The following is a 72,089-nucleotide window of genomic DNA, read 5'->3' as shown; positions in this document are numbered from 1 at the left end:
GCAGAGCCTAGAGCAGCGCATGCACTGCTCTAGTAAAAAGACCTCTTGGAATCACTCTGGACTTTTCACATGCTTGTGCGTGTAAAAAGGCCTACAGCTTGCTGTTACGAGCAGCAGTGTGCAATCTGTCAGAATTTACATGCGCGCGCAGCTGCTTTCACTTCAGGGTCGCTTTAACTTGGGTTGTTTCATCAGGATGTTTTCTTACTTTAGCTGGCATATTATTTTAAGTTTCTAAAGTTGTGTTTCAGTTCACATAACACACTGTATATCTTCGTCTGGTTTTACTAATTTCAAATGTTCCCATAAAAGTTGGCAACCACTCACACACCACGCGTCTGGCTTGCAGAAGGTGTTGCAGTTAAGACACGGATCTAGACTTCTGTTCCTTCCTGTGGGCTGCTTCTTTTCTCCGACCCCCTTTCTGATACTATCAAATTATTCTTTTTTCTTCTTTTTTTTGTTGTGTTGCGGATGCTATATTTCAAAGAGGGTCACAGGATTTCTTTTTCTGTACCCCCATAAGTTCGTCGCTTTATCCCACCACCTTGCATCCTACGCATACACTTATTCAGTCATCCAGCTTTAAGCCACATGTTTGGTGGCTTTAACAGTTTCATTGTCTCCTGCTGTCATTCATCTCTTTCTCCATCTAGCCTGAACACCAATCCATAATGGCATGACAGCAGTCACAGGTTCTTGTTATGGTGTTTTTATTTTTCTGGGTACCAATCTTTCACCACTTAATCCGTCCCCCACCATCCTTCACCCCCACCCAGAACCTTTCTGCACACCATGGTGCGTCGTGGTCACAAGGTGTTTCTTCCTGTGCCTCCCTTTGCCACACCTCTCCTTCTCTGACTCCTGCTACACTGGAAACTCCACATACGTTGTACTTTCTTCTTCCTGCACACCACAACAGCCATGCTGCACCAAATGCTTTAGGTAGTTTAGTTTTTTTGGTTGGGCCGTCCATAGCTTCATTAACTGCTGTCCCTTTGTTCCGTCACTGCATCTTCTGAGCGATCATTATGATGATGATTTCATGGCTCATGAGCTCCTCTGTTACTGTGTATTTCTGCTTCATCTGGCTGCAGTAACATGATGATCATGGTAATAATTATCTTTCCTCCTCTGTGTTTCAATACTGTCTCTTTTCTTCCCACCTATCCCCCTCACTCTTTTTCATTTCTTTGCCTCTTCGTGCCTGTAATGTGGAGTTCTCCCCTGAAGCACTGCACTCTACTCAATGCAACATAAATACACCCCACATAATACCACTCAGTGCCACATAATTATATGCTACATAATTATACTGCAATCAATGGAACATACACTCCAAAAAATACCACTCAGTGCCACATAATTACATGCCATATATTACACTCTACTGAACGCAACATACACTCCACATAAGACCACTCAGTGCCACATAATAACACGCCACATAATTACACTCTACTCAATGCAACATAAATACACTCCATATAATAACACGGTGCCACATAATTACACACCATGTAATTACACTCTACTCAATACAACATAAATACACTCCACATAATACCACTCAGTGCCACATAATTACACACCACATAATTACACTCTACTCAATGCAACATAAATACACTCCACATAATGCCACCCAGTACCACATAATTACACGTAACATAAATACACTCTATTCAATGCAACATAAATACACTCCACATAATAACACTGTGCCACGTAATTACACGCCAAAGAATTACTCTACTCAATGCAACATAAATACACTCCACATAATACCACTCAGTGTGACATAGTTACATGCCACATAATTACACTCTACTCAATGCAACATAAATACACCCCACATACCACTCAGTACCACATAATTACAAGCCACATAATTACACTCTACTCAATGCAACATAAATATACTCCACATAATACCACTCAGTGCCACATAATTACACGCCACATAATTGCACTCTACTCAATGCAACATAAATACACTCCACATAATACCACTCAGTGCCACATAATTACACGCCACATATTTACACTCTACTCAAAGCAACATAAATACACTCAATATAATACCACTCAATACCACATAATTACACGTCACATGATTACACTCTGTTCAATGCAACATAAATACAGTCCACATAATACCACTGTGTCACATAATTACATGCCACATCATTACACTCTACTCAATGCAACATAAATACACCCCACATACCACTCAGTACCACATAATTACAAGCCACATAATTACACTCTACTCAATGCAACATAAATACACTCCATATAATACCACTCAGTGCCACATAATTACACTCTACTCAATGCACCATAAAAACACTCAACATAATACCACTCAATACTACATATTTACACGTCACATAATTACACTCTATTCAATGCAACATAAATACAGTCCACATAATACCACTGTGCCACATAATTACACGCCACATAATTACACTCTCCGCAATGCAACATAAATACACTTCATATAATACCACTCAGTGCCACATAATTACACTCTACTCAATGCACCATATGTATACTCAACATAATACCACTCAGTACTACATAATTACACGCCACATAATTACACTCTACTCAATGCAACGTAAACACACTCCACAAAATACCACTCAGAACGACTTAGTTACATGCCACATACTTACACTCTACTCAATGCAACATAAATACACTCCACATACCACTCAGTACCACATAATCACCCGCAATATAATTACACTCTACTCAATGCAACATAAATACGATCCCCATAAATTCACTCTTTGCCACATACCACCAATCAACATACATGCACTTCACATCATGAAACAATTTCACTAAGCATAATTTTACTCAGCACTACAGTTCCAGGCCACACAATTCAACTCCACACCTTTCCAATACACACCACACAATTACACACCAAACAACATATTTCAACTCCACTAATCCACAAGCCACAACGTACCTCCAAACCACACCATATAGTAGCATCACCTGAACACCAAACATCACTCACCACCATCATTTTGCATCAGCGCACAACCTAAGCATCACGTTAATCTGCCTTTGGTATCTGGCATCTGTTGATTCTCCTCTAGTGTCCGTCCGCTGCTCGTGTTCTAATTAAATTACTGTTTTACAACCTCCACTCCCCCATTATTTATGTCCCGCTCCCCCATAACAAAAAATATATAACAAACAAGCATGACAACAGGCAGGAAGAAGTTGCCAGCTGTGCAAGTACAAAAAAACTAGAAGACATTTTTTATGTTAAAATCTTTTTTTAATCAGGTTGTTTAGTTGTATATAATGTGGTCTTGGTTTGTATAAAGGTACCAAAAATGCGTAACACTTTTTGTTATAACGTTTCAACATGATGCACAGCAGCTACAATGCTCTACAACATAGCCCAAAGTGCTGTCTAAACACATAAGGTCCGAAAGGCAAGACCTATTGGCTATGCCAATCCTTGTTATCATTAGCAACAGCATTGTCTTTACCCTAAATCTTAAAAAACTGCCTGTAATTGTGTAGACTGTGTTATTATTTCTACACCTTTGGAAAGTGACACTGTGTGCTTCTTCATCTCTAGATGAAGTTGCATGGCTTTTTTTGGTCAGTCCACCGTTATCAGACCTTCAAGAAAGTCTTTGACCTGCATAGCCTAGTGTGCCACATAAGAACTCCAGTGAACTACAGATTGGACCCCTGATACCTGTGTTTTAACACTTGTTATTTCTCTTATTATTTGTAAATTATTAGACATTTGTTCCAAGTCATCTGATGGGATTTCTGAAATTCTCGTCGTAATTTTTACATTTTAAGTATCTAACCCAACACTTAATATTTCCACTGCAGTTGTCAATTTATTTATTACAGTCTGTAAAGACAAGAACGCCTACAAAGAAAGAAGTTCAATTCTTTATTACGTTTCCAACACAGGGGAGAGGAGATATGAGGAACAACAGCTTCCCACATCAACTCTGAGTCGTCATCAGCTGCTCGTCTGTCAACAATCCAGAACGCTCAGCTGATGACAATGATCTCCGGGAGCAGCAGGTACAGTGTCACAAAAGGGACACAAGATAATACAGTACACAACACACCTACCCCTTTATAAAATTAAACACAATCTATCAATATTGCAACAACTATGTAATAAATCATGTAAAATTTAGTTAACACGGTTTTCCATAAAATGCTTTCATAACATTTACTTGCAATGGATAACCTTTGAGGAAGAAGTTACTCACAGACATAGTCTTGTAATTTTCTTGGTTTGACAACTGGACAGCCTATTCTGCTCATTTTGTAGCTAGAATGGGCCATTTCAGTTTTAGGGGTAGGGGATTCTCCACTTACACGTTGGTCCTGGTGAATGGGGTGATCCTGATAGGTAGATTGATCACATCCATTCTCAAACCACCATCTGCCATCCAATTTCGTATTACCTTCCATATTTGTTTTATGAGGAATAGAAGTGATTCATTTTTGCTTACATACCATAAGGGTGGAGAAATGCCATACCTTCCCATCGCTTAGTAAAGCTGCATTGCAGAACTTTTTTTCCACTGTAAGGGGTTGTAAAAACCTGCTTTGGCTTGATGAAGCAAGGTAATGAACAAGATTTTGTTCAAACTTGTGAAGTTAACCTCTATTAACCTTAATTGAATTAATAAGCATGTGATGAATTTATTAATCAACTTAGTTTAAAAATGCATTTATCAGAACACGCGGGACTAATTAATGTGCTTTGTGTTGCAATTGCAGAGAAAAATAATAAACTAACCTTGTCTATTGTCTTTGTCAGTATTAAATGCGGCTGTTTAACTAATGGCATGTGCTTATTTCGTGTGCTTATGTTATGTCCTTTCTGTGACAAAAGCTCGCGGAGAGTCCTTGCAGTCCAAAAGAAGAAAGGTAGATATGAACGCTGGTTTGTGTGCTTAGCTAGGTAACATAAATTAACAGGTTTTTAATTAGCAAAGGGGGTGGGTAACAGAATGGGTCTCAATTCTTTAATTAATTGATGTCTTGTGTTTGTTTGAATAATAGTTTCCAAGTGAGGCCTAAGACTGATGCAAAGTAATGGCTGTTGGAGATGCAGTTGCGAAAACTTGTCCAGAGTGGAGCCTTGCACACGTGCAGATGTGGAAACTTTTACCACGTTGTCATCTTAAACAGAAAAGCAGCTTATTTGTTGTGCTGAACGTGCTCTTGGAGAATAAGGCTCAAGGACAGGAAACCAGGCGTGACTGCCAAGGCTAGGAAGTTGTGGACTGTAACTCGAGAGAAAAGTATCTCTTTTGAGGAAGCCAAATGACGCGAAAGCAAAGGACAATAGGGCTTATGTAAAAGCCTGAACTTGGTCTAGAAACGGAGATGACTTAATGTGGACTGACATAAGACAGCCAATGAAAAGTCCGGATTTCTAAGAAAGTATACAAAATGTAGAAAGTTTAGCTAGATAGAAAGGTATAAAACCTGGCCTCATGGGTAGGAGGGCGCTTCTCGCTTTCCGATTCCTGATTGACGTGACATGCTCTTGGACTTTGGACTCACGTAAGGACAGCAGTCTTTTAATGATTTTTCTTTTCTAGGTGGAGAGAGAAATAGATAGGGAAATAGATTTAGGGAATGGAAACTGTTATTCTGCTAATTATTCATGTTTTCTGAGCTTGCCTTGTGATTGTCAGACTAATAAATCATTTCCTTATTAAAATGCTGCTTTCAAGTTTGCTTTTAAAATAAAGATTCTTTCATGAAAATGCTCTTTCTTTGAATAATAAAGTTAATAAAAATTTGATTTGAAACGACAGGCTGGTCTTGTTTATTCATGGTCTAGTTTCCATCAGTTGATCCATTCGCCTTAGTGGCCTAATTATAAATGATAAATGCCTAAAACCATGGTAAGAGTAAATAAACTGCAGATATATATAGTTTTGTAAATAGTGTGTGAATAGTTTTGTTTAATTAGGTCACATGGTTCAGTTGCTCTAAAATTGTCTCATTGGTTTATGGGCCTTTGTAAATGATACATGATTAATGGTGAGTATTGTGGTGTTAGGTAGCGTTGGTGAGACAGTTTTTCATTCAGAGCGCTGGATCAATAACTTGGTAGCAGAGTTCTGTTGCTATGGTAACTGACATGTTACATGGTAAATAAATAGGATTCATGTCTAAAACATGTTAAGTCTGTTCAGTTGTTACATGATGTCGAAAGGTTTTTTCCAGCAGTGTGAAAATTCCTGGTTTGCCGTCAATAGTTAAGTATAACAGGTTAAGTTGCACAGTGCATTTGTTCTGTTTCAAAATAGTGGTATTGTCATATATCACATGTGTTGTGGACGTACAGCACAAGTTTAGGGATTTTAGGTGTGTAAGGTAGAATGTATAGTGAGGATTGTCGACTGGTGTCCTGTTCTAAAACTCATTGTCAAAAGAGTAGTAGAATTTATCCAAGCTTGAGTGAAGGGTAAGGAAGCGTCGTCTATCTTACTGGCGAGTGAGGAATTTCTATGGTGGGTTAAAGTCCTACTAAAGATTTATGTATGTATGGTTAGGGATTTTTCTGTTTGAATGTGCGTAAATGATTTGTAATATACGATCGAGTAAAACTTTGAATTGTCACCTTATGTGCATTCAGAGGGAAACGAGTTCGTTATTACCTGCTAGAAGGGTAGAGTAGCCTTACTTTATCAACGAATTTAAAAATTCTGTGAAAATAGCGTCGTCTATTTCACGCAAAATAATACCTGAATGACTGGGAAAGCTATCACTTTATTTTAGCGAAACAGACAAATGGTTCGTTTTTGTGGAGTTACTAACTGAATGCAATTGAAAAATTTGTAAATATGGCGCTGTGAAAATATTTTGTAAAGGAGGGGTTAGTTCAAGGAGCGAGAGACAGAGAAGCTGCAGCGGCAGCATACGTCACAAGAGTCGCGCTGTGATTGGCTAACATATGTCACAGTAGGCACACTGATTGGTTCACGTGACTAAGACGAGCTGACAGCTGATTGGCTCATCCTGAAATCAGTGATCCTATTGGTTGAGCAAAATAGTGACGTAGCTTAACCTGATTGGCTTGTTGGTGAGTTTCGCGCACGGATTGGTTGGTGTGGCGGAATACCAACTTCCTTGTTACGATCTTTACCGAAGTAAGGGAAACAGTTTAAAAACATGGATTATTATTATATAAAGGAGAAAAAGAAGCTTTCATGGTTTCAGAAATTGAAAAATAAAATTAAACTTGATAAGAAAATTGAAACCCGAGGTGGAAGATTACTTCAAAAGTACAAAACACATGCAGCGTATATGTTAGGTGAATATGGTTACCATACTTGTCTTTGGATTGAGAATTGGATGGAATATACTAAAAATGATGGTGTATTAGCATGGGCGGAAGATGGATCATTTAACATTAGGGTTTTAAAAAATTTAAGAGAAAAAATGACAACCCTTGTACCAAAGCCTAGACCTACTCAATTTGAGGCTTTAGCTGAATGAGAGGATGAAATGTTTGAATTGGAACGAGAAAATAGAGGGATACCAAGAGGTACTAGATTAGATATTAATAGGGAAACACATGAGGATAGAATGCGTCGATGGAGACGTGCAGACATGTGTGATGGTTTGTACCCAGCGAGATTACTTGGTGAGGCAACTGGTCAAAAGAGTGCCCAAAAGAAAAATAATATTGGTGAAGAAAGTGATCAAGAGGATGCGGTATTAGAGGAGATTATTTTAACTAGAAAACCACCACCTTATCAACCAGTTTGTTCATGGTCTTCCCCAAGAGTTCCACCAAGAACTTCCCCAAGAGTTCCACCAAGAACTTCCCCAAGTGCTCCTCCAAGAGAAATTATTGATGAGACATCACCTAGATCAAATCCGAATAATGGAAAAACACCTGAAAGAGTAGAAACAAGATGTAATTCTAGTATATCAGGTGAAAATAGAAATTATGCTGAAACGCCAGTTCAGAGAAGTGAAATTCCAAAAAATGTAATGAGAACAGAAAGGTGTGAGGAATTACCAGATACCGCAGAATATTTTCGATCAAAAGATGAATTAATACAGCAGTTAACTAAAAGCATGGAAGCAGTAACAGTACTAGTAACGATTGGACCTGTTCTTCCAGTATTTGATCAAAGGGAAGTTAGACATTCATCTTTAACTGTTCCATTAAATGCAGAAATTCAGAAAGTGGCTGAAAATTTTTATTCAGATTTATCAGAAATTCACCAAGAGAAAACAATGATGCCAGATTTAACTTTTAATCAAAGTTTGTCATGTAAAACTCCATCTGGTGCAGAATCAACTCCAGAAAAGAGCATGAATAAAATAGATTTAACGCACACTCCACGAACTCCAGAATGTAAAATAATTGATGTAGCAAAGTTGAAAGCAGATTTGGAGGAATTAATAATTGGAACAATTGGAACTGACAGTTTGAAGGCATATCAGGATGATGAACTATTATTCATTTGTAAAAGCATAACATGGAAAACAAAAACGAAGTATGATCAATTGGAGGAAATGGCTGCTGAATTAGAAGTAGATTTAAGTAGACAGAAAAATTTGCAGAAACATTATAGGGTGGATTTCTCTGAAAAAGACATTGAAAATATGAATACCAGAGGAAGAATCATTCATATAAAAGATGTAATTGTGTTTCTGAAAAAATTGGGTGAATTAAGTAAATGGAGAGTAAAATGGACAAAGAAAAGAGAGGAAGACAGAAGAGAAAGAGGAGGAGTAGCAAATGAGTTTCCAATGAGAGAAATACCGGGAGGAGGGTATGTGCATGTCCCTTGGACAAGACAGGACATTTTACTGTTTACAAATGATTTTCCTCGGCTGAGAGAAAAACCTGTAGAATGGTATCGACAGGTAGACAGATTTGTGAAAGTTTCAAAGGTTCTGTGGGTTGATCGTGATGGATTCTTTGACATAGTTGTCCCATCAGATTAATGGACAGAATGTAAAATTTCTATAGATTGGCCTACAGAAGAACCTCTTCGAGATAAGGTAACAGGTGCTCCTTCACCAGAAGTAATGAAAGTATTCGATAAAGTAATTGTGTGGTTGAAAAACAAGATTCCTCCAAAAGAGGTAGATTGGGTTAAAATAGATAGAACAAACCAAGAGCCAAAAGAATCAGTACATTCATTCTATGAAAGGTTACTGCTGGTATTTAAACAATACAGTGGTTATGAAAAATTGAGTGAAAAGGATATGAGCCATTTCATATACAGATTTGTTTATGGCTTAAAACCTGAAATTAGTGAAATGGTAAGATCTAGAATAGTTGGCTGGCAATCGCTCACAGTAGATGATATTTTGAGAAAGGCAAAATACTGTAGTGATGAATTAGATGCAAAACAAAAGAAGCTAAAGGAAAAAGCTATGTGGGCACAGGTAAAAGTGGCTGAACAACAAATAGCAACCTTTGGAAATAAAAATGTTGAACAGAATCAAGGGAAATTTAAAGGTAATTATAACAAGGCAAAATTGATGGGAAATATTGGAGAGTTAAAACAGAAACTCTCATGTTTTAATTGTGGCGAAATTGGACACTGGAAGCGTGAATGTAAGAATCCGTCCAGAAATTTTAAAAATGCAACATTAAATCCACAGATGCAGAATGAGATAAATCAGCAGCAACAGCTACAGCGACAGGTAGTGTTTCAACAGAGTCAGATACCACAACCGCCACTTCCAAACTGTGTAAATGTGCAGAGATACAGTACAGAAACAGGATTCAGCGGAGGTGAACAGGTAAACAGATCGCCAAGAGTGAATGTGTCAAATGTTTCTCAACAATTTTGGATGAAAGAAGATGGAGGGAGTGAATCTGAAGATTACTTCTGACGGTGCCTGAGAGAGGAGGAAGAGTGTGTGCTTGGAGCCACTCTTGAGGTAGATCAATCTGGTCCATTTGTAAATGGTAAAGTGAATGATGTAGAAATCACTTTTCTAGTGGGCACAGGTGCTACCCGTTCTACTGTTAGATCAGTGGAAATAGAAAACCTGCCTCTCTCTGGTGAGAAAATCCAAGTAGTTGGTGTAGCTAATCAACAGATTAAAACAGATTTAACTGAACCAGTTAAAGTTGAAATTGGCAAATTTAAGGACAAGCATAGATTTGTAGTTTGTGATAGCAGTCCTGTAAACCTGCTAGGAAGGGATATTCTCTGCAAGATGAATTGCAAAATATATTGCTCACCGGATGGTATTGAGCTCCAAACTCCAGAGGAAGATGGGCTTCACAAGTTAACAATGTTAATGGTTGAGGCAGAGGAAAGGAAATTATTTCATGTATTTGATAAAAGTAATCTACCTGAAGAATTAAAAGAGACAGTCAATGTTAAAATTTGGGATTTCACTGGAGATGAAATGGGTTTGATGAAAAATGTAGACCCAGTAAAAATATCAGCAAAACAAGGAGCAGATTATCCAAACATTCCTCAGTATAAAATGAAAGCAGAAGTTATTGAAGGAGTCATTTCTGTAATTGATAAATTTATAAAACAAGGTTCCTAAAAGAAATTGAGAGCAGTCCATGTAATTCACCGATTATGGGAATCAAAAAGCCAAACGGAACTTTCAGGATTGTTCAAGACCTGAGAAAGGTTAATCAAATAGTTGTTCCATGTTGCCCAGTTGTACCAAACCCAGCGTTAATTTTATATCAGATTCCACATGATGCAGAATGGTATACAGTTATTGATTTATGTAATGCTTTCTTTACTGTTCCATTGCATCCAGAAAGCCAACAAATGTTTGCGTTCCGGTTCAAAGAGCGCATATTAGCATGGTGTCGTATCCCTCAAGGGTATACTGAAAGTCAGTCTATTTTTAATCAGTTGCTAAAGAAATCCTTGGAAATCTAGATTTGCCTGGAAAATCTACGTTAGTGCAGTATATTGATGATCTCCTTGTGGCTGCAAAAACAAGAGATAATTGTGTAACAGATACCATTACTCTTTTGAATCATCTGGCAGATGAGGGACATAAAGTGTCTCCTGCAAAATGACAGTTTTGCAAACAAGAAGTAAAATATCTTGGTCACAGAATTGCAAATGGAATCAGGCAAGTGACAACAGAGAAAATAAAAATGATTCAGGCAATGAAACCTCCAAAAACACAGAGACAGGTCAGAATGTTTCTAGGAATGGTAGGTTATTGTCGTCAATGGATTAGTGGTTTTTCAGTAATTGCAAAGCCACTGCAGAGACTGACAAAGGCAGACATAAAAGACCCAATTAGCTTAACTGAAACTGAATTACAAGCTTTTATACAGCTAAAGAAAAGTTTGTGTGAAGCTCCAGCATTGGGAATGCCAGATTACGAGAAAGAATTTGAACTGTACTGCAGTGAAAGAGAAGGATGTGCATTATCAGTTCTGATTCAGAGACATGGAAGACTGAGAAAGCCAATACCATATTTCTCAGCTGTTCTTGATCCTGTTGCAAAAGCATTACCAGGTTGCTTAAAAGCAGTGGCTGCAACAAGTGTAAGTTTGGAACAAAGTGAAGGGATAATAATGGGATTCCCTGTGAAAGTGTATCTACCCCATTCAGTTGAAATTCTTCTCACTAGAAGCAAAACACAGCATTTGACGAATAACAGGTTAACAAAATATGAAAAGGTTATTCTTGGATCAGATAATGTATCAATTGCAAGATGTGTGAATTTAAATCCTTCCACATTATTACCTGATGGTACTGTAACAGAAATCAGAGATGAAATTGATATTGATCATGAATACTTGGATGTTTTAGAATATTGCACTAAACCTAGGCAAGATATTAAGGATGTCCCATTAGCTGAATCAGATTATGTTTTATTTGTTGATGGTTCATGCTTAAGAACAGATGAAGGTGTTCTGAGTGCAGCATACTCTGTGTGTACTGTTGCAGATGTGATTGAAGCCTCTTGGCTCAAAGGAATTCGTTCAGCTTAAGTAGCAGAATTGATTGCTTTGATTCGTGCATGTGAAAAAGGAAAAGAGTTAAAAGTTACCATAGTGACTGATAGTCAGTATGGATATGGCGTAGTCCATGACTATGGCCAGCTCTGGTCTCAAAGAGCCTATTTAACTTCTGCAGGAACACCAATCAGAAATGCAAAATTGATTAAAAGGCTGATTGACGGAATTCAGCTACCAGAGAAAATTGCTGTTGTAAAATGCGATACAAAAGGGGATGATGGACGGAGTGTTTGAACAAATCAAACACTCACCCCCAGTCAACTGATCTGGGTTTAATCCATCACCATTCTTTAGTTCACTCAGCCACCCCAGTTCAGACATGGCTATATGCAAATCAGTCTGACCCTGTGCCTTGTGGGAACAGTCCAGCCCGAACTGCCAAGCCATGTCTTCCCTGGACCGGAAACAAGCATCCTGGGACCGGTTTCGGATTCATAATCCTCATCAGCCAGGCTATCTTGAATCCAGTGGCCAAGTGAACAAGGGACTCACGTCTGAGCATACCCTGCCACACTTAGGGCGAACAAAGCGATACAAAAGGAGGTGATGGACAGAGTGTTTGAACAAATCAAACACTCACCCCCAGTCAACTGATCTGGGTTTAATCCATCACCATTCTTTAATTCACTCAGCCACCCCAGTTCAGACATGGCTATATGCAAATCAGTCTGACCCTGTGCCTTGTGGGAACAGTCCAGCCCGAACTGCCAAGCCATGTCTTCCCTGGACCTGATTTGCATATAGCCAGTGTCTAACCCAGGGTGGTGTGGAGTGCAAAAAAACGATGGATTTAGGCCCAGATCCTTGTACTGGGGTGAATGTATGACATTGTTCTACATTCTGTCCATCAACTGTGTTTTTTGCAATTTTCACCCCGAGTGGGCTGGGTATGCTCAGACGTGAGTCCCAGGCTCTCCACACCACTGGAGTCAAGCTATCCAGGCTGAATGAAGGACGATAGCCAGAAACCGGTCCTTGGATGCTTGATTCCGGTCTGGGAAAGACATGGCTTGGTAGTTCGGACTGGACTGTTCCCATGAGGCACAGGGTCAGAGGTGATTTGCATATAGCCAGTGTCTAACCCAGGGTGGTGTGGAGTGCAAAAAAACGATGGATTTAGGCCCAGATCCTTGTACTGGGGTGAATGTATGACATTGTTCTACATTCTGTCCATCAACTGTGTTTTTTGCAATTTTCACCCCGAGTGGGCTGGTATGCTCAGACGTGAGTCCCAGGCTCTCCACACCACTGGAGTCAAGCTATCCAGGCTGAATGAAGGCTGATAGCCAGAAACCGGTCCCTGGATGCTTGATTCCGGTCTGGGAAAGACATGGCTTGGTAGTTCGGACTGGACTGTTCCCATGAGGCACAGGGTCAGAGCTGATTTGCATATAGCCAGTGTCTAACCCAGGGTGGTGTGGAGTGCAAAAAAACGATGGATTTAGGCCCAGATCCTTGTACTGGGGTGAATGTATGACATTGTTCTACATTCTGTCCATCAACTGTGTTTTTTGCAATTTTCACCCCGAGTGGGCTGGGTATGCTCAGACGTGAGTCCCAGGCTCTCCACACCACTGGAGTCAAGCTATCCAGGCTGAATGAAGGCTGATAGCCAGAAACCGGTCCTTGGATGCTTGATTCCGGTCTGGGAAAGACATGGCTTGGTAGTTCGGACTGGACTGTTCCCATGAGGCACAGGGTCAGAGCTGATTTGCATATAGCCAGTGTCTAACCCAGGGTGGTGTGGAGTGCAAAAAAACGATGGATTTAGGCCCAGATCCTTGTACTGGGGTGAATGTATGACATTGTTCTACATTCTGTCCATCAACTGTGTTTTTTGTAAAATGCACAGCACACAAGAAAGGAGAAGATTACATAACAAAGGGAAACGCATATGCTGACTCAATAGCAAAATTCTGTGCAAAGAATAATATGTCCATTAATCGGGAAAAAGACAATGAACATGTTTTGAACTCACTTATGCTAACATCTGTAGTTGAGACTTGGCAAGGAGTGAAAGAGTTGCAAGATGAGGCAGAAGATGAGGAGAAAGACACATGGTTAAAAGCAGGTTGCAGGCAGAGAGAAGAAGATGAGGTTTGGGTTTACAAAGATGATAGGCCAGTAATGCCAGACAGCATGATTTCTGACATGGTTGGCATGGATCATGGTCCAGGACATATTGGCAGAAATTCAATGATTAGATTGTTTAGACAGACATGGTACAATCCAAAATTCAGAATAATTGCAGAATCTTTTTGTCAGAGATGCTTAGTCTGCCAGCAGATCCATCCAAACAGAAAAACAGTTGTGAGCATGGGAACCATAGGACGGGAGGGTGGTCCTTTTACCAGACTACAGCTTGACTTCATTGACATGCCACCTCATCACAAACTTAGATATGTCTTGGTGATAATCTGTCTGTTTTCAAGATGGGTGGAAGTGTTTCCCACAACTTGTCACAATGATTCAGTTACTGTGGCAAAATTGCTTTTGAGAGAAATCATACCTAGGTATGGATTTCCAGTGACGGTCGAGACTGATCGTGGCACACATTTTGAAAACAGATTGCTACAACTGATTTGTGAAGCACTGGACATAAAACAAAAATAGCATTGTGCTTACAGACCAGAAGCATCAGGTGTTGTTGAGCAAGTGAATGGCACAATAAAAAATAGGATAGCAAAAATGTGTCTAGCAACAGGAATGAAGTGGACTGATGCACTTCCACTTGTTTTGATGTCTTTGAGAAGTACTCCAGATAGAAAAACTGGTTTGAGCCCCTATGAAATCCTTATGGGCAGGGTCATGAGACAAGTATTTGTTCCAGTTGATAAACTTTTGAGCATTAATGAGAGTGTCATAATGGATTACTGCAAAACTCTATCTGATGTGGTAACTTCTGTGTTCCATCAGGTGGGAACTGAAGTGATAACAAAAGAGAAGGAACAAGCTCATGATCTGTTAGCAGGAGACTGGGTGAGAACAAAAGTACACAGAAGAAGAAATTGCCTAGTACCTAGGTGGCAGAAGGCAAGACAGGTGATACTTGTCACGACAAATGCAGTAGAGTGTAGAGGATTGAAAAGATGGATTCATGCTAGTCATACCATACGTGTGCCAGCTCCTGAAAATCCTGACGAAGGTGAAACAACAGCTGATTCAGATTCTGAAGAAGAACCTGAAAGAAATCCAGATCCTGAAGATCGACAAGAAGGTCGACATCTGGAAAATTCAAATGCGAATGCGGCATTGAATGAAGAAAATGAAGAAGTTGTGATACATGACTCTGAAAATGATGAAGATCTGCTAGATCAAGAAGCAGAAAAGGAGTCTGAACAAGAAGTGATTCAAGACCAGGAGAGTATTGAAAAGCAGATTGGAAGCTCTGGAAGAAGGAACGAAAATTCTGAAACTGGTGGACTGGAAGTAATTGAAGAAGAAGAAGAAGACGAAATTCCAAGTACCAGCTATAAGGATGATGTTCCTAACAGAGTGAAACTGCCGAGTAAAGAAGTACCTGGATCTAGAGCTGATATCACAGAAAGCGAATCAGATGAAAGTGATGATGAATCCAAGGTAAAAAGATCAAGGAAAAGAGCTTGGAGAGTAGAGTGTAATCTAACTGAACCAAAAAAGAAATTATCAAGAAAGGGAGATAATTGGTCAAATGAAAATGAAGGCCTGAAATTCAAAATAGCAAAGAGCAAGTTAATGAAATTTCAAGTCAAAAGGAAGAAGACTCTAATAAAAAAAAAGCAAGCAGGAAAGAAAATTGAAGTGATTAACAGCAGAGCAAAAAGAGTAATAAAGCCGAACCAAAAATATAAGTCGCCTGAGTGGACTTATATTATCATTCCACCTGTAGTTGAGGTAAATAGTAATCAGATTAATTTAGATGATGCAAGTGACAATGACAATGATTGATTTTGTTCTCTAGATGACACATGGTTGAAGAAAAAGTGTTAGGTGACGCAAGGTCGAAGAAATTGTGTTAGCTGGAAAAACACATTGATGTAAGACATAAGGTCGAATAAAAGCTGTTAGATATTAAGGTTTTCTGTTAAAAAAAACAAAAAGGAGGGGTGTATATTTAGTAATTTTTAATTTTTGTTTTTTTTTAAAGGCTCTTGTTATAAGTAAAGATGCCTTCTACTAATAATAATTCGAGATGCTCAATTTTTAGAAGATGCTGCAAATTGTCTTCAATATGTGTAATCCTGTTAATATTGGTTTGGTTGCTTTTAGCTGTCATTTTTCCTTTTGAAATAGATAAAGAGATATACAAAACTAATATGACTAGTAAAGTTGTGGTTAAACAAGATAACCATGATATAGTAGATAAGACTAATAAAATCATTTAGCATAAACCGGAGATTCACCAAGATAGATCTGTAGGAGATTTTTCTAGTAATATCTTTTCAAGACTTTTATCTGAATATGTTACGGTGATGGATGTAAAAGATTGCTACATTTGTGTAAAATTACCTACTTCTGTTTCTGAAGGTGTCACTTATAATATGCTTCCTCTTACTTATGGCATTACTTGCAGTGTAATAGCTAGCTTGTTTTTATCAAACTGGTCGTTTGGAATGTTATTACTCTGACTTTGATTACATTTTTGCAAATTTAAAAGTTGATAATAGCTTGAATAAACTGAAACATGCTAAACAGATGAGGGAATTTTTTATAGTAACTAGTGAACTTACTTATGAGTATGCTTTTAGAAATAATTTAACATGTAAATTGAGAACGGAAGAAAAAACACTCTTAAATATGGTTGAAGAGAGAAGGGAAATCTATAAGCGAAATGAGATGTTGAAACAAACTAAATCTAAATTTTGGCAGATTGAAGATGAAAAGCTCAATGGTAGAAATGAAAATGTTGCAATTCGTATAGATAAACCTGTTAGTGGAAAACTTTGTATAAGAAGAGATAATACGTTGTTTGATAATTACTTTGTAGGTGCTAGTCAATGTGAAGATACTTATCGTATCTTAGGGGGATGGGGATTTAAAGGAGACAAATATTCAATTTTTCCTGGAATTTATTTTGTTTGTGGGAACAAAGCTTATTACAGTATTCCCGACCACTGGTATGGGACCTGCTATTGGGTTTAGTTTTTTCAAAAATATTTCATGTAGATAGAAATGCAAAAGGTTCATTTGAAATTAGTAATCATCTGAGTAGATTCAGAAGGGAAAGCTTTTCAGAAATATTGGGTGACATATTTGGTGCATTAATACCTATGGTAGGAATAACCCTGAATGCAAACAAAATTAGAAAAATGTCTACAATTGTTGATAGATTGTCTGATGACACTGATAGTGGATTTCAATTAGTGAATACAGAACTCATTGCTATGAGGACGATGGTAATGCAGAATCGTCTTGCTTTAGACATTCTGCTAGCAAAAGAGGGTGGAGTCTGTGGGATTTTACATGTCCAACATTGTTGTACGTGCATACCTGACAAGAGTCAGAATATAGAAATGTATATCAAGAATATAACAGAATTACATAGAGAGATAGAACCATTAGAAGATGAACATTTTTCAGAACGTTTGAGCAAAAGATTTGCAGCAATCAGAAACTGGTTTCTAGAGATTGGTAGTTCAATTATAGGTAAAATACTTTTTCCTTTAATAGTCATAGTCATAGTGATACTTTTGTTAAAAATTAGTTGCATGATACACAAGAGAAGAAAATATGTAAGGGAAAAGAAGAGAATTTACAAACTCGGAAAAGAAAAAGAAAAAAAAATAGAATTAGAAGAGTTTCGTAGAACTCAATATGAGAGTTGCAGAGAAATAAATGAATCTAAACTTTAGAAATACTAATATTAAGAAAGTTCAAAACATGTTCAAGGGTTGAAAATTTATACATTTTGGGTATATTTGGTGATTTAGAAATCACCAGATGAGGGAGTTGATGAAGCAAGGTAATGAACAAGATTTTGTTCAAACTTGTGAAGTTAACCTCTCTTAACCTTAATTGAATTAATAAGCATGTGATGAATTTATTGATCAACTTAGTTTAAAAATGCATTTATCAGAACACGCGGGACTAAATAATGTGCTTTGTGTTGCAATTGCAGAGAAAAATAATAAACTAACCTTGTCTATTGTCTTTGTCAGTATTAAATGCGGCTGTTTAACTAATGGCATGTGCTTATTTCGTGTGCTTATGTTATGTCCTTTCTGTGACAAAAGCTCGCGGAGAGTCCTTGCAGTCCAAAAGAAGAAAGGTAGATATGAACGCTGCTTTGTGTGCTTAGCTAGGTAACATAAATTAACGGGTTTTTAATTAGCAAAGGGGGTGGGTAACAGAATGGGTCTCAATTCTTTAATTAATTGATGTCTTGTGTTTGTTTGAATAATAGTTTCCAAGTGAGGCCTAAGACTGATGCAAAGTAATGGCTGTTGGAGATGCAGTTGCGAAAACTTGTCCAGAGTGGAGCCTTGCACACGTGCAGATGTGGAAACTTTTACCACGTTGTCATCTTAAACAGAAAAGCAGTTTATTTGTTGTGCTGAATGTGCTCTTGGAGAAAAAGGCTCAAGGACAGGAAACCAGGCGTGACTGCCAAGGCTAGGAAGTTGTGGACTGTAACTCGAGAGAAAAGTATCTCTTTTGAGGAAGCCAAATGACGCGAAAGCAAAGGACAATAGGGCTTATGTAAAAGCCTGAACTTGGTCTAGAAACAGAGATGACTTAATGTGGACTGACATAAGACAGCCAATGAAAAGTCCGGATTTCTAAGAAAGTATGCAAAATGTAGAAAGTTTAGCTAGATAGAAAGGTATAAAACCTGGCCTCATGGGTAGGAGGGCGCTTCTCGCTTTCCGATTCCTGATTGACGTGACATGCTGTTGGACTTTGGACTCACGTAAGGACAGCAGTCTTTTAATGATTTTTCCTTTCTAGGTGGAGAGAGAAATAGATAGGGAAATAGATTTAGGGAATGGAAACTGTTATTCTGCTAATTATTCATGTTTTCTGAGCTTGCCTTGTGATTGTCAGACTAATAAATCATTTCCTTATTAAAATGCTGCTTTCAAGTTTGCTTTTAAAATAAAGATTCTTTCATGAAAATGCTCTTTCTTTGAATAATAAAGTTAATAAAAATTAGATTTGAAACGACAAGCTGGTCTTATTTATTCATGGTCTAGTTTCCATCAGTTGATCCATTCGCCTTAGTGGCCTAATTATAAATGATAAATGCTTAAAACCACGGTAAGAGTAAATAAACTGCAGATATATATAGTTTTGTAAATAGTGTGTGAATAGTTTTGTTTAATTAGGTCACATGATTCAGTTGCTCTAAAATTGTCTCATTGGTTTATGGGCCTTTGTAAATGATACATGATTAATGGTGAGTATTGTGGTGTTAGGTAGCGTTGGTGAGACAGTTTTACATTCAGAGCGCAGGCTCTTTCCTATATGTCCACTCCTTTTTACTCTTACTAAATCCCCAATGTTTAGTTGCACTGCCTTGCTGATATGTTTCATCTCGTAATATTGTTTACATGCTTTCTGCGCTTTCTCTATGTTCTCTTTAACCACTTCAGGTGATCAATTCCCCCTTCTGACTGCGTCCATCCAACGTACGTTATTTTTATATGGGTGTTCTACCGCTCATGAAATCAAAGGGGATTAGCTCAGTGCTACCGCATGGATTTATTCTGTTTGCCCACACAGTTTTATTTAATTCACTCCTACAGGCAAGGCTATTGTTGCTGGCTAATTGGATGATGCCCTTGATAACACGGTTGAAGTGTTCAACTGCCCCATTGCCAGCCGGATGATACACAAACATGGTCTTGTGCACCACACCATTTCTTTGCAAGTAGGCCTTAAAACTGTCAGACATAAATTGCGGGAGATTGTCACTTAAGATACTCTTGGACAACCCTTGTCTGATTACATTTTTGTCCAAAAATCTTATGATATTTTCCATATCAGCCTTTTGCACTACATCTGTTTCTGACCATTTGGAAAAATTATCGATTATGACAATCACATTGACCTGCTCAGCCTGTTCATGTATAGGTCCCATTATATCTAAACCCACGTTTTCCCTAGGCATATTAGGACAGGTCATGTGGTGTAGGGGTGGTCTGAGTATAACCTGAGATTTGTCAGAATTTTCACAATGCATACAATCTCTGACCTTTCTTTCTATTTCCTTATCCTCTCCAGGCCACCAGTAATAGTTCTTCACTCTTCTCTTAGTTTTGCCAATGCCCAATTCCTAAATGCCCTTCATGGCAAATTTAAAAAATGTTGGTTTTTAATTTGAAGGGGGGAAAACTCCACCATTCCTTAATAATAAGCCACCCTGTTCAGGCAATTTATGCCTTATCTTCTTTTTTTATTTGTATTTTTTTTACAGAGTTTTATATAGCGCAAACTTGACCCGAATTGGGTATCAGAGGCGCTTTACATAGCACCAGTTGCATTACATGAGGACACATTCATTTTTTGTTAGACACTCAGAGATTAAGTGATTTGCCCAGAATCACAGGATGTTTAGCGTCATTGCTGAGACTCGAACCCGGTTCCCCAGATTCGAGGTCGACTGCCCTCGCTGTTAGGCCAACTCCTCTCCATAAAGAAAACAACTCTTTAGGGACCAGTCTCTTTTCAGGCCAACCCCTTGATGTCATGCAGAAAACACTAGTGAGTAATGCATCCTGTTTTCGTTCAAGTTTCCATTCCTCACACGCTATGTCCTGAAACTCCTCAAATATATTTGCCACACAAAAGTCTTCAACCATGACTTACCAACACCCAATGGTACAGGCATGTGACTAAGAAAATCTGCCACCACATTCTTAGTCCAAGGTACATACTGTACCTTGTAATTGTAATCAAATAGGGGGACAGACATGTGGGCCAATCTTGGGGAAGCAGCATACGGTCCTTTGGTGGTCAAGATTTTAGTTAGGGGTTTATGGTCACTGCGTAATATAATTTTTTTCCCCACTGATGTATTGTCTGAAGTGTTCCAACTCCCACACACACTCCAGTGCCTCCCGCTCTATGACCAAATACTTTTCTTCTGCAGGGGTCAGCGAGCAGGAAGCAAACAATATGGTATATTCCTTATCAGAATAATTTTATGTGTGAGTGCAGCACCGAGACCTCTTCCATTTGCTTCGATAGTGACAATACAAAGTAGGTCAGGGTCAAATCCTTGCAATGAAGGAGCTTTACACAAGTCATTTTCAGAGAACAAAATGCATCATGAAAATTATGGGACCATTCAATTTTGTTTCTTAGTTTAACAGGTTGTCTCATATAAGTCTTATTGGAAAAATATTCAACACATTCAGAATAGAATTCCACTAAACCAAGGAAGGCGCGTAACTCAGCCTTGTTCTTAGGCTCAGGTGCATTCTCAATGGCATCCAATAGTTCTTTCTTGGGTTTAATGCCATCCCCTGTGACCAAATATCCCAAATACGTAATCTCATTACATGCAAATCTACATTTACTATGTTCTGCAGTTAATCCTCTGTTCTCTAAAATACTGAGCACTTGGAACAATTTTTGGTTGTGTTCCTCTTTCGATTTTGGCCCATTACTAAGATGTTATCCTGAAATTTAATAGGTTGGTAACATCTTTAAAAAATACATGCATGAGCCTATGAAACATGACCGCAACAATGGCCAGACCAAACGGTACTCTCTTGAACCTTTAACACTAGACCGGTGTAATGAATGTGGTGAGATTTCCGCTATCTGTGTGTAAATGGAACTTATGAAACGCAGCCTTAAGGTCAATGGTAGAAAACCATTTAATTCCCTTTGTGAGGGCAAGCATTTCATTGATGCATGGTAGTGGAAATTGGTTGATAAGAATATTATTATTAAGATCACAAAGATCTATGCAAAGCCAAGAATAACTCAAATTGAAATCTTTTCTATTGTTCAAAGTTTCCTGGCGCCGAAAGCGCAAGCTAGTACGATTCCATCTTCTGCCTTGTGGTGTGAAGAACTCTCCATTTTTTTCATGGAGAAAATTCACACTATACAGGCGTTTTTCACTTACAGCAAAAAAGACCCAGGTGCCCTCCTGGCAGGAGGAACCCTATTGGCCCCTCCCTCTCATTCGCTGGCAGCATTTGCCCCCATTGATCTACCCAGCTCCCTATAAATTTTAAAGGGACTGAAATCAGGATCCTCTTTGGACCCGTGTGCTGCTAGACTTCTGGCTGACGTGGCGGATACTGTTAATCCAGAAGTCAATAGACTTATTACTATGTCCCTTTCTGAAGCTCTTGTCCTGGCCACTTGGAAGCAGGCCATGATCATTCCTCTTTAACAAAAACCATCACTGGATCCTCTGTGCCTGTGTAACTACAGGCCGATCTCCCTTTTGCCCAGGGTGGCCAAGATATGTGAGAAAGTGGTCACCAGACCGCTGACTGACTTTGTAGAAAGATAAGGCCTTCTCCACCCTGCACAGTCGGGTTTTAGGACCTCCTTTAGCACTGAATCGACTCTGGTGGAAATTTCTGAAGCCATCAGAGACTGGATGCTGGCGGGAGGGCCGCTCTGGTTTTGCTGGACCTCTCAGCGTCATTGATGCGGTTCCTCACCCATTGCTGCTCACCCGACTGGCAGAGATTGGCGTATCAGGAAGTGCTTGGGGCTAGCTCAAATCCTTTTTGGAGGGTCGGACGCAGCAGGTGTGGCTTCCACCATTTTCCTCCTCACCGAAGAAAGTGACCACAGGGGTCCCACAGGGCTCCTCCCGAGTCCTCTTCTTTTTAATATTTACGCTACTCCTTTGGTTCAGTTGGTTGAGGACTTGGGGGCAAAGATATTCGCTTATGCCGATGATACCAACCTCCTTTTCACATGGGAAAAAAATGAGGGCTCCATTTTGGCTGCGAAATACTGCCTGTCTGCAGTTTTTCGCTGGTTGGCGGTGGCTGAATTGAAATGTAACGAGGAAAAATATCAGAAATCCTCCTATTCAGCAGTGTCGCCCATGGTTTAGGGAAACACTCTGGCCTTCCAATTCAGTGCTGCCTGGCTCATCAGGGAACCCTGTTAAGAACTTAGGGGTTTGGTTCGAAATAAATCTCTTGGTCTCGACCCAGATCAAGAAGCTGTGAGGGACCTGCTTTGGTTTTCTAAAAATGCTCAAGAGGTTTCTTCTCCTTCTTCCTCAGGCGGCCAAGGAGACAGTGACCCGAGCCCTTATTCTCTCTCGGCTAGATTATGCCAACGCCTTATATGCTGGCGTCCCGAGCTACTTACTAAATAAACTGCAAGTGGTGCAGAACGTGACTGCCCGGCTTCTCTTCAGCATCCCTGCCAGGCGTAGCATGAGACAACACCTACGTGCCTTACACTGGATGCCTTTGGCAGAGAGGGGCAGATTCAAGATCTTAGTTATCGCTCATTAAGCTCTGTATGCCACAGGGCCAGTTTATCTTCAGAAACGGTTTTCCTTCTACAGCCCCACAAGATACCTGCGTTTCTCCACTCAACTCCTGGCTCAAGTTCCGCGTTTCCGATTGCAAAGGACGGGTGGCAGCTCTCTGGCTGTGAAGGCCGCTTTGGCCTGGAACGATCTGCCCCTCGCGCTTCGATGCACTCAAGACCCAACTCTTTTCAAAAAGAAGATGAAAACTCACCTATTTTCCCAAACTTGACTCCTCTTCAGTCTCTCAAGGTTCGCGCCGGGACACTCTTGTAGTATTTGTGGGCATTAGAAATGAAATAACATAACAAAGTCTAAACTTGCCATTTGCCCTTTTGTCAACTATTAGAGCGGCCAACCTCTTGGAGGAATCCACTTGCTCTAGCGGTTCTAGCGGAACTCTCCCCTTTTCTAACTTTTCCAATTTCATCTTACCATAATTTCTTAATGAAAACGGAATGTTCCTAACCTTAGGTACTTGGAGTTTGGCATCCTGTTTCACACAAATCTTATGATTTAATCTTTTCAATTTCCCTATGTTCCCTGAAAATACTTTAGGAAACATCTTTAACACTGACTTACTAAATTCTTCCTCAGGTTGCACCATAATTACAAGTTCTAGACTGTTGGGATCCAAGGTGGTCCCTAGCTTGTCTTGGCCCATCCATCCTAAAACAGATGACCCAATGACTGAAACATACAGTTTTCCTATGGCCTCTCTATCGTTGAACTGTGATTTTAATTTCCTTTATCCTACTTTGACCATGGATTTCTTCTTCTTCTTCTAATCCATTGTGCTTTGCACACATGGGTTTTGATCCCATCCTCATTGCCACTTCTGTAAAGACGAGTCCGCACACGAAGAAAGAAGTTCAAGTCCTTTTTATGTTTCCAACACACAGGAGAGGAGATATGAGGAACAACAATTTCCCACGTCCTCTTCGGTCAGTCATCAACTGAGCGACTGTCAATCAATCAATCAAACTTTATTCTGTTTTGAAGAAAACCATAAAAGTTACACAAATACAAGTGCATAAAACAGTGGTACATAATTAAAACATGGTTAAAAAAATCAGACCCTCTACAGTCTACACAGTTCATAGTTAAAAACCCAATACCCAGCCGCCCAAAATTGTTCGAAGCCTTAAAGTGCAATGTGCCCACAAAACATAACTTCCTATTATCTGTACTTAATGGCAAAAGCTAGACCTACTAAGCTAATAGGTCATACATAGATCATCCATTCTGTCTACACATCCATAAAAGCCCTAGATTTCACGGATGCTTTTAAAAAGCCCACCAATAAACTAAATACAGTCCTCTTTCAGCAATTGAAGGTACATAAGAGCTGGACAGACCTGTCTAAAATTCATTCTTTTTAAAATGGGAACCAGAAAATACCTTTGAGGGGTTTCATACAACTTGAATAAAAACATAACGTGCAGCAAATCCTGCGGAGACTGTCCGTCGCAGCCACAGGGCGCTAGCACTTGACCTCTACTGTATCCTTTAGGCCTGGCTAACAAGAGATGAAAGATGTTCATCCGAAACCTAGTTATTAAAAACCTCCCGTGTATTGAATGAAACCCCATAAGATAAGGTTCCATTTTCTGGGTTGTTTTAAGCATTAAAAACATGGGAACACTTGGTTTCAGCATCTCAAGCGCCCCCCTGTACAGTTTCCTTGAGGTTAAGAAGGCTACCTTGATTGTTTCCAAGTCCTTCTTAACAATGGATTCAGGATTACAAAATAAATCAGCGGGGCCTACCCCTTCAAAGCTGCTTTTAATATATTTTAACCAAGGAATTCGGGATGCATTGTCTAAAGACATACAATCTCTTAAAATTAGATGGTTAAGAGATAAATCTTTGTTCAGCCAGCACCTCAGCCAAAACACCAGGGGGGGCAGAGCAAGTTCCTCATGATCCGCTAGGTTAGAGGTTCCACACGGAAAACACAGTAGGCGCTTTAAAAAGTAATTCTCAGCCACCTGGAGTTAATCCGCAGCAATATGTCCCCAGATTTCACTACCATAGCTAGCTATGGCTATGCTTTTGGTTTGATAGACTTTCAACTTGGCTCCTGTTTGTTTCTTCCCTATTTTTGTGGTGATATTAAAAATTGCTGCATTCACTCGGACCAGGTTCCCCTTTTTCCTCATAATTAAAGGACCCCATTTTAGTTGGTCATCAAAGAGAACCCCTAGATAGGAAAATACATTGGTGCGGAGGATCTTAGTGGGGCCAACACTAAATTGGAAACTTTTTTTGGGTTGTTGCCCTACCTGCATTATGTAAGATTTTGAGTTATTTATTGCCAGGTCCCGATCAGTCATAAATCTAGAGATATAGCAGGACAGGGATACCACGCCGCACTACACATGGGTAATCAACCCCGGTAGCTCTTAGTGCAGTGTCCAAATCATTGATGTAAAGGTTAAACAAAAATAGAGCCAAAATGCATCCTTGCCGTACTCCCCTCTTTGTCTCAAGGTCCCTAGTGACCCGAAGATCCTGAGAAAACCTGACGTTAGCTTTGGTTGATTTGTGGAGGTCCTCTAGGAAATTAACAATGCTGTTACCCACCCCCATTACCCTCATGGGCTGCCATAAGTTCACCCAATTAACGCATTCAAATGCGGAGGACAAGTCCATGAAGGCAAGGTGGATAGTATGGGGCGGGAGACAGTATATTTTCTCAGTAACATGGATAGATTAAGACACTGAGAAAAGGTCGAACGACCCGACCGGAATCCGAACTGTACATCCGACAGGATCTCATGCTCCTCCGCCCAAGTGGATAATCTCTGCAAGAGGATACGTCCTACAACCTTGACCACTGAGTCAATAAGGGAGATTGGCCTGTAACAATGGGTACTGTTCCTGTCACCTTTCCTAGAAAAAGGGACTATGGTGGAAGAGGCCCAAGACTGAGGACAACCATTCTGAGCTGCTGCGTTAAACACAGCCTCCAATACCGGAGGCCAGACCGGAGGGTCCAGAGGAATACCGTCTGGGCCCGGCGCTTTATTGATGGATAGCCCTGCAATACCAGCCATAACCTCACCCTTTTCAAATATTATTACAGGGGCATTTTTATCCCGAACCACTTGGCAGATATGCTCTGTTGGGCTGTCAAACATAGATTTAAAGTGGAGCACCCATTCCTCCTCTGTGGTATGTGAGTCTAAGGCCCCCCCACTTCCTGACCAAAAAGGGGGCGGTTCACAACGTTCCAGAACCTAGAACTGTTCCTGAGAGTGCTTGAGTCAATCAACTCCCTCCACGCCTTCTCCTTCATGGCACCCTTCCGTCTGGCCATGGCTGACTTGTATTCTTTGCGGCAAACACGCACTTTTGTTTGTATTCTCGGTTTGGCTGACAAAGCTTCCCTCAGCTTTTTTTCTGCCTTGGAGCAATGAGAGTCAAACCATCTGGGGCCGAGGATAGCCATTCTGCCAGCCGGTGCGCTTAGGATTTCACCAACGTTACGTGCTATTGATTCATATGCGCCCATAATCTCATTAGGGGAAGAGCCTGCAGCAGTGCATAATGCTAACTTGTGGGCACAAGATACATTTACTTCGCTGTAAAATGTATCTGGGGAAATCTGAGTCCATTTAAGTCGTCGCTTGACATCAGTCGGTCTCAATAAAACCCTTGTTGATGCTTCGCCAATTCATGCTGATAATGGGCCCGACATGTGAACACATAATGGGTTATGGTCACTATATTCGCTCTCTATAATATTAAAACCATGGAATAAAGATTGTAGGAAGGAAGAGATTAAAATGTAGTCTATGAACGATCCCCTACCACACCCTTTAAAAGTTGGCACAGAAAATATGGTCTGCGGGGCAGATAAGGACATCAAGGCCAACATATCCAATTCATTTATCAAGTTATTCAGCAGTTCCCCCTGGGCATGATGTTCAAAATGGAACCCCTTCATGTGGGGGCATCCCAACTCAGAGATACACGATTGCATTGGGCTTCCACAGGTTGTGTATGTTAAAATCAATAGAGACCATAAGATTATGTAGGATAGGACCGAAAGACTGCTTGATAAATGCACCCAGAGTGGTAATATTACAAGCGCCATAAGGGCAGGCCACAGAGTTGTAAAAGTTAATAATGTCCCGTCTGGCATCCCCCTTTTTGGCTGTCAATGCCAGTATTCCTGGGTTTGTGGTTGACAGAACCTGAATCTGGCAATTTACTGCCATGGATATGTATACGGCTAGACCACCCTTGGGTCTTCCACTCACAGAGGGAGTAGCTGGGACAAAAAAAGCCTTATAGCCTTCCAAAAATAGACCGCAGTCCACCAACAATGTTTCTTGAAGGCTGATTACCGAAAATTGCGGGCGAAAAAAACTTTTATTCGTGCTCATAGCAGATATATTAAAAGGTGGGGTGGGTCTCTAGGTGAGGCCGGTTGTCTAATAGGACCGGAAACCTAGTAGATAGCCAGCTAGTTTCGAGCTGTACCCCTCAGCTCTTCCTCAGGACATCACAAGGACCAGCCCTGTGATTTCCACTCCAAAACCGTGAAAATAATGCCTAACGATGAGCATTCAAATGCTATATATACATACGACTCTTCAGAAATACTGTGGTGAATGTATAAGAAGGCTTTAATAAGCCTCAAGGGGGAGCACCGGTCGTGAGGGACGCTGAGTAGGTTTACCGGCAGGGAGCACGCCCGCACCAAATGGACCACGCGGACCTCCCCACCCCCCTTATGTGACCTTATGATGTCCTGAGGAACAGCTGAGGGGTACAGCTCGAAACTAGTTGGCTATCTACTGGGTTTCCGGTCCTATTAGACAACCGGCCTTACCTAGAGACCCACCCCACCTTTTAATATATCTGCTAGGAGCACGAATAAAAGTTTTTTTCGCCCACTAGCAAGATATTTTCTAATTCACACCAGTCCACTCACTTTTTCACATTACACCACACATAGTCTTCACTAATAGTGCTCCAACGTATTTCGCAAGTCGTAGCACGCCTCAACCTGCAGCGGGTTGGGATGGCCCCTATGATGAAGCATGTCACCGTAAGGCAACTGCGGTGAGTGAGGGGACTCAAGAAAAAGGGTATCCTCCCCCTTTTCTAAAATCACATCTATCTATGATTGTGACTCTGACAGTATAGCTAGGTTCCTTTTCCGATACTTCGGATTTTTTTGACACAGGTGTTATAGGTGAACCAGTGAGTTAGTTTATTTATTAGCTGCCCATAGTCCTCACTAGCCCCTTGGGGAGGGAAGGGACACTCCCCAATACCACTACTAAGGGGGTGGATTCCGGTGGCAGATCAATAACTCGAAGACTCGTTGGTTGTATCTCCCTTCTCTCTAGATTCCAGACCCTTGAAGGCACAGAGGACCCTGCTCTTGGGGGGGACAGACCAGTGCGAGCAGGGATATCAGCACTACTGGGCATAGTAATATTAGAGCTACTCTTGTCTGACATTTCTCTATTTGCAACAGAGCTAGCAGATGAACCCAACCCCGTACCTGTTCCCCTAATAGCTAAATGGCCTGTACTGGTCTTCGAACTAACTGCCATTATAACCTGCGGTTTACAGCTAACCATCCTCTCTAGTTTTAATAATCTAGCTTCTACTGAGCTTATTTTTTGCAGAATAGGATCCAATAAGGTTGACATCATGATTTCGAGCCTACCCCAGAAGTTCCCCTCCTATGTGCTATCGGCGAGTTTCCCTATCGCCATCTGGATCGGAGGGGTAGGGGGGCCCTCATTGGAATCATTTGCTGGGATAACAGATAATGTTTTCTTTCCAGTTGTTCTCTGAACAGGTTTGCCTTGTTTCACTAATCTGCGACTTTTCCTTTTTTGGGGGGGAGATTCATTAGTGCGAACTGGCCTTAGTTTAGCTTTCTGCCCTTTGGTTGTGACTTTGGGTTTAACAGGGCTGGATTCTTGGTCAGAAAATGAACAAGAGACAATATTTGTCACTGGATCTGAAGTAACGTGTGGGGACTGACTAGACCGAGATGGGGATACTTCATTTTTTTTAATTTTTTTTATATATTTTAAGACCTTTATTAGTCAACAGAAGTAGTACACAGCGTTCCGCTTACAACCCATCCGGGCCAGCCGCATGTATATTGAGTTGTTTCACAGGTATTCAATGAACACAGCCTCAAGGCCGACAACCCTGAGGTTCGGCGGCGTAAACGGTCTATTTCAACATTGTACAATCATAGAAATATTTGGTAACGTGGAGGTGTGGGTCTGTAGAGTTTTCTTTTTTTTGTAATATGTGTGAACCCGTGGGTATAGGGCTATGCTAGCACTCATCAATGCCTTCAAATGTATTGTGGTCCGTTGTGACACACATGAGGTATGAGGAGGAGTGTCAGTGGAGCTCCCCTCCCAAGAGGACGTAGGTTATTAATAGTGAGGGATGAGGCTATTCAGCATCTTAAGTGTGTCGGTGAGCGAATATCTATACAGCTTATCCACTCTGATGAGAGTGTCTGGTGTTTGTACTGGTATACAGAAAGGATCATTTCGGCCATGACTGCTACTCCCAAAGGTCCCATGGTGTAGCGTGTACAATATCCAACTTGGAAAAGCCTGGTCCAAAGGGGAATGGGACCAGTATATCAATAAACTTTAGAACAGTAACATGGAAAATATATGCTAAAAAGGGGGGGGGGTGGAGGTAGAGATTGCCATGGGTTTAAGGAGGGAAGTGCGGCGCCAATGCATCGATAGAGGTCCAGTGGGCGGGTAGGCAAGAGATTATGGCGGGTGTCTCGCCTGTATGCCAAGTATTCAAGGGGGGATCACCGTCATAGGGGCGTGTTAGGTGCGGTAATACAGTATCGTTCATGGGGCAATCGGTGGCAGAACCCCCAGCTATGGATGGACGTGTGGGGACGTGGGTGCGGGAGGGGCAACACTCTCGCCAATGCGGGACAGTCAGATTTGTAGCGTGTGGCGATCAAGGCATGGGGGTCATGTAGGCAGCGAGCAGTGTGGTATATGTGAAGATTCAATTATGCGTAGGTGTTGGGGGAGGAGGAAGAGGGAAGATCATATGAGTAGGGGAGTCTATTGAGTGTGGATGTTCCTCATGGTGTCCACTGTAGGGAGGGGAAAGGGGGGCAGTATATATCTCTTTACGTGATACCCTGTTCCACACATTTCTGTTGAAAGGATTGGAGGATGTCATCCCAGTATTGCGCGATCGGAAATTTCCTAAGGCCCGCTGTCTCTTCTCGCCGCAGGACAGTGCTCTCCGCTCGCGCCCAGTTTGTGAGCGATAGGTACCAGTGTCGGATGTGTGGGGGTGTGGCAGCCTTCCACCGCTTGGTAAGCAGTCGCTTGGCCATGATCAGTCCAAGATCCCAGTACCGGGCTGGGACCTTGTTCAGCCGTGTGCGTTTGTATAATCCCAATATGCAGGGCTCCCAAGTCCTCGGCACTTGTTCTTTGGTGCAATGCGTAAGCAGTGTGGTTACCCCATCCCAATAATACTGAAGGGCAGGACAGAGCCAGAGCATGTGGAGGAGGTCCGCTCCCACCAAAGAGCAGCGGCTGCAGGCAGTATCCGCAACCAAAAAGTACCTATTTATTTTGTCCGGGTTGAGGTATGCACGGTGTAGTATGTAAAGCTGTATGATTTTGAAGCGAGGGTTACGTGGGATGTTAACTGGGCCAGCCAGGACCATCGCCCATTCCTTATCCGTCCAATCCTTCCCCCTGTCCGTCGCCCATTTCTCTCTCAGTTGCGCAGTGGTGGGATGAGTATGGAGAAGGAGAGCTTGTGCCAGCCAGTGGATTATGTGCGTGCCATTGCTCATAACATGGAGGTACTGTATAAGATGGTGTGTGGGCAGCTCGTCAGATATGTCGCCCCAGGCGGCAGTCAGCGTGTGGGTGAGGGACGCGTGTAATAGGAACTGCCCAGCTGGAAGAGATGTGTCTGCTACGAGATTGGCGAAGGGGAGGAGGGCGCCATCAGAGTACAGGTCCCCTAGTGTTTCCACTCCCGCAGCGGTCCAGCTGTCAAGCTTCACGGCCGTCAGAGTCCCCGCTGTAGTCGGGGTGCCCAGTAGAGGGAGTATCGGGGCATACGGTACTGTCTCCCGGGTTAGGCGCAGGCAGCGGAGGAAACATCTGCGCGCCACCGCAAGATACAGTTGGGAAGGGCGGGGAGTCTGGGTCAGCGGGTGAAACAGGACTTGTAACTGGGACCAGACAGCGGTGTCCGTGGCGGTGTCCCCCAAGTTCTTACCACCTAGCCATCCTGACACCCATTGCATTTGTGCCGCCAGATAATATAGCTCCATGTTGGGAACAGCCAGTCCCCCCGTCTCGGTAGGCATGTACAGTTTCGCCAGCGCAATGCGCAGCCGACCCTTATTCCAGATCAGGTCGCGCAGTAGGACCTCAAGGTCGCGAAACACTCGGTTAGGGACATAGGATGGAATATTGGCAAAGTAGTACAGTAGCCGTGGCAGGACTATCATTTTTGTTAGGGCCACGCGGCTGAGAACGTTCAGTGGTAATGTTTTCCAGAACCTATTTGTGATCGGATGGATGCGATCGCTCGCCCCAGGTTTCCCTCCAATATATCTGCAGGGTCACGGTAAATGTGAGTCCCAAGATATCTGAATGTCGTGGGATACCACTGTAGTCTCTCGCTACCGATGCGTATCTCGCTCTCGGGAGCATTCGAGTCAAAGGAGTAAGCCCCTGATTTGGCCCAACTTACTTTCAAGCCCGACATTTCCTCAAAGGTGCAAAAAATGTCAGTTAGGGACGCCGGAACATCACTCAGGTCTTTGATATAGAGGAGGAGATCGTCCGCATATAATGACACCGCATGTAGGCCATCCGCCATCGGTATACCCCACTCCGCCCCTCGGGACCTGAGCGTCGCAGCCAGGGGTTCCACAGCTAAAGCGAACAGTAAGGGCGACAGGGGGCAGCCCTGTCTGGTGCCCCTCTGTACACGTATTGGGTCAGAGAGCAGTGTGCCAGTGCAGACGCGGACCGTGGGCCTGCGGTATAGGAGGCCAACCATGGTCTCATAATCGTCCCCCAGTTCAAATTTGTCAAACGCTTTCTCCAGGTCTAGTACCAGGCACCCGGTGCGTGGCCACCGACTTGTGGCATACTCTTGTATGCGGAAGAGACGGCGGATGGTATGGGACGTGTGGCGCGTCGGTACAAACCCGTTTTGGTCATGGTGTACCAGTGTGGGTACCATAGGGGCTAGTCGTCGGGCAAGCGTGGAAGCGAGAATTTTATAGTCTGTGTTGAGGAGGGCTAAAGGGCGGTAGGATCCCATGCGCTCGCCATCTCTGTCGGGTTTGAGCAGAGATACAAGGGTAGCTTCATCAAGTGTCGGGGGCAGGGAGAAGTCGTCCGTGGCCGCAGCGTACATTTTCATCAGGTGGGGGATAAGGATGTCCGAAGCGGCCTTGTAGAATTCGGCTGGCAAGCCATCCGGTTCTGGAGACTTGCCATTCGAGAGATTGAAAATGGTGTCGCGGAGTTCCTCGGGGTCCAGAGGTGCTCCAAGGTCATCTTGTTGCGCAGTCGTTAGGGTGGGCAGTTGCAAGGGCGAGAGATATTCGGCTATGTCAGACAGTGGGACACGCAGCCGGGAACGATACAGCCCCGAGTAGTGACCAGTAAATGCCTCGTGTATTTGGCGCTGGATGTAAAGTGAACCACCTCCCTCTTTTTGTATTGCTGAGATGGGGGTCGAACGATCCTCCCGTGCAATCAGCCAAGTCAACAGTTTGCCAGGCCTATCACCCTGCCGATGCATGCGGGCAGAGTGCGCCGCGAAGTTAACGTTACGTAAGCGTTCCAAGAGGCGACCATGTTCCGCCCTGGCCTCGGACAGTCGAGTGCCTGCATCCCCCTCCGCAGCGCGTTCAAGTTCTAGCAGCTCAGTTTCCAGTCGCGTCAGATCGTTTTCAAGCTGCCGCCGTATATGCCCCTGTGTACCCAGACATATTCCCCGGGTCACCACTTTGAACGCGTCCCATTTGGTCTGTGGGGAGGACGCCGTGCCAGCATTGAGCTCGAAGTATTGAGCCGTCTGTGCGAGTAGAGAGTCACGGAAGGTCGCGTCCATTAAGAGGTCTGGTTGGAGGCGCCAAGTGGGGATAGGTGGGTGGGGGTTTTCCCAAACAATTGTCAGTGTGTGGGGGTTATGATCTGAGTGTGTGCGGCCCATATATTGTGCGTCCCTGACCAGTGGGAGAAGATCAGTGGTGATCATGTATCGATCTAAGCGTACATGTAGTGCATGTGCACCGGACCAGTATGAATATGTTCGTGTCGTGGGGTTGCGTGTCCTCCATGGGTCTTGTAGATCCCATTGCAAGGCCCAAGTGAGAAGAGTTTTCGTGGTGGTGTGTGTCTGTGCATTGACCGGGGGTGCGGAAGATCTGTCCAGGTCCACATCCAGGACGCAGTTGTAGTCGCCCCCAAGAATCCATGGGATTCCATGCCAGGCCGCCAGCGTCGTGGTAAGGCCATCGAAGAATTTGCCCTGTTCAGTGGTCGGGGAGTACAAAGAGGCAAGTACCGTCAAGTCTGCCTCGGGCTATCACATATCTACCCTCCGTGTCAATCTGTGTGTCTGTGACCGCCCACGGGGTGCCCGGCCGGATCCACATGAGTGTCCCACGAGCAAAGGAGGAGTACTCTGTGGCATAAAGCTGTCCGCCGCCATCTGCGGCGCAGTGCGTGTGCCTCCGCCCTGTTTAGGTGCGTTTCCTGTAACAATGCAACATGAAAATTGTGACGTTTCAGGTAAGAGTAGATTTGGTAGCGTCTTGATGGTGTGTGCATGCCCCTGACATTCCACGTGCATATCCTGATCTCAGCCATATTCATTGTTTCGGCAAGAAGTACCTGCCCCACCCCCCACTCGTCCCCCAGGCGAGAACTTCCACTGGACTCCTGGTCCCCTCCCCCCACTCAGACCAGTCACAGGCACCAGCACATGAAGGAATAGTCCAGGCAAATCTCCAAGGGTTAGGGTGGGATAAGAGTCATAATGTCCAAACATTTCAAAACAATGACAAATACCAAAAGGTCGGCTTCGTAACATGACGCCGTCCAAACACACCGAAGAGGCAAGGAAACAGTACTCAAGTCTAGGGGGTAACGTGTGCTAGTCGCAGTCTCAGCGGTTTACGTATTCAAGTAAGGGAAGGGGATCGTTGGACCTCCCCTGGGCCATATATTATGTACTCCATGCAGCCAAAGTCATTACTCGGGGAGACAGTGCCGCCCCTTGTTGCAGGGCCCCTATATGGCCATTCAGGTGAGGGGAAGAGAGAAGCAGATCACGTTCCCCAATGTTCTGTGGTAGGAAGATTTTTAGGCGTTAGGGACAACAGGCAGGGAGAAGAGAGGAGGAGAAGCTGTGGTAGGGTCCCATCACCGTCTTACCTTTTCAGTGTCTATGTGGCTGGGGGTATACTCACTGCGTCAGGGTCACTCCATCCACCACCGGGGCGACAGGAGACATCTCGGGCGACGGCCCGCATTCACGACGCTCTAGTGTTCATCCAGTCCCCAGGTCCGTCCCCGCCGCCCCGGCAGGGTCTGCCAGGACCACTTGTGTGGTTTCAGTGGGGCAAGTCAGCCGTCTGCGGTGTGATATCCGGCAGGTCCACGGACAACTGGGAGTCTGGTATTCCGTAGATAGCGTCATAATCGCTCGGCTCTATCTGCGGGCTGGTATCTTGAATGACATCCGAAGTTGGTGAATTGCTCAGCTGGGAGACTCTCCGGAGCGCATCCCGTTGTTCCTGGATCATTTGGTCAGCTGGTGGGGAGTGGCGCGTCGCTTCTTCTGGGCGGCGGATCTGCTGGTCTCTGTTTCTTCGGTGACGCCGCGGTCCGCGTGCACGTGGTCTCGCCTCATAGCTCTGTGCCTGCCTGGGTGCCGTGTCCGTGCCACTGTTGAGCCAGTCACTGACCTCTTCAGGAGTGTTAAAGAAGTAGGTCTTGTCCCGCGCCACCACTCTCAGCTTCGCAGGAAAGAGTAGGGAATATTTGAGGCCTGCCGTGCGTAATCGTCGCTTCACCTCCAGGAAAGTGTGTCTTTGACGTTGCACCTGGACAGTGTAATCTGGGAAGAACATCACGGTGGCATTATCGATACGAATGTCTCCGAGCCGTCTAGTTTCCCTCAGGATCGTGTCCCTGTCTCGATAATTCCGTATCTTGAAGAGTAGCGGCCTCGGGTTTGAGCCAGTGGTGTGTGGCCTCGTGGGTACACGGTGTGCTCGTTCCACCACGAAGTACGGCAAGAGCGCGCCTTCGGGTAGCATGTCTCTCAGCCAGCCTTCCACACGTTGGGCAGGATGGTTGCCCTCCCATTTTTCCGGGACCCCCACGAGCCTGATGTTGTTGCGTCTCGCCCGTCCTTCCGCGTCCTCAGCGCGGTCTTCCAGGAACTCCACTCTGTTCAGGAGGTCCTGCACCTGCTTATCCGTGTGGGTGACTTTGGGTTCGAGTTCCTTCACAGTTCCTTCCAAAGTCTTGGTCCGATCAGACAATTTCCTGTGGTCATCTCTCAGGTGGGTGAGATCTATGGCGACGATGTCTATTTTGGATTCCAAGGACGTTCTGGTCAATTGGAGCGACTGTTCCATGCGCTCCTTAGCGGCCACACTGTCGAGCCTCGTGGTTACCTGATCAGCAGCCATCTTGTTCAGCAATTTGTCAGTCTTCCCTTTTGGCGGGGCACCCCCAGTCCCAGTGCGAGTCCTTACCCCTCCGGACATGTGCAGGGTTGCCCGGCCAGCAGTACGGTTCGATGCACAGGAGAATGTGGCGCCCTCTGGTCTGCGATTTCGGCGGTACCTGAGACCAGCGGTACGTCGTTGTTTGCGGCAGTTCCCCTGTGAATGGCCAGCCGGTGTCCCACACACCGTCTGTGCCGGTCTGCAGAGTAGGCCGGTGTAGCAGTGTCGCGGGGCAGACACCAGTTAATAGCTCTGAGAGGGCATGCGCACACTGCAGATAGCTGGGTGCGTGGTAGCAAATTATCCTATGCCAGCGAAAGCCACGAATCCTCCGGCTTGGGTGAGGCAGGCATGGTGTCCTTGTGCGTATGTTGGAGGGCCCGGAGACACGCGGTAGTGGCTTTGTCGTTCCTTCGTGTATCGCAGGGAGGTCGGGCTCTCTCCGGTCGCGGAGATCCGGAGCTCAAGGCCCTTCTGATCATGCGTGTCTCTTCTCCCCCCACCGGGTCCAGAGCCCTCGCTCAGCGTCACAATGTCGGTGGCGTCCGTCCTCCGACAGAATCGCAGCTGGACTCCTGCCGGGGCCCCACAAGTCAGCCGATAAGAGGAAGCCCCGGGGGAGCCCGCAACACGTGGAGCCCGGCAGTGCCCCCACCAGCGGAGCGTGCGTCCCACAGGGGGCGCGTGGCTCTAGCTGGTTCTCGGCGCCTTCCCTGCGTGAGTCTCGGCGTCCGTCTCGGGCACCCAGCAGTGTCCGCCGCTCACCGCGGTAACGCTCACATATGAGGAGGGATTTCGCCGGGTGGTCCTGGTTGTGTGGCAAAGTCTGGAGGGGGGGTCCGTTCGACTGGCTCCCTCGCTGCACTGGTGCTCCGCCGGCCCCACCACGGGAGTCGTGCTGGCCCTGGGCGCGGTATCAGGCGGTCGTCATCGGCATGCCGGCTGTAATAATCAGGTCGGGTCCTCACCCCTCTCCAATGCAGTTCCCCGCAAGTTCCCAGAAGCAACGAGGAACCAGGGCCGGAGCGGCGGGAGGTCTCCCAGGAGTTGGCTCAGGTGGGCGGGGAGGCCGTGCACGTTAGGTCGTAGGCCGCATGTTGAGGCCCAGGCGCCAGGCCCAAGCCGCGATCTCTCGTTATCCCTCTCGCCAGCCGGGAAGCAGCGAGTCCCGCAGGAGGCCCGCAGGAAAGTCCGGTGCGGGCAGTGTCGGGCTCTTGATGCGAAAATCAGCTGGAATGCCGAGAACAGCTCCGCGATGGTCCGCCTGCAATTTCAGGCGGCTGCGAGGAAGTGTAGCGGAGAATCGGCCCAGGGAAGGGGAGCTCAACTCGGAGCTCTACCCGACTGCGACCTCCGCCATTGCGTGCCTAGCCACGCCCCCAAGATGGGGATACTTCATGGTTAAACTCCACCACAGATTCAGGGATTGCAGGAGATAAAGAAAGTCTGCTCTGCGAGGATAGTGGCTCAAAAGAGAGCCTTCATTCAGTAAGCTTTATCTCATTAATGAGGGCTGATTCTGCCCTCAATAAAAAGGCATCTAGGGTTCCAACCACACTTTTACCTACACTGGGCTTGGGCTTACTCATGTTATCCGTATATCCACACGCAAGTCTATTGTCAATTCCCTGTTAAAGCACTACACAGCTAATAGGACAAAGTGCAATGTGCAATAAATACAATACAATACTAGGTCACAAACCATAAGGTGCCAAGTATTACAGACTATCCCAGAGCCTTACTTTATCAGAAGAAGAAAAAAGAGAAAGAGCAAAAAAGTGCAACGTGCATATAGTTTTTTAGCAGCAATAACAATAAGGGCGTTTGGAAGAAGTAATGTCCCTAAGATGCAGCGTGCGGTACAGTGTCCTAATTAGTAGAAGGCTGTACCCATCATCAACTGGGCGACTGTCAACATTCCAAAATGCTTAGCTAATGACAATGACCTCAGGGAGCAGCAGGTACTGTGTCACAAATGGGACACACGATAATACAGTACACAACACAGGCATACAAAACTATTTGTGTTCTTGGAATACTTGGACAATTAACCTTAAGAAACGGCTCTACGATAGAGTATCTCAACTTGTCTTGTTGCTTTGATGTAACCACCTAAATAAACTGTCTTGTTCACACCTTCCTCCAGCTCCTCTCTCAAGTATTCTTCCTTTGCCTCTCCATACTTCATTATAGATTTCACACTACCTTCGCTGGCAAAACCAGGCAAAACCATTCAGCCATCTTTGCAGAGCCTTTTTTGATCTCCCCTAAATCACCTGAATATTTCATAACTATTTTCCTTTCAACCTTATCCAGTAGCATATAACTACTTACCTGCGCCATGACTCAGCCTGGAATCTAACCTGACCGTCTGTTGATTTATCTCTCCCATGCTCTGTAGGTTCTTTCGTGAAACGGATATCACCATTGTAGACACTTTCCATTGCTACTGGCTGGCTACTCTCTCTGTCTGAACGTTTTCCACATGTCTGGGTTTTCCACTAACCAGTAGTTCCCGATATTCTTTTTCAACCCAAGTGGTCAGAAAAAATAAAGCTAAAGATGCATTTCAAAGGTTAATAGGGACTATCCTGTGAATGATGTAAACATCTAAGCAGATATCATCAAACAAGACAACCTTCTACAGTGCTTTAGGAAAGTGGAATATTATGTGGTATGGCTTGGTAGCCTTTGTAGCGTCCTCTCCAGCCTTTGTAACCGCCAATGACTACGCCATGCACAGAACTCTGTTTTACATGTCTATATTCCTCTGCATGTAACTGTGAACTCAACATTCTAAACCAGCCATCATTCCATTCACCTCAACAGTTATGTCACAGTTATACGGAGTCCATCAGGAGCCAAAGGGTTCCATAATTTCTAGCTCGCAAGACACTACATCTCCCTCTCTGTTAAATAAAAAAAACATTTTTACAGACTATATATAGATAGATATATAGAATTAAATCTCATCAATCAATTTTTTGGGTGATTTAATTGTTGAACCTGATCTTGTTTTTGGAAACTGGGGGGCATATTTACAAGATAATGAGGCCGTGCTGTGCTGAAAGTCATTCTGCTGTGCTGACCTGCATCATTAGGAAAGTGCAGAGATGTTTCGTATTTACAACAATACGACGCTGCCCTGTGTTTTCTTCTGCGCTGGCGCACAATAGGCTGCCTAGCGCCAATGGTGGCTGTGCATTGCCTTGTAAAAATGGGCCATCACACTGCACCACCGGAACGTAAAAAAAAGTGAATCTCCGGTGGTTCAAGGGGCTTGTAAATATGCCCCTGAGAACTGTCATCACTAATGTCCAGGATCTGCGTCAACAGTGTGGAGGTAACAGCAGTCACTGATGTTTCAGACCCAGTCTCTCCTTCAACAGTGAGATCTGATGAACAATTATTTAAGTGTCTAAAATGAGAAGAGTCTCTGGTCTCTGGGCAGCCACCATGTGTCCTTTGGTAGACACTACTTGAAAAGGTTTAGCATCAAATGACGCATCAGATTGTCTTTTCCACATCTATTGTGCGATCACTCAATCTCCTTTCTTAAAGACAATGTTGTTTTCATGTTATCTTTGGTCAGCATCTGCTTTCATCTTTTGTTTGTTAACCAAGTCCTTCTCATAAGTTGTTTTCTCATACTTTTTTCTCTGATTGGTCCATTGAAGTAACTTGGTGTCCATTGCTCTCTGAAACATCAATATTGTAGGCTCCCACCTGAGGTCGATCAGGGTGTTAAACGATAAGCTCTCACGGTAGAATTTAACAGTTTTCAAATCAAACTTCTCAAGAATAGCATGCTACACTGCTTTCTTTAGCGTACTCATAAAACACTCAACAAGTCCATTGACCTGCGGCCACATAGGTGTGCTCTTCTGATGCTTTATATTCAAATGCTCCAAGAAATCTTTAAAATTTCGACTAATGAAAGGTGGGCCATTGTCAGGCTTCACTATAGCTGGAACACCCCGTATTGCAAAGATGCCATCTAGTATTTCAATTACTTGTTCTTAAGTAGTAGATGAAAGATCTTCAATTAATGGAAATTGTGAGTGTTCATCCATTATCACAAGCAGGTGAAGTCCAATGTTGAGTGGACCGAAAAGTAAATGGCTCTCTCCCATGTATACTTTGAGAGTTCTGACATGTTTAAGACGTGGTAATAGTTTTTATAGAAAGGCAGTTGCATAGATGACAGGCCTTTAGCTCCTTTTCAAACCTGTGATCAAGATAAGGAAACCAGACTCAGTCTTGGAGAGTGTTAGACTTGGCGTTTTCAGCAGGTTTACCCCCAGACATTTTGCTTTTTGGTCTACTGTTTTTGACCCTTTTTTATTGGGTTTAGGACTCTGGGCACTTTACCACTTCTATTCAGTGTTAACGTGAAGAACTCTCTTCTGGAGTGTCGAGTGTTAGTTCACTCAGTTCAAAGTCTGTTGCATCAGGGATAAAGTATCCTTCTTTTGCTTTGGTGCTGTGGGCAAAGTCCTGTTGTTTGTGACACAGGTCTTCTATTGGTTCTCCTTGAAGTAAATGTTTTAGATCTGAGGTTCTGGTGTCAGGGGTGCCCTTACAAATCCTATATCTAGAGGAGTTAGGGGTGTGGGAACTAGTAGCCAAGGGGCAGTAGTCCCTGCAGGGAGTCTGCCCCTAAGGTGATGACATCCAGTGGTGTAGGTCACTTTTCCTACCCAGAACCCACTATTTCTGTTCTGTCCTTCTAAAGATGGAAGGATTCTATTGTAGGTGCATAGATCAAGCTGATCACACTAGAGGTGTGGCCAGCCTTACTGAAGGTGTGCACCTCCTGCATATCTAATGTCCCACCTTTCTAGGGTTAAAGCACACCTGGGGCAAGGGGAGAGCTGTGTCCTCCTCAGGGGGAAAACCCAGATGCATGTCAGAGACGGTGCAGCCTTTGAGGCTCACCGCCTTGATGTGCCAATTCACTAGCCTGCTTGGGAGGAGGAATGTGTGACCTCCGCCCTGCCCAAACGAATGTATGACATTACAACGCATACTTTTACATCGCATGCTTTTACAATGCGGTTTTTACAACGCATACCATTACAACGCATAGTGCTTTTAGGCGCTGGATAGTGAATTGTTTAATTTACTATTCCAACTCCAGTCCCCGTGGATAGTAGGGAAGGTGTTGGATAGTACATTAAACCTATTCCCTATCCTAGAGCGCCCCCCCAGCGCAATGCGTTGTAATGGTTTGCGTTATAAAAGTTGCGTTGTAAAGGCACTGCGTGGTAAAAGTTGCGTTGTAAAGGTTGTTTACCGCCCAAACCTTTGTTTTTGACTACTGGGAGTGATCACACTGCCTGGCAGGAGGTCAGGAGCCTATCTTGGTTGCAGCAGGCATCGGAAAGTGCCGGCTGGTCAGCCAGAGCACAGTGAAGCTAGGGCAACCAGGTGGGCAACCTCTAAGGTGCCACCTGGGTGCCTTCGACATCACTCAGGGCTCAAGAATCATTTCAGGGATGAGAAGGCATGTTGTTTGATACCAAATATGACATATTTTAATGGTACCATAAAGGAGCTGCCAATCTTGAGAGTGTCCGGTTAGCAGCCCATGTTATGCTATGGACCGCAAACACTTATAGTAGTTTCCAATGAGAAACACCACTATAGCGACATATAGACTTGCACTTATCTGTCCACACCTTTACTATACTGCACCCTGCTTCCTGGGCTGAGGAGGCCTTCCTTAGGGGGTGCCTGATGTATTAAAAATAGTGCATTGACTGTGCCACACATGGTGAGGGAACATTCGAATTCAAGCAGCTGTTCACTGCTTCTACTGTCTGCAATGGCAAGCCCCCTGTCAGTAGTTTGCTTGGGTCACACAGGGTGGTTCTAAACTGTGCTGCAGCCCTGGGGACCCCTTTACCCCCTAGGCACTGGGTACCCCTGGTACCAGACACTAGGAGCTTATAAGAGGGTATGGTCCTTGCCAATTTGCGATTACCAAGTTGACCATAACAGTATTTGGAGAGAACACAAGCACTGGGGTCTGGACAGCAGACTTCAGAGTCATAACCATTACCATTTGGAGAAAAAATGGAGGGTGGCCATACAGAAAGGGGCAGTTTCATACAAATACCTATTGTTGTTGATTATTTGAGACTTTGTTGAAATGCCTGTGTGTAATGGTGTGAGAAGTTGGCCTGATATATGATGCTCACTAGTTCTAGTGATCACCTTGTATCAGTCCAAACAACCCTTATGGTGATTGGTTGTAAGTCAACCTTATGGACTAGCTATCCTAATGGTAGCATGGACAAAGCAGTCTTAGGCTAAACTCTTTTGGCATGTGAAGCCAGCTGTTTTACCACAATATAACCCCTTGAATACCAGATGAAAGGACACCACACAGGTTGTTATGAAAATAAAAAATATATTTATTAATAACAAACACCGCTGAACTCTTTATGAGGTCAGAGGGCTAAGCACATGACAATCTCTTAGGAAAAATACGATAAGTTGCACAAAATTACAATGGTGCCCTAGGGGCACGACAAACCATATACTAAGTAAGTGGAATGTGAAAGTCGATAGAAGGAATGGAGCTGTCCAGAGGCTGTAGGATCGATGGGACCACGCTACACTAACCCTAGGTAAGTAATAGGAGGCCCACGGAACGCGTGTGCAGAGTGTGAACTCACACGCGAGATGCGTAACAACGTCTATGGACAGTACAGTTCAAGTTAAAGGTGAGTACGGACAATCCTGACTAGGTAGGACTAAAACGACTGTGGAACTGGACACTAGGACAGTTAAACTACCCTTGAGCACCAAAATTCTCTCGTTACCTCACCCACGGGCCGCGGGTGCATAGGTGCCAAAGTGTGTCGGGTTCTCGCGTTGAAGTCAATGGAGCCTGAAAGAAAAGATGCTGCAGGCGACCAGGAGGAAGATGTCCGGTGCGATCCAAGGGTGGATCGGTGAAGAAGAGGACCTGAAAGCAGAGGGGACAATGTTCAAAGTCACTAGCCAGTGACTGAAGTGGAATCAGGAAGGAACCAGATGTCGTCGTCGCGATCAGGTGAAGAGTGGACGCTTGACTCTGCAGCCACGTGGACCAGGAGGTGTCTTCGACAACCAGGATGGAGGCACGAGCTTTCCCACGCAGGCTCTCGCTGTCGGCGGTGTTGGATCCGGAATCGGCATCAACAGGCCTTGGCAAAGGCAACCCACGCGGTGAGTGGAGAAAGCGTCTGGTGCGGACTAGGAGAGTCCGGGGTGCCCCTCTTTTGGAAGGGAGCAAGGGCCAGTCTGGAGCAACCAGACCAGTAGTAAAGATTTCAAAGTTCCTCGTCTAGGAGGCCACTAGCCAGCTGGCAAGTGACCAGACAACGCGTCGAGCAGCAAACAAGCAGAAGGGCCCCACGCAGATCTCGTGGATGCTGGAGGGCTGATCTTTGGTGCAGGGGCTGCTCGAGGATGGGGCTTCTCAGTCCCCAAAGCACTTGGTCGAGTTTACCTCGGGAGTCGTGCTGGAAGCGAAGAGCAGTTTCTTTCAAGATGGCCGGTCCCACGTGTCTCGTCGCACCCCCGGGTCTCAGTTTTGCTGCAGATGTCAGTTGAGGTCGGAGAGGTCTGGGAATCTGGGTCTCGTCGGGCTCTGAAGTCTGGATCCTCGAGGGAAGACGACAAAGTGAAGCAGCTGGACGCTTGATGGTGCCTGCTTGTGCAGGGTGGACACTCCTTGCCCACAAGGGAGATTTCTTCAGTCTTCTGGGGAGCAGAACGTCGAAGTCCAGAGTTTCTTCTTGTAGAGTAGTTCAGGATTAATCTAACTTGGAATGGGACCAGCTCCTACCTTTATCCTGCTAAAGGGGGCTGCACTACTGACTAGGTCCCTCCCCTGGGTGGGACCAGGAAGGGGGGTGGCTACACCCCCTATCCTTTGTCCGGTTTCCCGCCAGAGCTGGGGCAGGGATGCCCCAGCGACTGGTTTGAACCGGTGTATGCACATGACACCTTGTGTGCCCCGGGCATGTCTCATTCCTTTCAGGCCTATCCTACCCAATACACAAAATCCTGTCTGGGGTGGTGCTAGCACCTCCCAAGGCAGGAAACCCTTTGTCCAAGCCTCCCTCGCTGGAAGGACTCCCAGCAGCAGGAGGTCAGACTTGCGTCTGTGGTGGCAGCATCCATTTTGTGATGCCAACGCTCGAGTTAACTTTAACCGGGGTTCTCAGTTACATACATGTCGTGTCCCTCTAGAAGGGTGGAATGCTACCCCCGTCGCCAGAATTGGCGAGCGGGTAGTATTCCAATTCGTATGACACCTTACTCGACATGTTTTGATAATGTTATACCAGAGTTAGCATTTAACCGCGAGGATTATAATGCACTTAAGAGAATATGGTATAGCGTTATCATGGAACAGCTATTAGGACTTGGTTCCGCAAGCTGCAAACGGGCTCAGCTCATGCCAGAGCACCATCTCACATAATTCCAAGCACTCTGCCTTCAGGATTGATAAGGCCTTCCATAGGAGTGACTGATAGGAATATATGTGTCCATTTTAGGTTTAGATGTAGGTATGCTATATCTACAGCAAAGGGTGATTACACCACCTTGCCCCAGCTGTCGTGCAGCCAGTTGTGTCTATTTTAGATGGCCAGCCAGGGGTGGCATAATACATGCTTCAGCCCCTGGTAGGCCCTGGGTACACCTATGCCCTGGATACCTAAGGTATACTGTACAGGGACTGATAAGGTGGCCCAGTACCAATTGGTAAATGCACCTAAGGTACATGGTTGTCACTTTAGAGAGAGAACAGCTAGGCTGTGGGTCTGATTAGCAGGCCCACAGCCAGGGAAAGTTGTAAACCAGTGAAGCAAAAAGCAAACATCTGGGGTGACCATAGGATTGCAGACCCCACTCTCCTACATAACCCCCCCCCCCAAACGTAGGGACATTAAACTAACCTTGACCAGGTGAGTCTTCCTGTTCTAAGTGGAAATACCTGGAGAGACCATCTGCATTGCCATGGTCAGTCCCTGGTCTGTGCTCCACTTTAAAGTCCATCCCCTGTAGGGAAATGGACCACCTAAGAAGTTTGGGGTTTTCACCCTTCATCTGATTTAGCCATAAGAGGGGCTTATGGTTGGTCTGAATCTTGAAGTGAGTAGTTCCAAACAAGTAGGGCCTCAACTTCTTCAGGGCCCAAACCACAGCAAAGACCTCCCTCTCTATAGCTGACCAACGTTTCTCTCTAGGGGTCAGCCTTCTGCTTATAAAAGCAATGGGCTGGTCATGACCATCAATATTCAGTTGAGAAAGAACAGCTCCCACACCCAACTCAGATGCATCTGTTTGGACAATGAAGGTTTTGGAGTAGTCAGGACTCTTGAGAATAGGTGCAGTACACATGGCCTGCTTTAGGTCATCAAATGCCTTTTGACAGCTAACTGTCCACTGAACTTTCTTTGGCATTTTCTTGCTTGTCAGGTCATTAAGTGGTGTCACAATGGACCCATAATTCTTGACAAACTTCCTATAGTAACCAGACAGGCCAAAGAAAGCTCTGACCTGTGTCTGGGTGGTTGGAGGAGCCCAGTCCTTTATGGCCCGTATCTTGCTCTCCAATGGTTGAACCTGGCCTCCACCTACAAGGTGGCCCAGGTACACAACCTGACTCTGCCCTATTTGGCACTTAGTAGCCTTGATAGTGAGGCCTGCCTTTTGCAGGGCCTCCAAAACTTTCCTCAGGTGGATCAGGTGATCCTCCCAGGTGGAGCAAAAGACAGCAATATCATATAGATATGCTGCACAAAAGTCATCCAACCCAGTGAGAACTTGGTTCACCAACCTTTGAAAAGTGGCAGGTGCATTTTTCAAACCAAATGGCATCACCACAAATTGGTAATGACCTCCTTGGGTAGAAAATGCTGTCTTGGCCTTGGCATCCTCAGCTAACCTGATCTGCCAATAACCAGCTGTTAGGTCAAATGTACTTAAGAAAGTTGCAGAAGCCAACTTGTCTATCAGTTCATCTGCCCTAGGTATTGGATGGGCATCTGTCTTAGTGACAGCATTGAGACCCCTGTAGTCTACACAAAACCTGATCTCTCTCTTACCATCCTGGGTGTGAGGCTTTGGTACTAGAACTACAGGACTAGCCCAAGGGCTCTCTGAGGGTTCAATGACTCCCAACTCCAACATCGTTTGTACTTCTTTCTTTATGCAGTCCCTGACGTAGTCAGGTTGCCTGTAGATTTTACTCTTTATAGGCAGACTGTCTCCAGTGTCCACCTCATGGGTGCACCAGTTTGTCTGACTGGGGGGTCAGAGAAAACATTTGTCTAAAGGATTGAAGGACCTGCTTACAATCCTTTTGTTGATGCTCAGAGAGGCTGTCAGAAAAGACTACACCATCTACTGACCCATCATCAGGGTTCTGAGTGAGGAGGTCTGGGAGAGGGTCACTCTCTTCCTCCTGCCCCTCATCTGTGGCCATGAGCGAGCAAGCCCATGTCCTCCCTGTCAACAAATGCTTTGAGCCTATTCACATGAAGTACTCTGTGAGGGTTCCTGGGAGTTCCAAGGTCCACCGGGTAGGTGACCTCTCCCTTTTGCTCAATGATGGTATGGGGTCCAGACCATTTGTCTTGGAGAGCTGCTGGGGCCATTGGCTCCAACACCCACACCTTCTGTCCTGCATGATAAACAGTTAGGACAGCCTTTTGGTCAACCAAGCTTTTTGAAGTTCTTGGCTGGCCTCAAGGTTTTTGGATGCCTTCTCCATGTACTCTGCCATCCTGGAGCGGAGACCAAGTACATAGTCCACTATGTCAAGTTTAGGTTTTTTGAGAGGTAACTCCCATCCTTCCTTCACAAGACATAGGGGTCCCCTTACAGGATGTCCAAACAAAAGCTCAAAAGGGCTGTAACCAACCCCCTTCTGTGGGACCTCTCTGTAAGCAAACAGAAGGCAGGGTAAAAGGATGTCCCATCTTCTCCTAAGCTTTTCAGGTAACCCTTTTATCATCCCTTTGAAGGTCTTGTTGAATCTCTCAACAAGCCCATTGCACTGTGGGTGATAGGGTGTGGTAAATTTGTAATTTACACCACACTCCTTCCACATTGCAGTCAAGTATCCTGACATGAAGTTTGCACCTCTGTCAGAGACAACCTCCTTAGGAAACCCCACTCTGGAGAAAACTCAAAGCAGGGCCCTGGCCACAACAGGAGCTGTAGTGGTCCTAAGGGGAATAGCTTCTGGATACCTGGTGGCATGATCCACTATCACCAGTAAAAATCTGTGCCCAGATGCTGTTGGGGGTCCATTGGTCCAACAATGTCTATCCCCACTCTCTCAAAGGGTACCCCCACCACAGGTAGTGGTATGAGGGGGGCCTTTGTTGTGCCACCTGATTTGCCACTGGCTTGGCAGGTGACACATGAGCGACAAAGCTCTTTAGTGTCCTCAGACATATGAGGCCAGTGAAAGTGTGGGGCAAGCCTGTCCCAAATCTTGTTCTGGCCTAAGTGACCTGCAAGGGGAATTTCATGGGCTAAGGTGAGAAGGAAACCTCTCAGAGACAAGGGGATGACCAGCCTACTGGTAGCACCAGGCTTGGGGTCTCTTGCCTCAGAGTATAGGAGTCCATCATCCCAATATACCTTATGGGCACCTGTCGCATTCCCTGCAGCCTCAGCAGCAGCCTGCTGTCTGAGGGGTTCAAGGGAGGAACAGTCTAACTGGGCCTGCCTCAAGTCTGCCCTGGAAGGTCCCCCTGTCCCAAGAAACTCAACCTGTTCAGGCTCAAGCTCTTCTAGGACAGTTCCTTCTGGGGTCTTGGGGTCAGCCTCCTGAGAGGGCTGATCCTCAACCTGAGGCAGGGGGGAAGGCTCAGCCTTACCCCTACTGCTCTTCCTCTTGGGTAGTGTCTGGTCCATTCTTCCAGGATCCAGCACTTGTTCAGCTGGGCATTTCTTGGCCTGTGACCTGGTCACAGCAAGGACATGTGAGGAGAGACCTAGCATTTCTACATGAGTCCTGTACTCCACATCTGACCACAGTGAGGATTCCAAATCATTGCCCAAAAGACAATCTACTGGGAGGTCTGAACTAACTACAACCCTATTGAGGCCAGTTACCCCTCCCCAGGAGAAATTAACAACTGCCATACTGTGATTGGTAGTGACATTTCTAGCATTGGTCACTAGGTAGTCTGAACCTAGCATGATCTGGTCAGGGTCCACAAATGTTGGTGTCACCATAGTGACACTGGCACATGTGTCCCTGTAGGCCTGAGCCATCTTTCCATTTATCAAAGGCGTTTGTCTGTATTTGCCCAGAGTACTAGGACTTATAGTAGGGGTCATATCCATGTCCCCAGTACAAACAAGAACTGCCTGAGTTGGTATTCTAACTAAGTCAGAACCCACCTCAGTTCCCAGGGTTAACCCAACTATAGCCTTGGGAGGTACACTACCGCTACTAACTGTACTAGGGGGTCCAGGTGTCTTAGGGACAGTAGTGGTAGGAGTTTGGCCTTTCTTGGTACACTCACTAAACCAGTGAGTCTTACTTTTACAGTATTGGCACCATGGTTTCTTAGGACCATCATTCTTCTTCTTTTGGGAAGTTTGGGACCCACCCTCCTTAGGTTGTTGGGGCCCTGTTGAAGACTTCTGGTCATTTTGCTTATTCTCATTACCCTTCTGGTCTGCTTTCTTCTGGCCACCACCCTGGTTCTGGTTCTGCTGCTTGACCCTTGTCCTGACCCATCTGTCTGCCTTCTTTCCCAATTCTTGGGGAGAGGTCAGATCTGAGTCAATCCAGTGCTGAGGCAACAACTGGTTCTGACAATTATTTAAGATTTGCTCTCTCATAATTAGATTATACAATCCTGTGTAATCAGTAACTTTACTTCCCAGTAACCAGCCCTCCAAAGCCTTAGTGGCACAATCAACAAAGTCAGTCCAATCTTGAGCCTGAGTATTCTGGGTGTCTCTGAACATTAACCTGTACTGTTCAGTGGTTAAACCAAACCCATCAATCAGTGCATTTTTCAAGACTTGGTAATCATTAGCATCCTCATCTCTAACAGTGAGGAGCTTATCTCTACCTTTACCTTCAAAGGAGAGCCACAATATAGCTGCCCACTGACTCTGGGGTACCTGCTGTACTTTGCAGGCTCTCTCCAAAGCAGTTATCCACTTGTGGATATCATCTCCTGTCTTATAGGAGGGCACTGTCTTGCTCAGGTTTCTAGTATCAAAACCCCTTTCTCTATCCCTAGGGATATTGCTGCCACCAGTGGGGAGTACCCCACTCAACTGTTGCTCTCTAGCAAAGGCAAGCTTCTCTTTGGCAAGGCCAAGTTCTTCCCTCTGGATCCTCAGATTAGCTTCCCTCATCTTTGCTTCATGCTCTCTCCTGTGAGGGTAAGTCATTCTCCTCTGGGGAGAAGTCATTCTCCTCTGAGCAGAGGCATGAGAGTGCACAGATCTATTGGAGTCCCTAGAATGAGACCTATCTCTTCTAGCTCCAAAGTTAGGCCTGCTCACGGTCAGTACTGGGGGTCCCCCAGATCCTTCCCTATGTAGGTCTAAGTTGGTCCTGGTGAGTCTGATTACTACTACAGGGCCTTTGTCTGCCTCATCCCCAGTTGTTTCCTCCTCCTCCTCATCTACATTCTCTGTCTCAGGGAGGTCTGGATCACCAGGAGTACCTTCTAAGGGGGGCATGCTCCTATCTGGATTAGAGGGGTCTGTGTTAGCAGCCCTTCTTGCATCATATGTCTCTAAGAGACCTAACAGAAAAGGAGTGGTAGGGTTAGAACCCTGTTTCAGTTTCCTGGAGGTACACAATTGTCTCATCTCCTGGAAACTGAGAGCTGCATACCTGGAAAGGACCTGTGGAGGGTCACTAACCACTAGAGGAGTCTCTGAAGACTCTCCATGGGTAGACATGCTTCTAGTGAGGTGTAAGTGATGCACCTACCTACACTATGGGTTTTCCTACTGATCCCTTGCTAAGAGTTGTAGTCAGGGTGTGCTAGGCCCTTTCTACTACAACAGCTGGTTCAGTAGAACTCAGAGTATTTCTAAGCTTGTTATATGTACCTATAGTACCTTATGTGATCTTTCAAATGATATTTCAAGATTATACGTGGTAAAAACAACAGCAAGCTCAAATCCCAACCGCTGCACACCAATGTGAGAAGTTGTCCTGATATATGATGCTCACTAGTTCTAGTGATCACCTTGTATCAGTCCAAACAACCCTTATGGTGATTGGTTGTAAGTCAACCTTATAGACCAGCTATCCTAATGGTAGCATGGATAAAGCAGTCTTAGGCTAAACTCTTTTGGCATGTGAAGCTAGCTGTTTTACCACAATATAACCCCTTGAATACCAGATGAAAGGACACCACACAGGTTGTTATGAAAATAAACAATATATTTATTAATAACAAACACCGCTGAACTCTTTATGAGGTCAGAGGGCTAAGCACATGACAATCTCTTAGGAAAAATACGATAAGTTGCACAAAATTACAATGGTGCCCTAGGGGCACGACAAACCATATACTAAGTAAGTGGAATGTGAAAGTCGATAGAAGGAATGGAGCTGTCCAGAGGCTGTAAGATCGATGGGACCACGCTACACTAACCCTAGGTAAGTAATAGGAGGCCCACGGAACGCGTGTGCAGAGTGTGAACTCACACGCGAGATGCGTAACAACGTCTATGGACAGTACAGTTCAAGTTAAAGGCGAGTACGGACAATCCTGACTAGGTAGGACTAAAACAACTGTGGAACTGGACACTAGGAAAGTTAAACTACCCTTGAGCACCGAAATGCTCTCGTTACCTCACCCACGGGCCACGGGTGCATAGGTGCCAAAGTGTGTCGGGTTCTCGCGTTGAAGTCAATGGAGCCTGAAAGAAAAGATGCTGCAGGCGACCAGGAGGAAGATGTCCGGTGCGATCCAAGGGTGGATCGTGAAGAAGAGGACCTGAAAGCAGAGGGGACAATGTTCAAAGTCACTAGCCAGTGACTGAAGTGGAACCAGGAAGGAACCAGATGTCGTCCTCGCGATCAGGTGAAGAGTGGACGCTTGACAATGCAGCCACGTGGACCAAGAGGTGTCTTCGACAACCAGGATGGAGTCACGAGCTGTCCCATGCAGGCTCTCGCTGTTGGCGGTGTTGGATCCAGAATCGGCGTCAACAGGCCTTGGCAAAGGCAACCCACGCGGTGAGTGGAGAAAGCGTCTGGTGCGGACTAGGAGAGTCCGGGGTGCCCCTCTTTTGGAAGGGAGAAAGGGCCAGTCTGGAGCAACCAGACCAGCAGTAAAGATTTCAAAGTTCGTCGTCTAGGAGGCCTCTAGCCAGCCGGCAAGTGACCAGACAACGCGTCGAGCAGCAAACAAACAGAAGGGCCCCACGCAGATCTCATGGATGCTGGAGGGCTGATCTTCGGTGCAGGGGCTGCTCGGGGATGGGGCTTCTCAGTCCCCAAAGCACTTGGTCGAGTTTACCTCGGGAGTCGTGCTGGAAGCGAAGTGCAGTTTCTTTCAAGATGGCCGGTCCCACGTGTCTCGTCGCACCCACGGGTCTCAGCTTTGCTGCAGATGTGAGTTGAGGTCGGAGAGGTCTGGGAATCCGGGTCTCGTCAGGCTCTGAAGTCTGGATCCTCGAGGGAAGACGACAAAGTGAAGCCGCTGGATGCTTGATGGTGCCTGCTTGTGCAGGGTGGACACTCCTTGCCCACAAGGGAGATTTCTTCAGTCTTCTGGGGAGCAGAACGTCGAAGTCCAGAGTTTCTTCTTGTAGAGTAGTTCAGGATTAATCTAACTTGGAATGGGACCAGCTCCTACCTTTATCCTGCTAAAGGGGGCTGCACTACTGACTAGGTCCCTCCCCTGGGTGGGACCAGGAAGGGGGTGGCCAAAACCGCATATCCTTTGTCCGGTTTCCCGCCAGAGCTGGGGCAGGGATGCCCCAGCAACTGGTTTGAACCGGTGTATGCACAGGACACCTTGTGTGCCCCGGGCATGTCTCATTCCTTTCAGGCCTATCCTACCCAATACACAAAATCCTGTCCGGGGTGGTGCTAGCACCTCCCAAGGCAGGAAACCCTTTGTCCAAGCCTCCCTCGCTGGAAGGACTCCCTGCAGCAGGAGGTCAGACTTGTGTCTGTGGTGGCAGCATCCATTTTGTGATGCCAAGGCTCGAGTTAACTTTAACCGGGGTTCTCAGTTACATACATGTCGTGCCCCTCTAGAAGGGTGGAATGCTACCCCCGTCGCCAGAATTGGCGAGGGGGTAGTATTCCAATTCGTATGACACCTTACTCGACATGTTTTGATAATGTTATACCAGAGTTAGCATTTAACCGCGAGGATTATAATGCACTTAAGAGTATATGGTATAGCGTTATCATGGAATAGCTATTAGGACTTGGCTCCGCAAGCTGCAAACGGGCTCAGCTCATGCCAGAGCACCATCTCACATAATTCCAAGCACTCTGCCTTCAGGATTGATAAGGCCTTCCATAGGAGTGACTGATAGGAATATATGTGTCCATTTTAGGTTTAGATAACGGTATGCTATATCTACAGCAAAGGGTGATTACACCACCTTGCCCCAGCTGTCGTGCAGCCAGTTGTGTCTATTTTAGATGGCCAGCCAGGGGTGGCATAATACATGCTTCAGCCCCTGGTAGGCCCTGGGTACACCTATGCATAGGTGTACCCAGGGCCTACCAGGGGCTGAAGCATGTATTATGCCACCCCTGGCTGGCCATCTAAAACAGACAGGAAAGGAACACACTTTCACAGCAAGATCATGTAGCTGCTGTGACCCTGCCTTAAATGTGGATCAGAGACTGCATTGTACCTACAGACCAGAGGCACCAGGAATTATGGAGCAGATTAATGGGATGCTAATGGAGAGACTAGAAAAAGTGTGTGCTTCAACATCCTTAAAAAGGCCTGATGCATTGCTTTTAGTTCCAATGAGTTTGTGCAGCATTTCTGATAGAAGAACTCTGTTATCTCCACATGAAATCCTTATCGGTAGAGCAATGAACTTACCTGCAGTGCTGTCCACAGCACTAATTAACATCACAGATGATTTGGTCCTTGATTACTGCGAAGGATTGGCTGATGTGGTTCATTCTGTTTCTCCCCAGGTTGAAGCTGCAACTGCACCTACATCGAAAGATCTCTGCAATGACCTAAGCCCCGGAGATTTGGTGCTGTCCGAAGGCATGTAAGAAAGAATGCTCTTGACTCACGTTGGCATGGATCGTACCAGGTAATCTTGGTGACGAATAACGCTGTGAAGTGTGGAGGCCTGCCAAACTTGATAAGTGCTTCACAAACCTGATGAGTCTGAGGGCCCTCAGAAGAACCAGCTCCTCTCCCAGAAGCAACTCCAACCGTGGTTGCAAGCTCACCAGAGAGGGCAAGCCAAGCAGTGGGGTTTCTTGAAGAGGCTGGATACCCACCAGGTCGATCTGAGGGGGTCAAGCTACACAATGCCCGTGTATAGACTCTGAGGAAGATGGTAATGTTGCAAATGGTATAGAGTCTGACTCAGCAGAAGAGAGTGGGGTGGAGATTGGTTGTGTACAGTCAGGGAAGAAAGTGGTCGCAAATGAATCATGGCCAGTGAGACAGAAAATACAAAACCTGAGACTTGCATCTGAGAAAGATCTTGCACCAATAACTGAATCATCTGAATCTGATCAAAGTGAGTCTGAACGAGCTCTAGGGAGTGTGAGGAAATCAAGGAGAGCAATAGTACCATGTCAGAGATACTCCTTTTTAGTGGACTTATCTAGCTATAAATGCTGTGGAGAGTGAGACCTGAGACATCGATACTGATTGTCGAGATCCTGCTGAGAGTTCCTTGGACTAGAGGCTAATGCAGTTTTGTCATTGACTGTGCCTTATACACCAAGGTTTAGTGGCTTACAGACTCTAAATTTCGACTACATCAAATTCCTGAGCTTTGGAAATCAGCCACCGCCTCAGGAGATTGCAGCATTCCAATCTGAACTGTTACAGTGAGTCATCGACGAAATTGGCTTTGACCTCATAATTGATGTAAACTGAACTTTGAAATGCAAAAAAAATAATCTTGCTTGAAAGAAGATAACCTAGGCCCGAAAATAAATAGGGATTTTTCCTTTAGAAGAAGAAAGAGGGCTAGGGAAGTCTTCCAAGCTGTGTAAATATTGTGCCAGAGACTGTTAAAGTACTTTCCAAGATCCAGAAACAAGCTGTTCAAAAACTTTTTTGTACCTAAATAGGAGGCGAAAAAGAGAGACTTTGCGTTGATCCTCTTAAGAGCTACAATCCAAGCCAATTTGAAAATGGAGTCTGGTTATTAAAACTGTAGGCACAAATGTATAATAGGTACACTTATTATAGGAGTAGTCATAGTGATAGCTGTAGTCATTACGGAGTCCATTATAAGTGCATATAAAGCTGAGGTACAGGGAGTGAAGGTACATGGGACATCCACACCTACCACCTCCACCTCAAAAGAGGGTATATTAGGATCTGATAGAGCATTAAATAAATGAGCAAACTAGTCACTTGCTACATTTAGATTTGTCTTAAGGTGATTACATGCTGAATGCTTATGCGAAACTGTTGTATGTGTATGTGGAGACTATGAGACTGTTAAGTTTGTATGCAATTGCCTGCTTCGTTCGAGGAGGGTATAAGGAACCATCACCTGCCCTTGACGTACGGAATTAGCTGCAGTCTGCTTCTTAGTATGTTTTATGGAAAGGATCACTATGAGTACTATTTCTCAAATTATGATTTGGTGCTTTAAAAGTTCCATTTTACAAACATCTGAACAAATATGATTATTACAAGCAAGAAGAGAAAATGGGAAAGTATTTTGTACCCACAGTCACGTTAGACATTGCTTATGCACATACACACAATTTAACGTGCACACTAACAGATTTAGAGAAGAAATTTGTAGATCAAGTAGAAGATAGACATAGGGGACTAACAGTTAGGCTTAATAGTAGGGAGGAAACTTTTGTGTGGACTAAGGAAGAATTACCTCACAAGGCTAAGGTAAGTTATGGCCCTGTAGCTTTAGATTCAGGACAACAAGGTATGCTTTGCATTTGACAAGTGCAAACACCCTATGACATCATTTTTGTGGGAGAGAGTGCGTCCAAACACACATTTCTTATTGATGCTTCTTTGAAGAAATTCTTGTAGGAAGCTGTTCAAGTGGTGCCAAATGTGTATTTTGTGTGTAAGAGAAATACCTATGTTCGACTCCCGAACAAATGGTATAATACTTGTTATGTGGCTATTGTGTTTCCAAAGATATACCATGTGGAGGATTTGGAGAGTTTGGAAGGAAAGTCAGCTCATAGAGAGAAACATGGAACAAGTGCTGGTGAAATTGTGGCCGATATATTTGGAGCAATGATACCTAGTTTGGGAGTGGTCTTGAATGACATCAAGGTTAGAAGGTTATCAACTATTGTGGATAAGCTGTCAGTTTATATGGCTCAGTCACTATTGCTTGTAGATGGAGAGATGGTTCTTAGCTATGGTAATGCAAAACTGTCTTGCTTTAGATGTGTTATTAGCAAAAGAGGGCAGAGTCTGTAAAATGCCGAAGGTCCAGCAGTGTTGTACTTACATACCAGATAATAGCAAGGATCTGAGGAAATATATGAGTAACATCACTGAGATACATTATGAGATTCACTGTTTTGTGACTGAGGGAATTTGGGATGAGATTGGGAAAGGATTTGGAAAAGTTGGAAGTTGGTTTTCAAATCTCAGAAAAGAAATTGTTGAATATATCTTGAAGCCGATAGTAATTGTTGTGGTCTGTGTTATCATCTTGTTGGGCATAGTGAGACAATTGAAGTCAAGACAATTGAAGAATTCCATTAGAGAGAGAGAAAGGAGATTGGAGACTGGAAATACTGCAGGACAGCCACTATAAAAACCTTGCATTCATACAGTGTTGAGTTAGCATTAGCTTATTAGAAGTTTAAACTGCATTTTACCTTTTGCTTTCTTTTGCACACGGCACACGTTAGCTATTGTTTAGAGTTAGGCTGAGTTTTTTGCTTCACATGAGAATAACTTGTTTTTCTATATTGCTAGACTTGCTTCGTAAGCTTAGTCTGAACAGTGAGTGCCGAGGCCTTCAAGGTTATCTCAACACTGTAGCTTTTGTTCGAACTGATCAGCGCACGTTCTAGCCATAACATATATGCAGCTTTGACCAACTCAGATACTGGCGCCCTTAACAATGCACTGTGCAGGCATGATTGAACATACTTAGAGAACATTCTTATGCTGAGAGCTTGTGCAGAACTCAATGTGATTCACTCCTGCTAATCTTTGAGGTATGGGGTCGCCTATGCAAGCCTAAGAGACCTTCTTCAGTTATAAAATAATCTACTAGCAAGGGAGGGTGAAATATAGGTATATATTCAACCTGTTTCCATTTAGCATTATAACATGCTTTCTCCCTTTGTATTTTATGGAATTGTAACTATGCTGACAATCTTACTTCTTATAATATGTCTGCTTGTATTAGCTAAGATGCTGCGCCTGAGATCACAGCGTTAAAATAAATATTTTAAACTTGTACATGTCTCCCTTTACTCCCTGTTCTGGACTGGTATGAGAGTATAACAAAAGAGTGCTCATGTTTTCCACCTTACCTGAGGTATCCTAAGTCGCATGTTCTGGGTTTTCTAATCATTGGTTACTTTGCTTTAGGAAGAAGAGCTAATGAGACACTGATGCTAGTCTGGTAGGGGATTTTGGGTACTATGGTAAGTTTTTGGCACACCCTAATTCACTGAGGTCCTGAGTCTCTGTGCACAGTTCTGTGTCTGAGCAGAATCCCTGCAACATGGCGCCCTAACAGTGGTGGTCTAATTTCATGACGCTTGAGTAGTGCTTATATCAGTCCTTAACCCCTTCACTATTGTTTCCGGTTAACAGTGGTGACGGATATACCTACCTATAGTTACATAGGTCTTTTCAAGCTTGAATCTTTCAAAACTGTTTCCTTTTGAATTACTACCCAGTTGTGCTACATTGTTTTGCATTGTACCTATCCTGTCTGTGTCGTTATGGGGGACGTTGACATACTGCAGCATAGCCGCATTGCGGTCCGCAATCATTTGCAGGCTTATAACGTTGCCTTGGAGGGCATGACAGTAATTTTGGTCGTGAGTGCTGAGATAGCTTACCCGTTTGAGATTTTTTACTCATGGGTGACATTTCCAGCTGTGGCTGCGGCTACTCAGGTGTTTCACACTTATTCTCACACAGCTGTGCCTGTGGAATATGTTCCTTATAGGACACAGGAAATTCCTATTTCTGCATGGCAGCACGTGTTTAGTTTAATGGCGCCCTTCCCCACAGTTTAACGGTGATTAGATTAGGTCCTTTGTCCATTCCAGGTGCTTCTTGGCCTGTTTTGGCTAGATTTACCCCGCATCCTCGTGCGGGAGCAATCCCCGTTGCTGAGTTGAGGCTCCTATATATCTCCGCAATTGGGGTTATTAGGGCCTCTCACCCCTCAGTCTGGACTTCTGCACCCTCCCAACTGGAGTGGTACTGCCAGACACCAGAACTGATGGAGGCCTGATTACAGGCACTCCCGGTTCACCAGACACTAGAAGATCCTCCTCAAATGGCCTACTAACTCTCTCTAGGCCCTCAACCTGGTGTTCCCTTAAGGAACCCTCCAGACCCTGAGACTGGGTTTTGGGCACCTTGGGACACGCAGTCCCACACTCACTCCCTCTCCACGGAGACAGGACGTGAGCCACTACACCCCTCCCACTACACTGGGACCTAACTGGACTACCCTGAACCTCTTCCACCTCACAGGTCTGGGAGATATCTGATACAAAAGGGGGTGAGCAAGGGACTCACGTCTGAGCATACCCTGCCACACTTATGGCGGCCAAAGCGGTACAAAAGGGGGTGGTGATGGACGGAGCATCTGAACCAATCAAACACCCACACCCAGTCAAAAGATCTGGGTTTGATCCATCACCGTTCTTTAGCCTACTCTGCCACCCCAGTTCAGACATGGCTATATGCAAATCAGTCTGACCATGTGCCTCATGGGAACAGTCCAGCCCGAACTGCCAAGCCATGCCTTCCCTGGACCGGAAACAAGCTTCCGAGGACCGGTTTCTGGCATTCCAGCCATCTTCAGCACGGCTTGCTTGAATCCAGTGGCAAAGTGAGCAAGGGACTCACGTCTGAGCATACCCTGCCACACTTATGGCGGCCAAAGCAGTACAAAAGGGGGTGGTGATGGACGGAGCATCTGAACCAATCATACACCCACACCCAGTCAAAATATCTGGGTTTGATCCATCACCGTTCTTTAGCCCACTCTGCCACCCCAGTTCAGACATGGCTATATGCAAATCAGTCTGACCCTGTGCCTCATGGGAACAGTCCAGCCCGAACTGCCAAGCCATGCCTTCCCTCGACCGGAAACAAGCTTCCGAGGACCGGTTTCTGGCATTCCAGCCATCTTCAGCACGGCTTGCTTGAATCCAGTGGTAAAGTGAGCAAGGGACTCACGTCTGAGCATACCCTGCCACACTTATGGCGGCCAAAGCGGTACAAAAGGGGGTGGTGATGGACGGAGCATCTGAGCCAATCAAACACCCACACCCAGTCAAAAGATCTGGGTTTGATCCATCACCGTTCTTTAGCCCACTCTGCCACCCCAGTTCAGACATGGCTATATGCAAATCAGTCTGACCCTGTGCCTCATGGGAACAGTCCAGCCCGAACTGCCAAGCCATGCCTTCCCTGGACCGGAAACAAGCTTCCGAGGACCGGTTTCTGGCATTCCAGCCGTCTTCAGCCCGGCTTGATTGAATCCAGTGGCAAAGTGAGCAAGAGACTCACGTCTGAGCATACCCTGCCACACTTATGGCGGCCAAAGCGGTAAAAAACGGGGGTGGTGATAGACGGAGCATCTGAACTAATCAAACACCCACACCCAGTCAAAAGATCTGGGTTTGATCCATCACCGTTCTTTAGCCCACTCTGCCACCCCAGTTCAGACATGGCTATATGCAAATCAGTCTGACCCAGTGCCTCATGGGAACAGTCCAGCCAGAACTGCCAAGCCAAGACTTCCCTGGACCGGAAACAAGCTTCCGAGGACCGGTTTCTGGCATTCCAGCCGTCTTCAGCCCGGCTTGCTTGAATCCAGTGGCAAAGTGAGCTCATGTCTGAGCATACCCTGCCACACTTATGGCGGCCAAAGCGGTACAAAAGGGGGTGGTGATGGACGGAGCATCTGAACCAATCAAACACCCACACCCAGTCAAACGATCTGGGTTTGATCCATCACCGTTCTTTAGCCCACTCTGCCACCCCAGTTCAGACATGGCTATATGTAAATCAGTCTGACCCTGTGCCTCATGGGAACAGTCCAGCCCGAACTGCCAAGCCATGCCTTCCCTGGACCGGAAACAAGCTCCTGAGGACCGGTTTCTGGCATTCCAGCCGTCTTCAGCCCGGCTTCCTTGAATCCAGTGGGAAAGTGAGCAAGGGACTCACGTCTGAGCATACCCTGCCACACTTATGGCAGCCAAAGCGGTACAAAAGGGGGTGGTGATGGACGGAGCATCTGAACCAATCAAACACCCACACCCAGTCAAAAGATCTGGGTTTGATCCATCACCGTTCTTTAGCCCACTCTGCCACCCCAGTTCAGACATGGCTATATGCAAATCAGTCTGACCCCGTGCCTCATGGGAACAGTCCAGCCCGAACTGCCAAGCCATGCCTTCCCTGGACCGGAAACAAGCTTCCGAGGACCGGTTTCTTGCATTCCAGCCGTCTTCAGCCCGGCTTGCTTGAATCCAGTGGCAAAGTGAGCAAGGGACTCACGTCTGAGCATACCCTGCCACACTTATGGTGGCCAAAGCGATACAAAAGGGGGTGGTGATGGACGGAGCATCTGAACCAATCAAACACCCACACCCAGTCAAAAGATCTGGGTTTGATCCATCACCGTTCTTTAGCCCACTCTGCCACCCCAGTTCAGACATGGCTATATGCAAATCAGTCTGACCCTGTGCCTCATGGGAACAGTCGAGCCCGAACTGCCAAGCCATGCCTTCCCTGGACCGGAAACAAGCTTCCAAGGACCGGTTTCTGGCATTCCAGCCGTATTCAGCCCGACTTGCTTGAATCCAGTGGCAAAGTGAGCAAGGGACTCACGTCTGAGCATACCCTGCCACACTTATGGCGGCCAAAACAGTACAAAAGGGGGTGGTGATGGACGGAGCATCTGAACCAATCAAACACCCACACCCAGTCAAAAGATCTGGGTTTGATCCATCACCGTTCTTTAGCCCACTCTGCCACCCCAGTTCAGACATGGCTATATGCAAATCAGTCTGACCCTGTGCCTCATGGGAACAGTCCAGCCCGAACTGCCAAGCCATGCCTTCCCTCGACCGGAAACAAGCTTCCGAGGACCGGGTTCTGGCATTCCAGCCATCTTCAGCACGGCTTGCTTGAATCCAGTGGCAAAGTGAGCAAGGGACTCACGTCTGAGCATACCCTGCCACACTTATGGCGGCCAAAGCGGTACAAAAGGGGGTGGTGATGGACGGAGCATCTGAGCCAATCAAACACCCACACCCAGTCAAAAGATCTGGGTTTGATCCATCACCGTTCTTTAGCCCACTCTGCCACCCCAGTTCAGACATGGCTATATGCAAATCAGTCTGACCCTGTGCCCCATGGGAACAGTCCAGCCCGAACTGCCAAGACATGCCTTCCCTTGACCGGAAACAAGCTTCCAAGGACCGGTTTCTGGCATTCCAGCCGTGTTCAGCCCGGCTTGCTTGAATCCAGTGGCAAAGTGAGCAAGGGACTCACGTCTGAGCATACCCTGCCACACTTATGGCGGCCAAAGCAGTACAAAAGGGGGTGGTGATGGACGGAGCATCTGAACCAATCAAACACCCACACCCAGTCAAAAGATCTGGGTTTGATCCATCACCGTTCTTTAGCCCACTCTGCCACCCCAGTTCAGACATGGCTATATGCAGATCAGTCTGACCCTGTGCCTCATGGGAACAGTCCAGCCCGAACTGCCAAGCCATGCCTTCCCTGGACCGGAAACAAGCTTCCGAGGACCGGTTTCTGGCATTCCAGCCGTCTTCAGCCCGGCTTGCTTGAATCCAGTGGCAAAGTGAGCAAGGGACTCACGTCTGAGCATACCCTGCCACACTTATGGCGGCCAAAGCGGTAAAAAACGTGGGTGGTGATGGACGGAGCATCTGAACCAATCAAACACACACACCCAGTCAAAAGATCTGGGTTTGATCCATCACCGTTCTTTAGCCCACTCTGCCACCCCAGTTCAGACATGGATATATGCAAATCAGTCTGACCCAGTGCCTCATGGGAACAGTCCAGCCAGAACTGCCAAGCCAAGACGTCCCTGGACCGGAAACAAGCTTCCGAGGACCGGTTTCTGGCATTCCAGCCGTCTTCAGACCGGCTTGCTTGAATCCAGTGGCAAAGTGAGCAAGGGACTCACGTCTGAGCATACCCTGCCACACTTATGGCGGCCAAAGCGGTACAAAAGGGGGTGGTGATGGACGGAGCATCTGAACCAATCAAACACCCACACCCAGTCAAAAGATCTGGGTTTGATCCATCACCGTTCTTTAGCCCACTCTGCCACCCCAGTTCAGACATGGCTATATGCAAATTAGTCTGACCCTGTGCCTCATGGGAACAGTCCAGCCCGAACTGCCAAGCCATGCCTTCCCTGGACCGGAAACAAGCTTCCGAGGACCGGTTTGTGGCATTCCAGCCGTCTTCAGCCCGGCTTGCTTGAATCCAGTGGCAAAGTGAGCTCACGTCTGAGCATACCCTGCCACACTTATGGCGGCCAAAGCGGTACAAAAGGGGGTGGTGATGGACGGAGCATCTGAGCCAATCAAACACCCACACCCAGTCAAAAGATCTGGGTTTGATCCATCACCGTTCTTTAGCCCACTCTGCCACCCCAGTTCAGACATGGCTATATGCAAATCAGTCTGACCCTGTGCCCCATGGGAACAGTCCAGCCCGAACTGCCAAGACATGCCTTCCCTGGACCGGAAACAAGCTTCCAAGGACCGGTTTTTGGCATTCCAGCCGTCTTCAGCCCGGCTTGCTTGAATCCAGTGGCAAAGTGAGCAAGGGACTCACGTCTGAGCATACCCTGCCACACTTATGGCGGCCAAAGCGGTACAAAAGGGGGTGGTGATAGACGGAGCATCTGAACTAATCAAACACCCACACCCAGTCAAAAGATCTGGGTTTGATCCATCACCGTTCTTTAGCCCACTCTGCCACCCCAGTTCAGACATGGCTATATGCAAATCAGTCTGACCCAGTGCCTCATAGGAACAGTCCAGCCAGAACTGCCAAGCCAAGACTTCCCTGGACCGGAAACAAGCGTCCGAGGACCGGTTTCTGGCATTCCAGCCGTCTTCAGCCCGGCTTGCTTGAATCCAGTGGCAAAGTGAGCTCACGTCTGAGCATACCCTGCCACACTTATGGCGGCCAAAGCGGTACAAAAGGGGGTGGTGATGGACGGAGCATCTGAACCAATCAAACACCCACACCCAGTCAAAAGATCTGGGTTTGATCCATCACCGTTCTTTAGCCCACTCTGCCACCCCAGTTCAGACATGGCTATATGCAAATCAGTCTGACCCTGTGCCTCATGGGAACAGTCGAGCCCGAACTGCCAAGCCATGCCTTCCCTGGACCGGAAACAAGCTTCCAAGGACCGGTTTCTGGCATTCCAGCCGTATTCAGCCCGGCTTGCTTGAATCCAGTGGCAAAGTGAGCAAGGGACTCACGTCTGAGCATACCCTGCCACACTTATGGCGGCCAAAGCAGTACAAAAGGGGGTGGTGATGGACAGAGCATCTGAACCAATCAAACACCCACACCCAGTCAAAAGATCTGGGTTTGATCCATCACCGTTCTTTAGCCCACTCTGCCACCCCAGTTCAGACATGGCTATATGCAAATCAGTCTGACCCTGTGCCTCATGGGAACAGTCCAGTCCGAACTGCCAAGCCATGCCTTCCCTCGACCGGAAACAAGCTTCCGAGGACCGGTTTCTGGCATTCCAGCCATCTTCTGCACAGCTTGCTTGAATCCAGTGGCAAAGTGAGCAAGGGACTCACGTCTGAGCATACCCTGCCACACTTATGGCGGCCAAAGCGGTACAAAAGGGGGTGGTGATGGACGGAGCATCTGAGCCAATCAAACACCCACACCCAGTCAAAAGATCTGGGTTTGATCCATCACCGTTCTTTAGCCCACTCTGCCACCCCAGTTCAGACATGGCTATATGCAAATCGGTCTGACCCTCTGCCCCATGGGAACAGTCCAGCCCGAACTGCCAAGACATGCCTTCCCTGGACCGGAAACAAGCTTCCAAGGACCGGTTTCTGGCATTCCAGCCGTCTTCAGCCCGGCTTGCTTGATTCCAGTGGCAAAGTGAGCAAGGGACTCACGTCTGAGCATACCCTGCCACACTTATGGCGGCCAAAGCGGTACAAAAGGGGGTGGTGATGGACGGAGCATCTGAACCAATCAAACACCCACACCCAGTCAAAAGATCTGGGTTTGATCCATCACCGTTCTTTAGCCCACTCTGCCACCCCAGTTCAGACATGGCTATATGCAAATCAGTCTGACCCAGTGCCTCATGGGAACAGTCCAGCCAGAACTGCCATGCCAAGACGTCCCTGGACCGGAAACAAGCTTCCGAGGACCGGTTTCTGGCATTCCAGCCGTCTTCAGCCCGGCTTGCTTGAATCCAGTGGCAAAGTGAGCAAGGGACTCACGTCTGAGCATACCCTGCCACACTTATGGCGGCCAAAGCGGTACAAAAGGGGGTGGTGATGGACGGAGCATCTGAACCAATCAAACACCCACACCCAGTCAAAAGATCTGGGTTTGATCCATCACCGTTCTTTAGCCCACTCTGCCACCCCAGTTCAGACATGGCCATATGCAAATTAGTCTGACCCTGTGCCTCATGGGAACAGTCCAGCCCGAACTGCCAAGCCATGCCTTCCCTGGACCGGAAACAAGCTTCCGAGGACCGGTTTCTGGCATTCCAGCCGTCTTCAGCCCGGCTTGCTTGAATCCAGTGGCAAAGTGAGCTCACGTCTGAGCATACCCTGCCACACTTATGGCGGCCAAAGCGGTACAAAAGGGGGTGGTGATGGACAGAGCATCTGAACCAATCAAACACCCACACCCAGTCAAAAGATCTGGGTTTGATCCATCACCGTTCTTTAGCCCACTCTGCCACCCCAGTTCAGACATGGCTATATGCAAATCAGTCTGACCCTGTGCCTCATGGGAACAGTTCAGCCCGAACTGCCAAGACATGCCTTCCCTGGACCGGAAACAAGCTTCCGAGGACCGGTTTCTGGCATTCCAGCCGTCTTCAGCCCGGCTTGCTTGAATCCAGTGGTAAAGTGAGCAAGGGACTCACGTCTGAGCATACCCTGCCACACTTATGGCGGCCAAAGCAGTACAAAAGGGGGTGGTGATGGACGGAGCATCTGAACCAATCAAACACCCACACCCAGTCAAAAGATCTGGGTTTGATCCATCACCGTTCTTTAGCCCACTCTGCCACCCCAGTTCAGACATGGCTATATGCAAATCAGTCTGACCCTGTGCCTCATCTGAACAGTCCAGCCCGAACTGCCAAGCCATGCCTTCCCTGGACCGGAAACAAGCTTCCGAGGACCGGTTTCTGGCATTCCAGCCGTCTTCAGCCCGGCTTGCTTGAATCCAGTGGCAAAGTGAGCAAGGGACTCACGCTGAGCATACCCTGCCACACTTATGGCGGCCAAAGCGGTAAAAAACGGGGGTGGTGATGGACGGAGCTTCTGAACCAATCAAACACCCACACCCAGTCAAAAGATCTGGGTTTGATCCATCACAATTCTTTAGCCCACTCTGCCACCCCAGTTCAGACATGGCTATATGCAAATCAGTCTGACCCAGTGCCTCATGGGAACAGTCCAGCCCGAACTGCCAAGCCATGCCTTCCCTGGACCGGACACAAGCTTCCGAGGACCGGTTTCTGGCATTCCAGCCGTCTCCAGCCCAGCTTGCTTGAATCCAGTGGCAAAGTGAGCAAGGGACTCACGTCTGAGCATACCCTGCCACACTTATGGCGGCCAAAGCGGTACAAAAGGGGGTGGTGATGGACGGAGCATCTGAACCAACCAAAGAACCACACCCAGTCAAAAGATCTGGGTTTGATCCATCACCGTTCTTTAGCCCACTCTGCCACCCCAGTTCAGACATGGCTGTATGCAAATTAGTCTGACCCTGTGCCTCATGGGAACAGTCCAGCCCGAACTGCCAAGCCATGCCTTCCCTGGACTGGAAACAAGCTTCCGAGGACCGGTTTCTGGCATTCCAGCCGTCTTCAGCCCGGTTTGCTTGAATCCAGAGGCAAAGTGAGCTCACGTCTGAGCATACCCTCCCACACTTATGGCGGCCAAAGCGGTACAAAAGGGGGTGGTGATGGACGGAGCATCTGAACCAATCAAACACCCACACCCAGTCAAAAGATCTGGGTTTCATCCATCACCGTTCTTTAGCCCACTCTGCCACCCCAGTTCAGACATGGCTATATGCAAATTATTCTGACCCTGTGCCTCATGGGAACAGTTCAGCCCGAACTGCCAAGCCATGCCTTCCCTGGACCGGAAACAAGCTTCCGAGGACCGGTTTCTGGCATTCCAGCCATCTTCAGCCCGGCTTGCTTGAATCCAGTGGCAAAGTGAGCTCACGTCTGAGCATACCCTGCCACACTTATGGCGGCCAAAGCGGTACAAAAGGGGGTGGTGATGGACAGAGCATCTGAACCAATCAAACACCCACACCCAGTCAAAAGATCTGGGTTGATCCATCACCGTTCTTTAGCCCACTCTGTCACCCCAGTTCAGACATGGCTATATCAGTCTGACAATGTGCCTCATGGGAACAGTCCAGCCCGAACTGCCAAGCCATGCCTTCCCTGGACCGGAAACAAGCTTCCGAGGACCGGTTTCTGGCATTCCAGCCGTCTTCAGCCCGGCTTGCTTGAAACAAGTGGCAAAGTGAGCAAGGGACTCACGTCTGAGCATACCCTGCCACACTTATGGCGGCCAAAGAGGTACAAAAGGGGGTGGTGATGGACAGAGCATCTGAACCAATCAAACACCCACACCCAGTTAAAAGATCTGGGTTTGATCCATCACCGTTCTTTAGCCCACTCTGCCACCCCAGTTCAGACATGGCTATATGCAAATCAGTCTGACCCTGTGCCTCATGGGAACAGTTCAGCCCGAACTGCCAAGACATGCCTTCCCTGGACCGGAAACAAGCTTCCAAGGACAGGTTGCTGGCATTCCAGCTGTCTTCAGCCCGACTTGCTTGAATCCAGTGGCAAAGTGAGCAAGGGACTCACGTCTGAGCATACCCTGCCACACTTATGGCGGCCAAAGCGGTACAAAAGGGGGTGGTGATGGACGGAGCATCTGAACCAATCAAACACCCACACCCAGTCAAAAGATCTGGGTTTGATCCATCACCGTTCTTTAGCCCACTCTGCCACCCCAGTTCAGACATGGCTATATGCAAATCAGTCTGACCCTGTGCCTCATGGGAACAGTTCAGCCCGAACTGCCAAGACATGCCTTCCCTGGACCGGAAACAAGCTTCCGAGGACCGGTTTCTGGCATTCCAGCCGTCTTCAGCCCGGCTTGCTTGAATCCAGTGGCAAAGTGAGCAAGGGACTCACGTCTGAGCATACCCTGCCACACTTATGGCGGCCAAAGCGGTACAAAAGGGGGTGGTGATGGACGGAGCATCTGAACCAATCAAACACCCACACCCAGTCAAAAGATCTGGGTTTGATCCATCACCGTTCTTTAGCCCACTCTGCCACCCCAGTTCAGACATGGCTATATGCAAATCAGTCTGACCCAGTGCCTCATGGGAACAGTCCAGCCCGAACTGCCAAGCCATGCCTTCCCTGGACCGGAAACAAGCTTCCGAGGACCGGTTTCTGGCATTCCAGCCGTCTTCAGCCCGGCTTGCTTGAATCCAGTGGCAAAGTGAGCAAGGGACTCACGTCTGAGCATACCCTGCCACACTTATGGCGGCCAAAGCGGTAAAAAATGGGGGTGGTGATGGACGGAGCATCTGAACCAATCAAACACCCACACCCAGTCAAAAGATCTGGGTTTGATCCATCACCGTTCTTTAGCCCACTCTGCCACCCCAGTTCAGACATGGCTATATGCAGATCAGTCTGACCCTGTGCCTCATGGGAACAGTCCAGCCCGAACTGCCAAGCCATGCCTTCCCTGGACCGGAAACAAGCTTCCGAGGACCGGTTTCTGGCATTCCAGCCGTCTTCAGCCCGGCTTGCTTGAATCCAGTGGCAAAGTGAGCAAGGGACTCACGTCTGAGCATACCCTGCCACACTTATGGCGGCCAAAGCGGTAAAAAACGTGGGTGGTGATGGACGGAGCATCTGAACCAATCAAACACACACACCCAGTCAAAAGATCTGGGTTTGATCCATCACCGTTCTTTAGCCCACTCTGCCACCCCAGTTCAGACATGGCTATATGCAAATCAGTCTGACCCAGTGCCTCATGGGAACAGTCCAGCCAGAACTGCCAAGCCAAGACGTCCCTGGACCGGAAACAAGCTTCCGAGGACCGGTTTCTGGCATTCCAGCCGTCTTCAGCCCGGCTTGCTTGAATCCAGTGGCAAAGTGAGCAAGGGACTCACGTCTGAGCATACCCTGCCACACTTATGGCGGCCAAAGCGGTACAAAAGGGGGTGGTGATGGACGGAGCATCTGAACCAATCAAACACCCACACCCAGTCAAAAGATCTGGGTTTGATCCATCACCGTTCTTTAGCCCACTCTGCCACCCCAGTTCAGACATGGCTATATGCAAATTAGTCTGACCCTGTGCCTCATGGGAACAGTCCAGCCCGAACTGCCAAGCCATGCCTTCCCTGGACCGGAAACAAGCTTCCGAGGACCAGTTTCTGGCATTCCAGCCGTCTTCAGCCCGGCTTGCTTGAATCCAGTGGCAAAGTGAGCTCACGTCTGAGCATACCCTGCCACACTTATGGCGGCCAAAGCGGTACAAAAGGGGGTGGTGATGGACGGAGCATCTGAGCCAATCAAACACCCACACCCAGTCAAAAGATCTGGGTTTGATCCATCACCGTTCTTTAGCCCACTCTGCCACCCCAGTTCAGACATGGCTATATGCAAATCAGTCTGACCCTGTGCCCCATGGGAACAGTCCAGCCCGAACTGCCATGACATGCCTTCCCTGGACCGGAAACAAGCTTCCAAGGACCGGTTTTTGGCATTCCAGCCGTCTTCAGCCCGGCTTGCTTGAATCCAGTGGCAAAGTGAGCAAGGGACTCACATCTGAGCATACCCTGCCACACTTATGGCGGCAAAAGCGGTACAAAAGGGGGTGGTGATGGACGGAGCATCTGAACCAATCAAACACCCACACCCAGTCAAAAGATCTGGGTTTGATCCATCACCGTTCTTTAGCCCACTCTGCCACCCCAGTTCATACATGGCTACATGCAAATCAGTCTGACCCTGTGCCTCATGGGAACAGTCCAGTCCGAACTGCCAAGCCATGCCTTCCCTCAACCGGAAACAAGCTTCCGAGGACCGGTTTCTGGCATTCCAGCCATCTTCTGCACGGCTTGCTTGAATCCAGTGGCAAAGTGAGCAAGGGACTCACGTCTGAGCATACCCTGCCACACTTATGGCGGCCAAAGCGGTACAAAAGGGGGTGGTGATAGACGGAGCATCTGAACTAATCAAACACCCACACCCAGTCAAAAGATCTGGGTTTGATCCATCACCGTTCTTTAGCCCACTCTGCCACCCCAGTTCAGACATGGCTATATGCAAATCAGTCTGACCCAGTGCCTCATGGGAACAGTCCAGCCAGAACTGCCAAGCCAAGACTTCCCTGGACCGGAAACAAGCTTCCGAGGACCGGTTTCTGGCATTCCAGCCGTCTTCAGCCCGGCTTGCTTGAATCCAGTGGCAAAGTGAGCAAGGGACTCACGTCTGAGCATACCCTGCCACACTTATGGCGGCCAAAGCGTTACAAAAGGGGGTGGTGATGGACGGAGCATCTGAACCAATCAAACACCCACACCCAGTCAAAAGATCTGGGTTTGATCCATCACCGTTCTTTAGCCCACTCTGCCACCCCAGTTCAGACATGGCTATATGCAAATTAGTCTGACCCTGTGCCTCATGGGAACAGTCCAGCCCGAACTGCCAAGCCATGCCTTCCCTGGACCGGAAACAAGCTTCCGAGGACCGGTTTCTGGCATTCCAGCCGTCTTCAGCCCGGCTTGCTTGAATCCAGTGGCAAAGTGAGCTCACGTCTGAGCATACCCTGCCACACTTATGGCGGCCAAAGCAGTACAAAAGGGGGTGGTGATGGACGGAGCATCTGAACCAATCAAACACCCACACCCAGTCAAAAGATCTGGGTTTGATCCATCACCGTTCTTTAGCCCACTCTGCCACCCCAGTTCAGACATGGCTATATGTAAATCAGTCTGACCCTGTGCCTCATGGGAACAGTCCAGCCCGAACTGCCAAGCCATGCCTTCCCTGGACCGGAAACAAGCTTCCGAGGACCGGTTTCTGGCATTCCAGCCGTCTTCAGCCCGGCTTGCTTGAATCCAGTGGCAAAGTGAGCAAGGGACTCACGTCTGAGCATACCATGCCACACTTATGGTGGCCAAAGCGATACAAAAGGGGGTGGTGATGGACGGAGCATCTGAACCAACCAAACACCCACACCCAGTCAAAAGATCTGGGTTTGATCCATCACCGTTCTTTAGCCCACTCTGCCACCCCAGTTCAGACATGGCTATATGCAAATCAGTCTGACCCTGTGCCTCATGGGAACAGTCGAGCCCGAACTGCCAAGCCATGCCTTCCCTGGACCGGAAACAAGCTTCCAAGGACCGGTTTCTGGCATTCCAGCCGTATTCAGCCCGGCTTGCTTGAATCCAGTGGCAAAGTGAGCAAGGGACTCACGTCTGAGCATACCCTGCCACACTTATGGTATCAGGCTCGGCTCTCTTCTTCTTCGGGGCTGTGATGAGAGTCCTAATCCCGGCCCCACTGAACAACCCCAGTGCTCCGAGACTAAAACACGAACAACTAAGGTAATACAGCGGGGCGCGGGAAAGGAAGGGAACAGCAGGGAGGGAGATCTGTAACGACAAAGAACACGCTATTAGAACACCCTACCTCCCTAACCTGCAACAGTGTTCTACTTTTCTCCACCCACAACCCTTCCACTGTCCCCACTTATTACCTGTAAAGGAAAATACACAATGCCTTAATTCGAAGGAGACAGGGATAGTGTAAGGATTGCTGAACTGTGCCCAACCTGAAAACAAATGTAAACAAGATTCAATTCTCTCTAGTTCAGAGTACTGGTACAGACTTGTAGATGTGTGCTATAGTGGTTTCACACCTACCCGGAACAAAGCTTGAAAGTCATTAACATGGGTGTTACCACAGTTCCCTTTTTTGGCTTCTACTACCCCTCCTGTCTCCTGTTAGAGCTGGATAAAGAAAACAAGCATGAACACTGCCCACGGGCAGAACAATCTTCGCAATTAGTTCACAGAGTTAATTCACTCCGTAATACTCTCTTCATTAAGTAATGTTCCCCTCACATAAGAAGTAACGAGTTCAGTGGGGGGCTTCCAGTAACGAGGCTCAATAGGGTTCAAGAGAGTCCTATCGTCACTGTGCTAGAAAGTACTTATTTACAATATATATACAATAGTACTAGGGTTGTTTCCGTATGGCACAACAAGCCTCATGACTTGCCTCCAAGTCGACCACACAGAATTCCCCCTAGTCGAAAACACAGTCTTGAAGTCCGTGGACTTCCAAGTAACACTCCTCTGAGTGAAGAAACTCCCAAGAACCAAGCAGGCTGTGGGTGTGTCGTTGGGATCGAAGCTACCAACGCCACACACCTCACAGCTAAACAGCTCCTGACTACTCACGGTTCAGGCGCATTTGGGAACCTCCGTCGCCCTTACCGCTACCAGCCTCAGAATCCAGGAAAACGCCACCGCAATATCAGAATTATCGGCGTTTCACCGCCGTCTGACTCAGCCCTTTATTTCCTGGCTTGCGCGCGCCGCTCACGTTCATGCGTGACGTGCGCGTTGCATGCCGGGAAGTGTAGTTTGTGGCGGGCCGTAATCGTCCTGCGCCTCGGAACATGACGGAACATGACAGTACACCCCCCCTTACAAAGGGGTCAACACCCCCCCCGGTTTATCTGGAAACAAGTGGTGAAACCGGGCCACCACTCGGGGGGCATGAACAGCTGACGCAGGTTCCCAAGAATCCTCCTCCGGACCAAACCCCTTCCAGGAGATAAGGTACTGCAAGCGACCCCTCACCCTTCTAGCGTCCCGTATGCACCTCACCTCATACTCCTGCTCCTGTTGCACCCAGAGAGGCTTGGGGGACCTACGAATCGGACTCCTGGAGGGTTTCAGGAGGGAAACGTGGAACACGGGATGGATGCGCATCTGCGCAGGCAAGCGCAGGCGCACAGCCACCGGATTCACATGCTCCACCACCCGATAGGGTCCTATGAACCGCGGGTTAAACACACTGTGTTTCCTAAATCTGATGTGTTTGGTGGATAACCAGACTAG

Source organism: Lissotriton helveticus, chromosome 10 (assembly GCF_964261635.1).
Source record: "Lissotriton helveticus chromosome 10, aLisHel1.1, whole genome shotgun sequence".
In the NCBI taxonomy this organism is placed as follows: domain Eukaryota; kingdom Metazoa; phylum Chordata; class Amphibia; order Caudata; family Salamandridae; genus Lissotriton; species Lissotriton helveticus.
This window is presented reverse-complemented; position numbering follows the sequence as displayed.